This window comes from Panthera uncia, chromosome B4 (assembly GCF_023721935.1).
Source record: "Panthera uncia isolate 11264 chromosome B4, Puncia_PCG_1.0, whole genome shotgun sequence".
NCBI lineage: Eukaryota > Metazoa > Chordata > Mammalia > Carnivora > Felidae > Panthera > Panthera uncia.
The window spans coordinates 131,699,443-131,768,027 of NC_064809.1; the positions used below are offsets into that span (position 1 = coordinate 131,699,443).

The 68,585-nt window shown below is 49.1% G+C and overlaps 5 protein-coding genes across 6 annotated transcripts in view; 2 read left to right on the top strand and 3 right to left on the bottom strand.

Annotated features, from left to right (window-relative positions):
- Positions 1-11,050: 11,050 nt before the first annotated feature.
- On the bottom strand, positions 11,051-18,798 carry NAGA (alpha-N-acetylgalactosaminidase). Of its 2 annotated transcripts, none has more exons than XM_049627588.1 (10): positions 18,712-18,798; positions 18,180-18,264; positions 17,289-17,424; positions 16,712-16,883; positions 16,044-16,221; positions 15,603-15,697; positions 14,675-14,836; positions 13,167-13,364; positions 11,942-12,085; positions 11,051-11,690 (listed from the first exon to the last, which is right to left on the bottom strand). In XM_049627588.1, exons 2-10 carry the CDS (start codon positions 18,193-18,195, stop codon positions 11,556-11,558), a joined length of 1,236 nt encoding a protein of 411 aa, XP_049483545.1. In that variant the 5' UTR covers positions 18,196-18,264; positions 18,712-18,798; the 3' UTR covers positions 11,051-11,555. The 2 variants fall into 2 exon arrangements, with proteins under 2 accessions (XP_049483545.1, XP_049483546.1); XM_049627589.1 differs by lacking the exon at positions 18,712-18,798 and adding an exon at positions 18,462-18,617.
- A 2,970-nt stretch (positions 18,799-21,768) lies between these two features.
- On the top strand, positions 21,769-25,767 carry PHETA2 (PH domain containing endocytic trafficking adaptor 2). The gene is made up of 2 exons (XM_049627594.1): positions 21,769-22,332; positions 23,369-25,767. Exon 2 carries the CDS (start codon positions 23,374-23,376, stop codon positions 24,154-24,156), a length of 783 nt encoding a protein of 260 aa, XP_049483551.1. The 5' UTR covers positions 21,769-22,332; positions 23,369-23,373; the 3' UTR covers positions 24,157-25,767.
- A 351-nt stretch (positions 25,768-26,118) lies between these two features.
- On the top strand, positions 26,119-29,534 carry SMDT1 (single-pass membrane protein with aspartate rich tail 1). Its single transcript, XM_049627598.1, has 3 exons — positions 26,119-26,375; positions 27,929-28,069; positions 29,288-29,534. Exons 1-2 carry the CDS (start codon positions 26,190-26,192, stop codon positions 28,064-28,066), a joined length of 324 nt encoding a protein of 107 aa, XP_049483555.1. The 5' UTR covers positions 26,119-26,189; the 3' UTR covers positions 28,067-28,069; positions 29,288-29,534.
- Positions 29,535-30,841: 1,307 nt separating this feature from the next.
- NDUFA6 (NADH:ubiquinone oxidoreductase subunit A6) lies at positions 30,842-39,116 on the bottom strand. Its single transcript, XM_049627597.1, has 3 exons — positions 38,949-39,116; positions 32,022-32,137; positions 30,842-31,042 (listed from the first exon to the last, which is right to left on the bottom strand). Exons 1-3 carry the CDS (start codon positions 39,085-39,087, stop codon positions 30,911-30,913), a joined length of 387 nt encoding a protein of 128 aa, XP_049483554.1. The 5' UTR covers positions 39,088-39,116; the 3' UTR covers positions 30,842-30,910.
- Positions 39,117-66,480: 27,364 nt separating this feature from the next.
- Positions 66,481-68,585, bottom strand: part of LOC125920374 (cytochrome P450 2D15) — a 4,843-nt gene continuing 2,738 nt past the window's right edge. Inside the window, exons 5-9 of the mRNA XM_049627586.1 lie at positions 68,117-68,293; positions 67,813-67,954; positions 67,437-67,624; positions 66,851-66,992; positions 66,481-66,751 (exon numbers count right to left, since the gene is read on the bottom strand). Coding sequence (XP_049483543.1) covers positions 66,573-66,751; positions 66,851-66,992; positions 67,437-67,624; positions 67,813-67,954; positions 68,117-68,293 — 828 coding nt within the window. The 3' untranslated portion in view covers positions 66,481-66,572. The remainder of the gene's footprint in view (positions 66,752-66,850; positions 66,993-67,436; positions 67,625-67,812; positions 67,955-68,116; positions 68,294-68,585) is intronic.

Sequence of the window (68,585 nt, forward strand, 5' to 3'; positions counted from 1 at the left end):
GTGTGTGCAGACACAGTGCTGCACAGGGGGCCCTGCACCCCAGCACCCCTGCCCCCTGAGTGCTCCAGATGGGTTTCAGGGCTGTGCCAGGGCAGCCATAGACCTTGGGCCCCTCCCTCCAGGGTTGGGAGGGACCCTTCCCACAGTGGTCCCCATCCCCACCCTTGGCTTCCCAGAAGCCAGTGCATTCACATGTAGCTGCAGCTGCCGATGGCCACAGGCCAGTGATGTACCTCCAAGCAGATGGGACGGCTCACCTCCAGGCCACTGTCATTGCCGCAGACCTTCCTGGTGGCCACTGCTACTAAGCCAAAAACCACCAGGCTGTGGAACATTGCCATCCCAGGCCACACTGCCCAGCTGGCTTGGCCCACTTACACGCAGATTTTTTTTTTAAATAAATATACATATGGTACTGTACTTTTTCTTTCTCACGATTTTCTTAACATTTTTTTCTTTAGCTTACTTCATCATGAGAGTGCAGTATATAATACATATAACATACAAAATATGTGTTAATCAACTGTCTATGTTATCAGTAAGGCTTCTGATCAACAGTAGGCTATTAGTAGTTAAGTTTTTGGGGAGTCAAAAATTATAAGGGGATTTTTGACTCTGCAGGGGTCAGTGCCCTGCGTAGTTCAAGGGTCAGCTGTACTTACCTTCCCGGTGTGTTGTATATTTTCATATGTTTTCATGTTACTAATTAGCATACTTTCATTTCAGTTTGAAGAAGAACTTCAACATTTCTTATGAGGCACATCTAGTGGTGATGAACTCCCTCAGCTTTTGTTTGTTTGGGGTAATCTTTCTCTCATTTCTGAAGGGCAGCTTTGCCAGATCATTCTTGGTGGGCAATTTTATTCTTTCAGCACTATGAATATATCATCACTCTCTCCTGGCCAATAAGGTTTTTGCAGAGAAGCCCACTGATAGCTTTATGGGGATTCCCTTGTAAGTTACACTCTTCATTTCTCTTGTTGCTTTAAAATTTTTTTTAATGTTATTTTTATTTTTGAGAGAGAGAGAGTGGGAGAGAGACAGAGAGAGAGAGGGAGACACAGAATCCGAAGCAGGCTCCAGGCTCCAAGCTGTCAGCACAGAGCCTGACTCAGGGCTTGAACTCACGAGCCATGAGATCATGACCTGAGCTGAAGTCAGATGCTTCGTCGACTGAGCCACCCAGGCACCCCTCTTGTTGCTTTTTAAAAAATTATTATTATTATTTCAGGGATTATTTTTACAATTGTATTTAAATCCAAATTAGTTAACATATAGTGTAATAATGGTTTCAGGAATAGAATTTAGTGATTCATTTCTTACCTATGTTACCTAGTGCTCATCCCAGCAAGTGCTCTCCTTAATGCCCATCACCCATTTAGCCCACCTCCAAGTGGACACCCCACCCGACACACCACCAGCAACCCTCAGCTTTTTTCTCTGAATTTAATAGTCTCTTATGGTTTACCTCCCTCTCTGTTTTTATCGTATTTTTCCTTTCTTCCCCCTGTGTTCATCTGCTTTGTTTCTTAAATTCCACATATGAGTGAAATCATATATTTATTGACTATTTTGCTTAGCATAATACATTCTAGTTCTATCCATGTTGTTGAAAATAGCAAGATTTCATTCTTTTTGATCACCAAGTAATAGTGCATTGTACATATACACCACATCTTCTTTATCCATTCATCAGTCAATGGACATTTGGGCTCTTTCCATAATTTGGCTATTGTTGATAGTGCTGCTACAAACATTGGGATGCATGTGCCCCTTCAAATCAACATTTTTGTATCTTTTGGATAAATATCTAGTAGTGCAATTGCTGGGTCATAGGGTAGAGCTATTTTTAATTTTGTGAGGAACCTCCATACTATTTTCCAGAGTGGCTGCACCAGTTTGCATCCCCACAAGCAGTGCAAAAGTGTTCCCCTTTCTCCTCATCCTTGCCATCATCTATTGTTGACTGAGTTGTTAATTTAGCCATTCTGACAGGTGTGAGTTGGTATCTCATTGTGGTTTTGATTTGTATTTCCCTGATGATGAATGATGTTGAGCATCTTTTCATGTGTCTGTTAGCCATCTGGATGTATTCTTTGGAAAAGTGTCTATTCATGTCTTTTGCCCATTTCTTAACCGGATTATATGTTTTTTGGGTGTTGAGTTTGATAAATTCTTTATAGATTTTGGATACTAACGCTTTATCAGATGTGTCATTTGCAAATATCTTCTCCCATTCCTTCGGTTGCCTTTTAGTTTGTTGATTGTTTCCTTCACTGTGCAGAAGCTTTTTATCTTGATGCTCTTCTAAGAGTTCATTTTTGCTTTTGTTTCCCTTGCCTCTGGGAACATGTCAAGTAAGAAGTTGCTGTGGCTGAGGCCAAAGAGGTTGTTGCCTGTTTTCTCCTCTAGGATTTTTATTGTTTCCTGTCTTACATTTAGGCCTTTCATCCATTTTGAGTTTATATTTGTGTATGGTGTAAGAAAGTGGTCCAGGTTCATTCTTCTGCATGTTGCTGTCTGGTTTTCCCAGCACCATTTGCTAAAGAGAATGTCTTTTTTCCATTGGATATTCTTTCCTGCTTTGTTGAAGATTAGTTGGCTGTACATTTGTGGGTCAATTTCTGGGTTCTCTATTCTGTTCCATTGATCTATGTGTCTGGTTTTGTGCCAGTACCATAAAGTCTTAATGATTACAGCTTTGTAATATAGCTTGAAGTCCGGAATTGTGATGCCCCCAGCTTTGGTTTTCTTTTCCAGCATTACTTTGGCTCTTTGGGGTCTTTTCTGGTTCCATACAAATTTTAGAATTGTTTTTTCTAGCTCTGGTGTTATTTTGATAGGGATTACATCGAATGTGCATATTGCTCTGGGTAGTATCGACATTTTAACAATATTCTTCCAATCCATGAGCATGGAATGTTTTTCCATTTCTTTGTGTCTTCTTCAGTTTCTTTTATAAGCATTCTATAGTTTTCAGCATACGTATCTTTTATCTCTTTGGTTGATGCCTAGGTATTTTGATACTGAGGTATTTTGGTTAATACCTAGGTATTTTATACATTTTCCATGTAGGTTGTCTGTAAAGAGTGAAAGTTTGACTTCTTCCTTGTCTCTTGTTGCTTTTAAGATTCTTTGTCTTTGATTTTTGACACTTTTATCCTAATGTATCTTGGAGGAGATCTATTGAAGTTGAGACCTTTGGAATTCTCAGCCATTATTATTATTATTTTTAATTTAAATTCTACTTAGTTAGACCATTATTTCTTTAAGCTTTCTCCCCCCTCCCCACCGCCCCCCCCCCTTTCTCCCTCTCTTCTCCTTCTGGGGCTCTAATAATCTGCGGATTGCTTCTTTTGATGGCATCCTATAGATCAGATAGGATTTCTTCACTCTTGCCTTCTTTTTCCTTTGTCACTCTCTGGATAATATCAAAGTCCCTTTGTTGTAATTCACAGATTCTTTCTCCTGATTGATTCATTCTGCAGCTGATGCCCTCTGTAGCATTTTTCACTCATTCATTGTATTTTTCAGCTCTAGAATTTGTTTGGTTTTTTATTGATATGCTTTCTATTGTTTATTAAACTTCTCATTTTATTCATGTATTGTTTTCCTGATTTCATTGAATTGTTTTTCTGTGTTTTCTTATAGCCCATTGAGCTTCCTTAAGCAGCTATTTTGAATTCTTTGTCAGATAAAATGCAGCTCTTCACGTCTTTGGGGTTGGTTACTGGAAGATGATTGTGATCCTGTGGGGGTGTCATGTTTCCTTGATTCTTCATGTTCCTTGAAGTCTTGCTTTGCTGTCTTCATGTTGTGGTAGCAGTCACCTCCTTCAGCTCTTGCTAACTGACTTCAGGGGAGAAATTCCTATCAGTCGTGCTAGGGAGACTGAAGCTTTCTTTCTCAGACTTTCTATGAATACACCTCCTCCATACTTCTTGCTCCCACTTGTGTCAGAATTCTTAAGCTTGTTTGCCTTCTCTTGATCCTGTACCAGAAAGAGTGCTGACAGCCTGTTTTTTGTTTTTTTGTTTTTCTCCCCAAGGGTAGGGTTAGAGTTCAAGTTTGTGGTCTTCCCCTGATCTGCAGACTCAGGCTGGCTTTCGATGTGTGCTCACTAGCCATCTGCCAAAGCTCACTCTTGCCACCATCAAGAGTTTGCACAGAGAGCCAGCTGTAGGGTGAAGGTGTGTGGGGTGAGGTGCATGGATCACCAGGGGTGCCTTTGGGCCAGTTGGGGGGATTTGCAGTCAAGGTCTCCCCAGCAGCTTGTGGGCAGGCTTCTTGTTGGAGTCTGAAACACGTAGGATCCATTTCCCTTTAATGCCCCCTGAAAGTCTTATCTGTCACTCTCCCAGCCTTTCCCCACCCTCAAGTCATGCAGCTTATGACTTAGTACTCTGGTTGGAGTGAGTGAGAAATAGACCCATTTGGCAACATGCTGCACAGCTGGGGAAGCCATGTACTCCCTCACATGCTTGCATTTCCCCCTGTGGAGGAAATCAAGGTCCAAGAATATCTCCGTTAGCATGAGCTGTGCAGCCTTGGGGGAAGGGGGATGTGCGTAAAGTCAAACTGTTCCTCTTTCCCTCTCCAGTGAGTCCAGTTTCTTATATTCTTTCTCCAGTGGTTTGCTAGAACTTCTCTACTGGAGGCATGAACTTCCACAAAGGTTCTCTTGTCTGTGGGTGATTTTCTAAGACAGAGTTTTCCAGGGGTCTCCTAGGCTGTGGCTAAGAGGGGCTGGAGCCAGTTCACAGGCCACTGCAGGGTTCAAGGTGGGACTGAGGTCTGTATACCTATTACTTGATACATTGATGGTCAAGACTCTTCCCTCCCAGTCTCCTTGGTGTGTGGTGCTGAATCCCATATCTCCCACCAGGCACTTTTGTCTGCGGATGGATGCCAAATTGTTGTTTTTGAGTGGGGGTGTGGTACGTGAGGGATAGCTTATTTAGCTACCCCACTTTAAAAATTCTTACTCTTTACCCTGAATATCCACCTGACAGATTATGTTCTCCCTTCTCCTTGTTCACCCTTTTTTGGAGGGAAATGATATGGGAAAGGGAGAGGCTGTCTCCATTCCTGGAGCCATCTGATAATGAGGTAAGGATGGCAGAAAAGTGTGGATAACATTGAATGGGATAAAAGGAATATTACAATGTTATTTTGCACTGATATGCACAAGGTCTGAAAATGGCAGGAGGATGTCCATTCCTTATGATACCCAGTCCTATCCTTCTTCAATCCTCCTCTTGGGCATCCCAGGCCTGGAAGATGTACGCATCTGGACTGGACTCCCCTTTTCTTTGTGTTCATTGTTGCATTCCTGGGGAATGCTGCTGTCCTGTGTGTGATCCAGACTGAGCATATTCTTCACAAGCTCATATACTACTTCCTAGCTGTGTTGAACCCTATTGACCTGAGCCTCTCCACAGCCAGCACCCCTAAAATGCTGGGTATCTTCTGGTTGAGTCTCAGAGATATATCTCTTTTTTAAAAGTTGAGGTAAGAACAGAACATAAAGCTTATCTTAACCATTTTTAAGTGTAAACTTCAGTAGTGTTAACTATATTCACTTTATTGAGTACTGGATCTCTAGGATTTTTGCATACAAAACGGAAACTCTATACCCACTGAACAACTCCATTTCCCTTCCCTCAAGCCCCTGGCAACTACCATTCTACTTTGTTTCTACAAAATTCACTACTTTAGGAACTTCATATAAGTGGAATCATACAGTATCTGTCTTTTTGTGTCTGGCTTATTTCACTTAACGTATCCTCAAGGTTCATCCATGTTGTAGCATGTGACAGAACTTCCTTCTTTTTAAGGCTGAAAATAATATGTATGTATATACCTAATTTTCTTTATCCATTCATCCATTAATGGACTTTTGGGTTACATGTCTTTGCTACTGTGCATAATACTGCAGTAGACGTGGGTGTGAGTTTTTTTTTTTATTGTTGTTGTCATTGTTTTAAAGATTTTAAAGTAATCTCTACAGCCAACGTGGGGTTAAAACTTGCAACCCTGAGATCAAGAGTCACATGCTCTACTGACTGAGCCAGCCAGGCACCCCTGGTGTGAGTTTTTTTAACAGCCTCATTGAGATATAATTCATATACTATAATTCATTTAATGTATACAATTCAATGGGTTTTAGTGTATTCACAGATATGTGCAACCATCGATGGCTCTAGTCAATTCAAGAACATTTTCAGGGGTGCCTAGGTGGCTCAGTCAGTTGAACATCTGACTCTTGATTTCAGCTCAGCTCATGATCCCAGGGTCATGGGATCAGCCCTTGTCTAGCTCCATGATGAGCGCAGATCCTGCTTCAGATTTTTTCTCTTCCCTCTGCCCTTCTTCCCAGCTTGTGCTCTCTCTTTCTGAATCTAAAAAAGAAGAGAGAGAGAACATTTTAATCACTTCCAAAAGAAACCTTGTACTTTTTGTTATCCCTTATCCCTCCATTCTCCCCACCCAGCCCTAAACAACCACTAATCTACTCTCTGTCTTACAAATTTCCCTTTCCTGGACCCTCAAAGTAATGGAATCATATAGTATGTGGCCTTTTGTGACCAGCTTCTTTCCCTTTGCATAATTTTCAAGGTTCATGCATGTTGTAGCATGTGTTAGTACTTTACTCCATTTGTGGCTGAATAATAATATATTGTATGGTTAACCATATTTTGTTTATTCATTCACCAGTTGGTGGACATTTGGGTTCTTTCCACCTTTTGGGTGCTATGAATAATGTTGCTGTAAACATCTGTGTGCAAGGTTTTGTGTGACATATGCTTTCATTTCTTTTGGATATATACCTAGATGTGGAATTTCTGGGTGATATAGTAACTGTATTTGATCATTCAAGGGATTGCCAGATTATTTTCCACAGTAGTTGTACCAGTTTTACATTTCTACCAGTAGCATATATGAGGGTTCTAATTTCCCCACATCCTTATAACTATGACTTTTTTATTCTATCCACCTTTCTAGGTGTGAAGTGGTGTCTTGTGTTTATTATTTGCATTTCCCTAATGGTTAGTGATGTTGAGCTCTGGCCATTTGCAGATCTTCCTTGGAAAAATGTCTGTTCAGATCCTTTGCCCATTTTTAAATTGGGTTGTCTTTTTATTGAGTTGTGAGAGTTCTTCATATACTTTACATAGAAGTCCCTCATCAGATATGTAATTGCAGATATTTTCTCCCATTGTGGGCATTGTCTTTTCTCTCTTCCATAGAGGCAAATTATAGCTATAAATTTCCCTCTGATCACTACTTTCACCCCATAAGTTTTGGTATGTTATATTTTAGTGTTTTGGGTACATTTTATGTTCATTTTCATTCATGTCAAGTATTTTCCCTAGTATGTGATGACTTGCTTCTGTCTTGCTTCTTTCAAAACTCTGCCTTTGTCTTTTGAGAGTTTGGTTATGCTGTGTCTAGGTATGCATCCCTTTGAGTTTATCTTATTTGGAGGGCAAATTCATTGAATTTCTTTAACGTGTAGCTTAATTTTTGTCATCAAATATGGGGAACTTTTAGCCAGTATTTTTCAAACATTCTTTCTGCCCTTTCTCTCTTCTTCTGTGTATGTTGGTATGCTGCACGGTGTCTCGTAGGTCTCTGAGCATCTGTTCATTTTTCTTTTCTTCTGTTCCTCAGACAGGCTAATTTCAATGGCCCTATCTTGGAGTTTGCTGATTTTTTTTCTGCCTGGACATGTCTGCTGTTGAGCCCCTCTAGTTAATTTTTTTTTTTTATTTCAGTTACTAGACTTTTCAACTTGTAGGTTCCTTTCTGTAACTTCAATATCTTTACTGATATTCTCTATTTACTGAGACATCATTCTTATTATTTCCTTTAGTTCTGTTTTTTTGTTTTGTTTTATTTTATTTTTTTAGAGAGCATGAGGAGGGGAGAGAGGGTGAGGAAGGGAGAGAGAATCTCAAGCAGGCTCCACGCTCAGCACTGAGCCTGACATGGGTCTTGATCCCACAACCCTGGGATCATGACCTGAGCTGAAACAAAGAGCTGGGCACACAACCAACTGAGCCACCAGGTGCCTCTCCTTTAGTTTTTTATACATGGCTTCCTTTAGCTCTTTGAACATATTTAAACTAGCTGATTTAAAATTTAATACTAGGGTAAATTAAGACATTAAAAAAAAAAAAGACATTAAAAAGCTTGCTCTGTTCTTACCAAGATTCAACTGTCTTTCTTAACTGAATACTCTCTGGGCTGCTGCAGGCTTTTGGTTAATGTCCAATGTTCTATGAAAGTTGATTCTGATAATACGTGGCAAGGTTTTCATTGCTTTTATGGAGGGAACAAACATTTGGTGGTTATTACTGGACCATTTTTTGTTGACTTCTTGCTTGGATTTTGATTCAAATAAACTATAGAAAGATATTTTTGAGACAGTTGGCAAAAACTGAACACAGAATGGTTGTTAGATTATTAAAAACTTAACTTTTTGGACAGGAAAATTGTATTAAGGTCACATATATTAAGGTGACCTTAATATACTCTATACTTATATACTCTAGCTCACAAGGAAAAAGTATGTGTGGGAAGAGAGATATGAAATAATGGCACATATTGATGGTTGTTAGAACTGAATAATGGGTACATGGAGGTTCACTGCACCATTTTATTTTTGTGTTTGAAAATTTTTATAATAAAATAATTCTTAAAAGAAGAGGTGTGCCCTTGGATCCAAACAAGACTGCCTTGAACTGGGAAAAAATTGAGTCCCTAACTGGCTGTGGGTAGAAGAGAATAAAACAATGCCTGGAAGATAGGCAGGGTGTGATGTTGACAGCATGAAGGCTAAAAGGATAGAATCAATCAGGCACCCCCAGGATAAAAGTACAAGTTATATCACAAGTGAAGACATGTAACCGTGTCTCAGTCTGGAAGGCTGCTCCCTAATCCTGACTCCCAAGTCCATGGTCTCAACCACCATCCCCTGCCACATCCCAGGGTAGCGGGAAAGACTTCTTTCCTGGGACTGGCCAAAGAAGTGTACCCACCTGAGACCATTCCATTTGGCTAAAACAGCACTATGATCAAGACCCAAAGCTGGAGCTATGCATGGGGTGACAGGCCTCCAAGGACAGAGGCCTGGGATGTGGTAGGTTTCTGACCTTCTAAGTAACCCACAGCTTTAAGACATCAACTGGGGAAAGAGAATGCTCTCTGATGACTCCAGGCTCCATCAGTGAAACCCCAGTAATCTTAAATGACGTTGTAAGATATGTACTTGTAAGTTCTTTACACCATATTCTAAATACCAGTGATGAAATTTGAAGTAGGTTTCAAGAACGAGGGGCGCCTGGGTGGCGCAGTCGGTTAAGCGTCCGGCTTCAGCCAGGTCACGATCTCTCGGTCCGTGAGTTCGAGCCCCGCGTCAGGCTCTGGGCTGATGGCTCGGAGCCTGGAGCCTGTTTCCGATTCTGTGTCTCCCTCTCTCTCTGCCCCTCCCCCGTTCATGCTCTGTCTCTCTCTGTCCCAAAAATAAATAAAAAACGTTGAAAAAAAAAAATTAAAAAAAAAAAAAAAGAACGAACGGCTAAGAAAGAATTCTTGACATTTTGGTGCAAAAAGGTGATTTTATTAGAGCACAGGGACAGCACCCGTGGGCAGAAAGGGCTGCACCTGCAAGTGTGAGGGGTGACTGATTATATACTTTAAGTTTGTAGAGGCAGGGGAGGTTTCTAAGGAATTTCTGTATGCTGAAAGCAGGGTCTTATAGGACACTGAAGATTTAACTAGTGTCAAGACAAGATTATTTTTAGTTTTTAATGAAATATAAACATTGAGGCATTAAGGCAGCCATCGACTCCTTGAGGAATGTCACATACTGCATGTCTCAGGTATCTGTCAGTGGGCTGCAGGCTGTAAGGAGATTTCATTTAAACTACATTATTCTTGCCTTTGTTCTCATCACAAGGATCTCAAACCCTGAGGGAGGGGGTATGGGAGATCTACCCAGAAGAGTTCCACAGGGCAAGACAGTGCAGACCCGGGGCGCTGTATGCTCCCACATTCAAGCCCAAGGAAAACCTACCTAGCCTGCTCTGCTGCCAGCTTTCCAAATGGGGACAAGAACCATCAGGGACCACAGGTACCCTGTGGCCTTAGCTAAAGGAACAGGGCTTGGAAAATAGCAACAAAGGCAGGCAGTCAAGAACCTGCCATTCTTTTACTTTCCTGAAGAGGAGGAGCAAGAAATATATTTTAAGATACAGAGAGGGGCGCCTGGGTGGCTTAGTCGGTTAAGCGTCCGACTCGGTTTCGATTCATGTCATGATGTTGTGTTTTCTGAGTTTGAGTCCCACATTGGGTTCTGTGCTGACAGCACGGAGCCTGCTTGGGATTCTCCTCCCTCTCTCTCTGACTCTCCCCTGCCCGTGCTCTCTCTCAAAATAAATAAATAAAACTTAAAAAAAAAAAAAGACGCAAAGAGCCCTTAGACTTGTCTTCGGACACTGGTGGGGGGTGGGGGTGGGTCTGAACCTCCTCTGAAGCCAGGTTAGGAGAAGAGAAATGAATGGAGGGGCTGGGGGTGCTGCCAGGCAAAGGACCAACTGCAGCAGCCCGGTGGGAGAGAGGCTAGCTGGCCCTCACTGGCACCCAACCCCAGAGTGCCACTGAATGAAGCCCTGGCAGAAAAGGGGACATGAGCTGAAAGGTGCAGAAGACAATGCAAAATCCTTAGCAGATCAGGGTCTGTGTGCAGCAGGAGGGCTGAGGAGTGAGTCTGAAGGGGGTGGGGAAGGGGTGCGCGAGACAAAAGGCCTGTGCCTGACTGTGTTGTCACCACCACTTGAGTTGGGCAGAGCAGGATGGCTCCCTGGTGAGAGGCAAGTCTGGCATGTCTAGGAAGTATAATCTGCAGGTCACTTTGGAAAATAAGGAGCCAGAAGATGCCACACATCTTCCACGTGAGGTGAGATTTCAAACCAGCACCCTGTGCACTGCTGCCCAGAGTCCCTAACTGAAGGTGCCCACGACCCCACGTCCATATTGCAACTACCCGATTAAAGAACAGCTTTATTGGTAACCAGAGGGAACCAAGGTAACCTGGCTGGTGTTAGCCTGCAAGGCCTTATCCAGGCCGGCAAACCAATCACACAATTTGTGGGAGTTCCTGACAAGAGGTCAGATCTCCAGTCCTAATCATAAGAAAAATTCCAAGTCCTGATTTCAGAGTCAACAGAAAGAAGATCGGAGGGTATCAGTGGCCCTGCTTGTGGGGGCTCAGGAGGCTGGCTCAGTTGTTCAGTAACATCTGTGGGGCTATGCAGACAAGGTAGAAACCAGGAAGGCCATAGGAAATCGCCCCAAGACAAGTTTCCAAGAAGGTTCACACTTGGGCAGGGTGTGGAACCTGGCCCTCAGATTGCACTTTGGGTCTCACGGGGCCAGGTCACTGAGTGGGCCTGGGTGTCAGAGAACCCCACTTACTAGCCCTCGGCATGTGGAGGCGCCATGGTCTGGGCTCAGTGATGCCGCCACAGCCTGTCACATGTTTCAGTTCCTCATTGCTGGGACTTCCCCAGCTTCCTGATGGGATACAGGTACCACATCACTACCCCTGAAGGGTTGATGACCACCGTGAAGTTGGTTTTAGGGTGGAGGCCACTGATGACATCACCCGTGTAGACGTTCTGGGCCTGTAGTGGAAAGAGATATCGCCGGTACTACTGTAAGAATGGCTGCAGAGACCCCCTCAGAGGGTGTCAAAGCCCGGACTCTGGCCTGTCTGGGGTGGGTCTCCAGCGTGCCCCACAGAAGTGGGAGCCCGGAAGGGGACCAGCCACAGCCCTCGATGCCTGCAGCTGCCTCTTGCGCTCCTGCCAGAGGACCACCCCCAGCAACACCCACCCGGGGAAGCCCGAAGCCCCACAGGTAGTAGGATACTCACCTCATAGGTGTTGGAGCTGTTAAAGTTGAGCTGGGCGAGGGAGGAGTGGTAGCGATAAGGCATATCCGTCCGGCGGCTGAAGAAGACTAAGGCGCTAGCCTCGTCGGCCAGGGGCCTCACGTACACTTCAATGTGGGATTTCTCCTGGACACAGAAGGTGGCTACCGGCTGGGCTCCCTGCTCAGGCAGGCCCTGAAATCCCCTCCCTGGCCCTCCTTTGAGCTTTGGGTCCCCCTAACCCATGGCTCCATGTCATGCAGAAGTCTGGAGGATACCCCAGCCCTTCAGCACCCCAAGCTTATTCTTCCCTGACTCAGCAGATGCTCCCCGACACTTAATCTGTGCCAGGCCCCACGCTAGAACACAGACGGAAGTGCATAAGGTCCTGTCTCAGTTCATAGGCTAACGGGAGGGATAGACGTGGGCAGCTGCTGGCACTGGAGCGGAGGACGCTGTCCATAAGACTGATGAGCTCTGCCCGGAGCAGCTGGGAGGGTGATGCCCCGTCCTTCAGAAGGTCCGTGGGCCTGGTTCCACCATGAGCTCCTCCAGCAGGATTAGTTCCCTCCTCTGGGGATCACCAGTTCTATATGTGCCTTCTATAGTTGTGTGGATTTAACTAGAGAGGTGAGGATCTGTGCAAAGAGCACAAGCTGGGAGGCTCTATGCTGTTGGAGTCAAGTTCTGTTGTACCCTTCACCAACTGTGTGGCCTTGGGTTATTTAGACTCTTCAAGTCTCAGTTCGCTCGTTTGTTAAGTAGGGAAGTATTTACCTTCTCAGAAAAGGGACCCAGAATGCCCAGCACACAGTAGGTGCTCAATAAATAGTAAATGCTAGTCTAGTGCTAGTAGCAGTTGCATCCCTTGGCTCAAACAACTCCTAAGCTCTGGAAGGAAGCCCTAGCTATTTGCCAGACGTCACAGACATGTGGAGAAGTCTTGCGCTTCCAAATCTAGGAGCCCCACTGTTCCCATGTGCACTTGTGTGGTAATGTCTCCCTTTCCCAGATCCCATGAGCTGTCCTGCTCTGGCCTTGTTCTCACCCAGGCAAATGGGGGGACGGTTGGAGCAGCTCCCGGTAGAATCCTTGACCGAATACAACCAGGAAGGTGAGCTGAGCAGATTTGAGGCCCAGCCTTCCATAACCTCCAGGCTGGGAACCTTGTTCTCAGCGGGGGGCCTAGTCCCTCAGCCTTCCCTTCCCTCCCCCCAAACTCCAGTACCTTGAGAATCCTGCGTCCTTGGATGCCCAAGGGATCCTGGTTGATTTTGATCATGAGTGGATTCTGCAGAATGTCCATATTCTGGGCAGAAATGGTACGCAGGTCCGTGGACATGAAGAGGGGGGCTGCCAACACTGTCCATAGGGCCATCTGGGCCCGGGCTTGCTCAAAGCTGAGGCCGAAGTTCCCTATGAGCAGCTGGGGGCAGAGGAGAGGATCGGTCAGCTCTGCCCTCTTTAGGAAAGTGGGCACGGGGACCAACTCTAGACACGCAGCCCAGGCAAGAGAAGATGGAGCGGGAGGACACTGTGGGGCCTGGTTCAGCGAACACTATTCCCTAGGAGCGTGGCCTTGGGGTGTGTCAAGTAAGTCACTCTCCCTCTGAGCCTCAGCTTTTTTATTTCACCAAGATTATGGGGTGGAAATATGCCATGGCATCGGTTGTTCAGAGGATCCAGTGGAGTCCTGCTGCCAAAAGCATTTATACACCGACACACTAAAGTCAAAAAAATACAGTCAGGGTGGTAGCGGTAGGTACCAGACCTGGACAGAGTCCCTGCTCCTGCCACAAGTCACCCACCTGCCCTAAATACAGGTGGCAAGACTGAGGGGGACACTTCCTGACCCCAGGGCAACCAATCCACAGACTGGACACAATTACCGCTAAGCAACATGGTTACGTACTTAGTGATACCCATGTAACACAGCACTGCATGTGCCAAACTGTGCCAAGCGTGTTAAAGGGTCATCCATTTTAATACCCAGAACAACCCTATATAAGGTAGCTACTTTTCTCATCTTCCAACTGACAAAACCGAAGCACAGAAAAAATTAAGTCACTTTCCCAAGGATAAGTGGCTGAGCGGGAACCAGAACTCGAAAGCAGGCTAATTGGTGTTTCTCCAGGTATCTATCTGGCCTGGTGTCTGTAATTATTGTAATCACTGGTAGTAAATGCTTGTTGACTAAACGAAGAGATAGCTAGCAAGTCATAAGATAAAGTGCAAAAACACTGAAGTCAGGGCTACGAGTGAGGTAGGTGTGAGGGGCCGACTCTGCCTGCAGAGGCTCTGTGGGAGGGGAAGAGGGCACAGGGCATTGAAAGGTGGTCAGAAGCAGGCCTGGCAAGGACAGTCTAGGGAAGGAATGACTGGAGTAGGTGGACTCTTCATTATCTTCACTGTCCCGAGGAATAGTGTCCCACAAGAGTCACTACAGACCAAGTTCTCAGGTTTCAAGAAACATCAGAACCGCCAGGGAAGACTGTTAACAATGGGTATTCCCAGGCCCTGTTCGAACATCCTGATCCAAAAAGTGGAGGTGGGGCCCTGGGAAGAGACATGTAAACCAGCTCCCAGGGTGAGTCTGATGCAGCTAGTTCAAGGACACATTTCAGAGACACTGATCTAGAACCTGGCAGTGAGCGTCCAGGAAGACAGCACAGGGCAGTGGGGGAGCAGGTCTGTCGCGGCCCGCAGGCCTTGGGCCATCCCCCTCCATGCTGGTACCATGTCTGGGTCGTTCCAGTGTCCAGGGCCTGCCACCGGCTGCAGTATGTCCTGGTGGTCCACAAACCAGTCCAGGATGGACAGCACGCTACTCCAGGAGTCCTGGATGTCGTCATAGTTGCGCCAGACATTGCAGATTTCTGCCAGCAGACTGTAGTTCACCTGGATGCCGGGGGAAGGCAGAGTCCAGCAGCAGAGTCACGCCTTGCTGCCTGGAGGCCTGCACGGGGGCTGAGGAGCCTCAGCAGGAGACACACAGGGTGCAGAAGGGGGAAGAGAACAGGCCCTGAGCTAGATCACGATCAGGAAGGTCTCAGAAAGCGGGGTCCTGCCCTGGGGCTTCCCAGGCCTCATCTCCACCTGTGCTGGTGCCGGAAGTCTGCCCTGCCCTCTCATGCCCGTTGGGGCCAAGCCCGGGGAACGGGCCCAGGCTGGTACACCCACAGCCCTCGCTACTGCACACCCACCCCTGTATTCTCTCAGTGAGCCCCGCCGTCTGCCAGCATTCTCCCTCGGGTCTACAAGTCTGATCCCACCCTTTCTAGTGTCCTAGGTGCTGAAGGGCCCCTGGTGATATGCCCACAATGCCTTTCAGAGGCTCAGCCCCACTTGCATGGCCTCACTAGCCTTCTAGATGTCCTAGCCCACTCAGTACAACCAGGATTCTGACCACTGGCTGGATGATGTGTGTCAGCACATGACGTGTAGTTCCATGCCCTGGACGCCCATCCCTTCGGCCCACCTGAGAAGTGCCTCCTCTTCTCTAGACCCGGGGTTGGCTGAGGCCCCCTCTGGGGCACTCAGAACCCTCTCCTAGACTGACAAATCAGCACACCGGCAACTATGATGAGAGCAACCCTGACTGCACAGGAGGGGAGGAGGCTTGGGTGTGGGGAGCACTGCCAGGTGGGCTCACGGAATGGCTTACCTTTGGGGGAAGGCCCCCTTCATAGGCCGGCCAACTGCAGGAGAAGGCAATGGGGCGGCCTGTGGCATTCAGGGCAGCTGCCATCTTGGGGTATCCTGGAAAAACCCCACCCCTACATTTTAGGCCTGAGGAGGCACAGGATGAAATCTGGGGCCTCAGCCCAAACCTCCCACCGAATGTGAGGGAACTGAGGCCCAAAAGAGGAGGTGCCTCCCCCTGTACCCAGAGCTACAAACACTTCCTGGGTGGGCATGGTGCCAACCCATCTTTAGGAAGCCTGGGAGGCAATAATCCTCCCAGCCTCTGGATGCAGGGAATTGGCAAATACTACCCCCTGGGGGCCATACAGACAGACAAACTGGGCCAGGTAGGCTCCGGTGAGCTTTCCGTGGCCACCCCTCCCTGTCTACCTGATGGCCCCTGGCCAGCTCCAGGACCCACCCATGGCCCGTTCCTCGGGGGTCGAAAAGCAGCCATCCAACTTCAGCATGTCCACCTTCCACTCGGCAAAGGTTTGAGCATCCTGAGTCACCTTGTCTAGCGTGATGCCTGGGTAACCCATACAGGTGAAGTTGCCCATGTCCTCGTAGATGCCCAGCTTCAGGCCCAGGGAGTGAGCCTGTGGAGGGTTGAGGACACAAGTGGGCTTAGGCAGGACCCGCAGGGAGCCACCTCACAGGCACATCTGACCAGTCCTCATTAGAAAATTATCGGCTCCCCACTATCGAAAGGAAAGAGTGTGTTTGCTGGTCTGTCTTCTGCCAACTGTGGTCCTTCTCCTCACTCCAACACACACCTCCCATGGGCAGCTTCTGGCCTCCAGGCCTTGCTTCTGTCATCCCCTCTGCCTCGAATGTCATCTCTCTATAGCAGCTCAAGAATTGCCTCCTCAGGTGAATCTTTCTGAAATCCCAGGCTGGAAAAGATGCCCCTCCTGGCTCTTACCCACCACGGTGGGCCGAAACTAGCTGTCCATTTATCTGTTTTCCCCACCAGACTGTGATTTCTCAAGAGAGATTATGGAAATAAGCCGGGGGGGGGGGGGGGGGGTGGCGTGGAGACCCTGGTCTGGACCCCAGGCTAAAGGGCAGGGCTGGGGTGGGGCTCACATAGTCAGCCAGGAAGGCAATGCCATTGGGGAAGCGCTTGGGATCTGGTATCAGGCGGCCTTTGGCGTCACGCCCACCAATCCAGCAGTCATCCATGTTAAGGTATGTGTAGCCCAGGTCCCGCCATCCGTCTTGTGCCAAGTGGTCGGCCATCTCCATGAAGAGCCGCTCGCTGGTGAGAGGCAGGGGATGGGGCAGCTCAGTCACCCCCCACCCCCTTCCTCAGAGCTTTTCAGAGTTTTCAGAGGATCTGAGTGTGACTCCAGTCTATGAGAACCATAAGCAGGGTGGAAAGAAAGGAGCCGTTTGGCCCCAGGCTGCAAGACTGAGCCAGCCTGGCTGTAGCAATGATCTCCTTTCAGCGATCTCAGGGGCTGGGCCCGCCACAATGCCCCTGCCCCACAGGCCAGACAACTCCCACAGAAGCCCCAAGCAGGTCACAAGGCTGTCAATGTCCCAAAGGTCACCTTTGGTTGCATTCTCTCTGGCACGGGCGCTCTTTTCCTGCCCTCCACTCCCTGCCCCTACTCCCCGGGGTCTTGGGCAAGGCTTGTTAGGTGGTGTGGACCTCGCTCACCTGATGCAGTTCTTCGGGTCCTCGTCGCAGTCAGTGTTGCAGCGGAAACGTTCCCAGGCCAGCCAGCCCATGGGTGGCTTCCGCAGGAGCCCATTCTCTAGCACCAGCACCCGGGCCACCAGGGCCAGCAAGAGCACTGCAGGGGAGTCAGAAGGATGACTGTCAGTGGCTCCCCTAGCCCCAGCCCTCGCCCCACCCCACCCATATGCTGTTGGGCTCTGCAGAGGCCGCTGGACTTCCCATTAGGGGAACAACCAGACTCCTGGGCTTGAGAAGAATTAGCTCCTATTGTAACTGCCCACTCCAGCAGTTACAGTGAGTGGGCTCATGGTGCCTGGGGCAGGGCAATGTGTTTGAGGCCTGAGTCCCCACCTGCTATTGCCACAGCAGTGCCGGAATCGGTAAAAAACTAACACTTGAGGTTGTGTCCTTTCTGCACCCTGACTAGCTCCCCCAACTCGGTATACACAGAACTTGAACACTATAGCCAGACTCCAGGTCTCCTGAGTCTCACCCAAGGCCCTTTGCTCTCTACCACAGACCCCCAAAAGGCCTCAGAAGGGCTTAAGAGATTAGCCAGGTTTGGATCTGCATCTAGCCATCTACGGAACAACTAGTGCGGTGTTGATAACACATAAAGCAGGTTCTCTGTACTTTGAGGGAGAAGGGGAGAGAAAGGAAGTGGCCTCTTTGGAAGGGAACTGATTCCTAGGTGGGGAGCATCTCCTTCTTGCTGGCCCAGCTCCAAGAGTAAGAGAGAGGAACATGTCTCCCACATACCCACATCAAAGAAAGAGGCCCAGACACCAGAGGGCTGGAACTTCCTCCAGGGAGCCCCTATCCCCATCGGGTCTCCTGCCCTCCCCAAACCACCCCCACCCGCGTAGGTACCTGCTTTCAGCAACATCGCTCTGGACTCAGCGTCTCAGGACCCGACCGGATCTGCTCTCCTTTCACCAGCTTTATACGTTGGATTCTGGAAGGTAAGAAACGTTAGGTAAGCACCGGGGTCCACTACTACTGCCTCGCTAGCTCTACCGCTCTCAACCTTGAGCGTGGATCCCACAAGCCGCCCTCACTGTTCACCACCCCCGGCCCCCAGCTATCACTTCCCCGAGCCTGGGTTCTTCCTTCAGAAATACTAAACAAGATGTCTTAGACGTTAGACCCCACCCCCTCTGTAGTGCCGGGAACCCCCGGCCCCACGGGCGGCCCTCCGCCGAGCCGGGACCAGAAAAAGGCAGCGACCGCCTCTGGGACGCCTTGGAAGAACGGAGGCGTCGGCCTGGGACCAGGCTTCGGGCTCCCACCGGCTCTGGGTTGCCCCCGCCCCCACCCCATCCCCACCCCGTCCCCAAGGACAGCAGCCCAGCAGCCCTAGCGCGGGGACCGTCCCTCAGAGTGCCCCGCTCGCGCAACTCACCCTGCGGACGCACCCAGAACCGCCACAGGCTCCGGCCTCTGGAACGCCGATTGCTGCTGTAACCTGATTTGCCTACAGCGTTCCACAGGGGGCGGAGCCTGACGGCGGCAAGCCTACCCGGCGGAACCTATCAGAATCCCCCTAGCAATGCCGTGTCCCGCCCCCTGTGGGCCCATAAGCCCTCCCCCGAAGTTCCCAAAGCCCCGCCCCCTCAAGTTCCTTCTCCGCGCCCACCTCAGGCCGGCACCACCCGCGGAGCAAGTCTATGGACTGGGTGACCTGACTACCGTGGCTCCCCGAGAGGCTAGTCCTTTCACCTCTGCGGGGTCCCTGAAGGCGAGTACAGTGCCCGACACAATGTAAACGCTTAATAAATACTATGGAGTGAATACCTGCTTTTTAGAAAGGAAGTGAGAAAATGCCATGATGCATGGTGTAGGGCACTGTTTTTGCAAAGCCAGGAGGCTCTCCTCCCCTACCTGACACTCTGGGCCAGCCACCCATTGTACTGGCCCCAGGCACTCTACATATTTCTTCCCTCCTTCATTCATGAAATGTGTTTTTTTTAATGTTTTATTTATTTTTGAGACAGAGAGAGACAGAGCATGAGAGGGGGAGGGGCAGAGAGAGAGGAAGACACAGAATCTGAAGCAGGCTCCAGGCTCTGAGCGGTCAGAACAAGGGCTGGAACCCACAAACTGTGAGATCATGATCTAAACTGAAGTTGGACGCTTAACCAACTGAGCCACCCAGGCACCCCTCATCAAATATGTTTTTAAAGTTTATTTACTTATTTAGAGAGAGAGAGAGAGAGAGAGAGAGAGAGAGAGCGTGCACATGAGTAGAGGGGGAGAGAATCCCAACCAGGCTCCACGCTGTCAGCACAGAGCCTGATTCAGGGACCTGAGCCAAAATCAAGTTAGATGCTTAACTGCCTGAGCCACCAAGGCCCCCCTGGAGTACTCCTTCACAACATACCTCAGGTCACTCCTTGCTCAAGACCCTGTGACAGCTGTTCATCTCAGTCTGGAGACTCACAGATTTACAAAGCCCAACCCCACGCATGCTGACCACATCTCCTGCTGCTGTCCCCCTCCTCCCTGCCTCTGCCACACTCTTGCAGCTCCTCAAACACAACTGGTCTCAGGGCCTTTGCACTAACTGTTCCCTCTGCCTGGAATCATCTTCCTGCAGATTTTGGCATGACTGGCTCCCTTATTTCCTACCAGTATTTCTCAAATGCCACCTTCTCAGTGAGGCCTACCCTGACCATCCTATTTGAAACTGCAACCTCGCTGCTCCAGCAATTCCCAAGCTCCGTGTGACTTCCTATATTTTCCATACCACTTATTACCTTCTAACACATTTGTTATGGTTTCTGTTATTAACTGAATAAAAGTTAGTGGGAGAGACAGATAATAAACAGGAAATAAAAGCATGAGTATAGGGCATGTTCTGTAGTGGCTAGCGCTATCATGAAAATACACCCCAGGGATGTGATAGACTTGAGGATAGGCTACTTGACATCACATAGTCAGGGAGAGGACATTTAAGTCGAGACCTAGTTGGTGTGAAGGAGCCCCGAGAAGTTAGAACTGAGGGATAGAGGCAAGAAGGAACATTCTAGGCTGCAGGAACTGCAAAGGCTCGAGCTCTGAGCTGGGAACCACCAAATTCATGGGCAGATATTCCGACCTCCCCGGCTTCCAGGGCCGTCAGGAACCCCCAGCCTCCTGCGTTTGGTTGTGCATTCGGGGAACCCTCACCACAAGCCTACCCTTGGACCAATTCCAGGCAGAGCCCTGGGGACCGCGGGTGGGTTGCAGGCCGGTGGGAGTGGCGGAAGCAGAAATCGATAATCCCCAGAAACAGAAATGTGGGCGCTTCTGGAGCCGGGTGGGGTTGCCAGGAAGCTCGGCGGGGCCTCGCAGACTGGATAGGAGCCCGCCCAAAGGAGGCGCCGGGCCCAAGCCGTCCCAGGCTTGGCTCAGTGGGAAAAGTGGGCCGGGCGGGGAGAGGGGGCTGGAGAGGGGAAGAGAAGGACTCCGAGTTCTCCTGGCGGTGGGCTGGGTCCGAGGCCCGCGGACGGCCTGCGGCGGGGCCCTGGGTTCGAGGTCGCCCGCCGCTGACCAGCTCCGTGGTTCTGGCAAGTCTCGGCCTCTCCGGCCTCAGTTTCCCTCCCGCGTGGATCCAGAAGCCGCTTCGCAGATCCCCGGGTGAGCTGTGGGAGGGGAGGGGGGGGTGGTAACTCGAGCCGCCCGGAAGGGGTCTCCCGGCGTCCGCGGCCACATTCCCGCCCAGGCGGAGGCGCGGGGGCCGGAGCCCGGATCGCCCCAGGCCGCGGGCGCAGCCCACCGCGCGGACCGCCCTCCCGGGCTTCGGCGCGCCTGTCGGCGCGGAGGTGAGCGCGGGCCCCGCGGGCTCTGGAGGAGGCGGCCCCCGGGAGGGCGTGGCCAGCGGGGACGTGGCGGGGCAGCCCCACTGCGCGGACCCGGAGACCGAGGTTCCCGGCGAGGCGACCGCTGTTTTAGGGCGGTGGCGGGTCAGGGGTCCACCCGGTGGCCCCAGGCCGGTGGGTCCGGCGCCCCAGCCCGTCCAGCTCCTCTAACAAAAAGACCGGCGAGACGCGGTGCACCGACTCCCCGCCGGCTCCGCGGTCGGGGCCTCGCACCCCTCCCCAGGCTCGCGGCGGGGGCGGGAGCCCTGCTCCTCCCGCTCCGGAGCCCCTCTCCGCGCCCCGGTGCCGGGCGGACACAAGGCGCGGCCGGGGCAGACCTCAGTGAGCTCCTCCTCCTCCTGCGACCACCCCACCCTCGTGGGCCCCCGCTTAGGCCTTATCATGACTGATCCTTACTTTATTTCTTCCGTAATTCATTTTTACATTCATTTATTATTTACTTTTGTCTGTTTACACTGTGTCTCCCCGCTTGAATTTAGGCTCCAGGAGGGAGGGGCTGCTTTGTCCGTTGGCGTTTTCTCATTTATTTGAATACTTTCTTCCTGGATATTGGAAGTCAAACGGGGGTGGGGGGGGGTGGGGGATGGAGGGGGGTGGAGGGGGGCGGGCAGCCAAGGTGAGTCCTGCCCATTCTGGGGTTGGGGATAATGCTGTAAACACAAATGAGATCGATCATTGTGGCATGAAGGAAATGCAAACAGAAGTGAGGGGGCTGCTGGCTGGGTCACCTTAGATCAGGTCACCTTGGTGATCAGGACCACTTTGGATACAGCCATCAGGACAGACCTCTCAGATTAGGTGACTTAAAGCCAACCTGCGACATGTGCTAGAAGGGAAAAGCAGGAAGCTGAGGACACTTAACTCTGACCTAGCCTTAGGGAGTAGAGTACTGAGTTCTGAGAAGTGATGTTCAATTGCTCCTTATTTAAGGGCCTGGCCTGGGTGAGTGGGTGGGTAGGGAGATGATCAGGGTAGGCCTCCTGGAAGAGGTGGTGGTTTTACTGGGCTCCTAAGACTGAGCAGGAGTTCTCATCCCCTAGGAGGGGGTCACTGGGTTTGACAATTGTTTTGCAGGTGCCCTAGGAACCACACAGTCGAAGGGCTGAGCCGTGGCGTGTGGCGAGACAAGCCAGGCCCCTGCCCTCTTGCTGCGAGCTCTGCTGGTAAGTGAGTCACTGCCAACGCTTGCCCCTAGAAGATATGAGGGAATCGGGAGACCCAAGTTCTGCTTCTCGCTGGTCATGCAGCCTTGGGCAGTTCATCTTCACTGCTCTGGGCCTCAGTTTTTCATGAGTCACTTTCATAAGGTGTCACTTATGATCCGTGAGGCACTGACAGTCAATGGCTGAGGACGGTCCTACCCAGCCACGCCTTGTGTTTGTACCGCACTCTTGTTTACTGCACAGATCCCCATCTAAGCCCCCGCTGATGGAGGAATGGGGCAGGCCTGCCTCACCCTGCGCTCATCTGGCCTTGAAGGCTGCAGATTCTTACTAACGGGTAATTGCTCCATCAACGAATGAGAGGCCGCAGGGGCCCAGGAGGGCCACAGAAACCCTGGAGGTTTGGCCTCAGGGTTGGAGCTGAGGGGCCCCTGGATCAGGGGATGGTTTAAGCATAATGATTTCTATGGGTTCTGTGGGCTCAGGATCCATTTCAGCTCAGCCGATACCTTTTTCTTTGGATTTTAAAAAGCTGTGTCAAAGCCCTCCGTACCTCCTGGTCTGGTACACGTTATCATTTTCTCTGAGCCCTCTGGTGTCCAGTTTTTTCCATGACCCTCACAACAACCCTCTGAGAGAAAAGTCAGGGGAGGCTAGCCCATTTCACAGATGAAGACAGTGAGAGCCTCAGGGCACACAGCAAGTGAGTAGAGGCCACAGAGCTGGGGCCCAGGTCTCCTCCAGAGCCAGCGTTCTTTTCCCCACAGGAGCACAGAGGCTGCCTCCCTCTCTGGCCCTCTCCCGCTGCCACTTTTTTTTTTTTTTTTTTTAATGTTTTTATTTTATTTTTGAGAGAGACAGAGACAGAGTGCGAGTGGGGAAGGGCAGAGAGCAAGGGAGACAGAATCTGAAGCAGGCTCTAGGCTCTGAGCTGTTGGCACAGAGTCTGATGCGGGGCTCAAACTCATGCTTAACCAACTGAGTCACCCAGGTGCCCCCCCTTTTTTAATTTTTTAAAAATGTTTTCCCCTCACAGTTCTTATGGGAGCCATGAAGCTGAACGAGAGGAGTGTAGCCCACTATGCACTGAGCGACTCCCCAGCAGACCATACGGGCTTTCTGCGCACTTGGGGCGGGGCAGGGACTCCCCCCACTCCCAGTGGCACTGGCCGAAGGTGCTGGTTTGTTCTCAAAGGCAACCTGCTGTTCTCCTTTGAGAGCCGAGAGAGCAGGGCCCCGCTGAGCCTGGTGGTGCTGGAGGGCTGCACGGTGGAGCTGGCCGAGGCTCCAATGTCTGAGGAGTTTGCCTTCGCCATCCGTTTCGACGCCCCTGGTGTGCGCCCGCACCTGCTCGCGGCAGATGGGCCCGCGGCCCAGGAGGCCTGGGTGAAGGCACTGTCCAGGGCGAGCTTTGGCTACATGCGCCTGGTGGTGCGCGAGCTGGAGAGCCAGTTGCGAGATGCCCGCCACAGTCTGGCCTTGCATCGCCACTCATCCTGGAAGGCCATTACCAGCCGCTATAAGCCCCAGGCTCCAGACCATCGGCCTCCGGGCCTGGAAAACGGCCACTCCCTCTCCAAGGATTGCAGCCCTGTGGACTTGGGTGAAGAAAGGGGCAGCAGGCCAGCAGGGCAGGGCTTGGCCGAGTTGCAGGGCCCTGCCAGCCTCTTCCTGGGCAGGAGGCAGAGCCCCCTGTTCCCTGAGACCTTCTACTTCTCCGCCTTGCACAATTGGTATGGCCAGGAGATCTCGGAGCTGAGGCAGAGGTGGATGCAGAGGGCCCGGGGGAGCCGGCCAGAACGTGAGAAACAGGATGGGCACTGAGCCTCGGCTCTTTGGGTTCTGCCCTTGTCCTGCTGGTCAGGACACCAGAGCCAGTGCTTCTCCAGGAATTTAATGTTTATTTGTTTTAAAGTTGCTTTTTTTGAGAGGGTCCTCTCCTTCCTGCTTTTTAGGCCTCCTCCAGGCTCCAGATCCACCTTTGTGCCTGGAGGGGGACCAAGGAATCGTTACTTGCAACCCCTTTGTTTCCTGAGGCCCAGAGAGGAGGGGATGCTTGCTCAGCAACCACAGGGCCAGACCCAAGTCTCCTGACTCTGTGCTGGACTGCTCCGCTCTCAGGGAATGTTAATGAAATGGAGGAAGTGGGGACTATTGCGTGGCCTCAGGCTGCCCTGCCTGTTTACCTACGCAACAGACTCTACAACCACAACTTCTAACAACAGACTCTACAACCACAACTTCTAACACAGGGAGTCGTGTGTACATTTAAATACCAGAAGCTGGCTGAAATGTTGGCTCGAGGGACTGACACTGTCAGAGAAAGTGGATTTATTGTCCTGGGGGTTTCTGGGGCCCAGCTCTTCCTGAGCGGTGGGAAGACTGGGCATAGGAACTGCAGTTTGGGTGGGGCCCTTTGGAGGGACAGGGCCTTCAGCCAACGAAGAGGGATTGATTCTTCTCAGCAAGTGTTGGGGCCCCCATCTTCTCTCCCTGGCTGCCTTGTCTATAGATGGTGCTGGTCATTGTCCCAAGACGGGCTGGGAGCTTTTTATGTCGGCAGAAATCCTTCCTGTATTCTGTCCTTAGCAGCCAGCTCCTGGAGCTGCCAAGTGGGAAGCCAAAGAAGCGAGGAGGCAATGTGGCTCCCTGGGGAAGCCAGGTTGTTATTTTGGTTTTCAGTCGAGGGCATTCTGGGAGTTTGAACACCAGGATAAATTCTTCTAACTGCTCCCAGAGAGCTGTTCCCAGCCCTGAACCCCTCCTAGGAACTCATTCACCATCCTGCTTGTCAGCCAGCGCGTATCTGCCAAGACCCTCTCACTGCTACTCTCAGCAGCATGGCGCCAAGTGTTTTATCGATTGTTTCGGGAGGCAAAGTGGCTGCGTCTAGAGAGCCAGCAGCCAGACTAGCCTGAGCCCTAGAGGTGTGGCAGCAGTGGCTGGATGGAAGATGCAGAACCTGGTCAAGACATCCCCCCCCTCTCCATACACACAGTCTGCCCCTTCTTAGACTCTCAATCCCTTATTAGGGCCTTGGGTAGCCTGACCAGGGCCAACGAGGTCCAGAGGCTGTGACCGACAGCCTCTTAAGTCCAGCACGCCCAAGGCCACCCAGAGTCCAGAACCGGTTCCTGCCAGGCTTGTGTCCTAAGAAGAGGGGCTCCCTTCCGAACCCTGTACAGGAGTCCCACAGCCCACTGCGCCTTGTTTTCTACACAGACACTAGAGGCTTTTATCGTTCTTATGGTTACAGTATTTTTATATGATTAAAACATTAGGTTTTTATTACTCACTTTGGTTCCTCAAAGTTTATTTTAACAACCACTTGACCAATTTGTGCAAAAGCCCCACTTCTCCCCTTCAGTTATGGTTTACATTTGCCTATAGAGAACGTATACCTTGGCAAGAAATAAAATTCCCAAATCACCCAAGTAGTACAACTAATAAATTTATATTTTTTTAAATATTAAAAAGAGAAATACAATTGTTTCAAGCTCAATTAAAGTGATTTCTCTTTTCAACAATCACCCACTCTGCCAAACCCTGGCTGTTCTGGGGGAGTGAACGATACGAGGGGTCCACGAGGACCGCCTGCCAGAAGACCCCGCCCGGCATGCCCAGAATCAGCCGGCTGTTGGGGCATCGGCAGCCTCCTCGTGACGTCACCACGTCCGGCCGGTAACAAACGCCTCTTTTCTACCTCATAGGGAACTAGGCGCACTGCGCAAGTGTGAGAGCTGGGCCTCTCGTCTGATCTCAAGAGTCTCGCGAGGCTTGCGGCCGTGCTCTCCCTGAGGACGTCACAGGGGCTGGGCGGTGGGGCCCGGGTGCCGAGCTAGGGGCGGAGCTGGGAGATGGCGTCCGCAGCCGCTCGCTGGCTGGCATTGGCATCCGTCCGATCCGGGGCTTTACGGAGCGGGCCGAGCTTGAGGAAAGGTGGCGATGTCTCCGCCGGAGGGGGTGGCTCAGGTCGGAGCCTGGTACCGTCGAGGTCAGTCATCGTTACTCGCAGCGGCGCCATTTTGCCCAAACCCGTGAAAGTGAGTGTCTGCCTGGAGGCGGGGCGAAGGGGCCGAGGCCAATCATTATGGGGAGTGTGTGCGGGTCGACGCCGACTGATAGGTGCAAAGGCCAATCGTACAACCGCCTTAGACCGGAAGACGGATCAAGGACAAAGTTTAGCAATGATGCCCTGCGAATTTTGACAGGTGGGAGGAGATGGTCGGGTCAGATCCCGGTGTTGATTGAGTTGGGCGCAAGGAGACAGAGGATGGGGGAGCGAGAGCTGAGGACTGCACTTTGCACTAGTTTATCGTGAGGAGCGCGGTGCGCGAGTTCTCCACACGACTCGGCTATATGCACCCAGTATAGACAAATCACGTAACCACTCTTTCTTGTCAGCCTCAGAGTTGATGGGATGAAATAACGAGTTGTGAAAGGACTTTGTAAATAAATTGTACGTGGGACAGACCTTTTCTTCGTAGGAGTTTTGACCTAGTGTTTAATTCATGTAATTTGCAACTCTGAGAGGTGTGCGGGAGGTATTACAGTCAGTTTTTATAAATGAAGAATCGGGCTAAAGCAGTGAAGCCAGTGAGGCTCCAAAGCGAGCAGCCCGTCAGGTCCTGGAATCCAGGTTTCCTGCTGGTCGACCCACCTCCCCCGCCCACCTCCACCAGGTCCTATTTTTTCCACCACTGAATGCTCTCACGTGCCCTGAGCACCCTTGGATTTTTCTAAGTAAAATGGAAACAGCCCTTTAAGCCAAACAAGTTTGCTTTTTGACTCCGGTGCTGCGTGGGAGTTAACAAAACAAAAACAAATTCTCTTAAAGCTAGTCTGGCCAGGGAAAAGGCACAAAAGGCATAAAAAGGCACAGCTGAAAAAAAACTTTTTTTGGAAACTCCATAGGAAAATATGAGAGGATATGTTGAGATTATACTGAAACTCCTTTAGTCCATCTAAAACAGGCTCGGAGCCTGGAGCCTGTTTCCGATTCTGTGTCTCCCTCTCTCTGACCCTCCCCCGTTCATGCTCTGTCTCTCTCTGTCCCAAAAATAAATAAAAAAGAAAACGTTGAAAAAAAAAAAAAATTTTAAAACAGCTAGTCTTTTAGCATGAAGACATGCTCACTTTTCAAAACATGCTTGTTTTGAACATTTAATGTGGTGCAATTAAACTTCTCAGGCCCTGGGGAATCAGTTAAAGGACTGTATCCTTTCACTGAACATGCTCATTGTTTTGTAATCCATTTTCACGTATTTGGTGTCTTCAAATTTTGGTGAGCTCTGTTTCCACAGTCCAGCTCTTAGTACTTTCTTACCTGTTTGTATCTGCAAGTAATTACCAGGTTGTGCCCTAATTTTTAGATGTCCAGAATGCCTTATACTTTTCTTCCCAGTATCCACTTTGACGACCATCATCTTATCAATTCTTCGCATTATTTTTCTTGCTCTTTTTCCGAGGACTTTAAAATCAAGTAGTTGCTTATCACAGGTCTGGGGTCCACAGGAGTGCCCCTGAGGGCCGGGCCTTCTGTGGTCCCACCAGAGTGGGCTCTGGAACTCACAGCCACCACTCTGACCCTCCGCAGATGTCCTTCGGCCTTCTCCGTGTGTTCTCCATTGTGATCCCCTTTCTCTATGTCGGGACGCTCATTAGCAAGAACTTTGCTGCTCTACTTGAGGAGCATGACATTTTTGTCCCAGAGGATGACGACGACGATGACTAACAGGTAAGACTTCTTTTCCCCTACATGGACTGGGAACAGGAAGTGGGGTGGGGCATCTAAACTGTGATGCAGTTTGGCCCCGTGGTAGTTTCCCTCACTCGAAGCAGAAGTGCAGACCCTTAATAAAGTGACTCACTTGGCTGATGGTCTTATTTTGCCTTTTCTCTACATTGGATGAGGACAACTATCTTCCTGACTTAGAACTTCACTGGGATCTTTTCCGACCAAGTTGATCCCAACCAGCCTTTTTATTTGCCCTTTATGTACCCTCGTTCTCTCAACCCGTAAGTTTTCTTAACGGTTTAATATGCTTTACACACCCACCCCGAACAGCTTCATTCTCCACGTTGAAATTTAGAAACTGCACATCCTCACCATGGTTCGCAAGGTCACCAAACTCCGTACCTGTACAGGCTGTACAGGCACCGCAACCTGGCTGTTCACAAACCTTTCCCCCGGTGCCTGTCCTTTTCACCTTTCTCGTCTTGGCTTCTGGTGCTCTAACGTGGGCTGCTTGGCTGCCTCTCTGTTGTAGATAAAGACAGTTCTGGCTCCGTAGTCTGGGATTCAAGGCTTGCCACGATCTGGTCACATGATCTGGTCACACCTCTTATTCCAGCCGCATCTTCCATATTCCCAACCACACACCTATCCCCACTATTCACTGTTTCTTGAATTACCGACAGGCTTACCCACCCCCGAGCAGTGGCTCACTCTTCCTGCCATTGGAAGGCTATTTCTCACTACTCTTACTTTCGCCAGTTCTTCATGATCTTTGATGAAGTCTTCCCTCATTCCTCCATCTGAAAGTGAGGCTGTGCCCTCTGCCCAGTCCCTCTTGTGACACTATTATATACTTAAGAACACAGACACACCTCCAAATTCTACTAGACGATGAGCTTCCTCCTGGCAGGGGACAGGGGGTTTTGTTTTGTTTTAAAGTAAGTTCTACACTCAGTATAGGGTTTGAACTCATGACCCCAAGGTCAAGAAAGAGTCTCATGCTCTACCAGCTGAGCCAGCCGTGTGCCCCAAGGAACATGTCTTTTATACCTTTGGGCCCCCAGTGCCTGGTCTCCGGTGAATGTTCAGTACACGTATGAGAGAATAAAACTGCCTTGCTCCTGCCTTGTTTGGTAGAACCTCCCTGGAATTCTCTTTTTGGTGTGTGGATAGAGCGCTGCTCCGTGCCCAGTTCACTGCTACTTTCCTTTCTTACAGGACATGGAGGAAGTACAGAAAGGAGACAGCCCTTAATTCAGATATGGTGATCCTCATAGCCTCTCCTACTTCCCTATCAGCAGAAGGGCCCAGGGAAACCCCTCAGCCTCCTGACTCCAGCGAAGCCTCCTGCACCGTCTGTGACCATACCCCAGATCCCCAGGCTCTGGGAGGTTCCCCAAAAATGTGCTATCCACTGAGCACAATCAACTTACGAATAAACATAATAAATATCAGCTCTGTATGACTGAGTGGTGGCTGAAGTGTCTCAATATGAGGAAGACCCTAGTTGCCGTTTCCTGTCCCTGCTGACCTTTCTCTAGCAGCTGAACATAACAGGTCTTTGATTTATAACCCAAAATTCCCAGGCCCCTCTGGAGCTACGAAAGTAATTACGGGTGCCTTGGACCTATTTTCATTATTTACAAAAGCCCGGCAGAAACTTTCCCCTCAGTAAAGATGCACAGGCTAACTAAAGCCTCCAGCTTTTTTTGTGTTGAGGAATGCTGGCTAGTTTTCACCTGCTAATCATAAGCGTTGTTTAAAACTCCTTAAGAAATACCATTATCAGGGGTGCCTGGGTGGCTCAGTTGGTTAAGCATCCGACTTCAGCTCAGGTCATGATATCACGGTCCATGGATTCAAGCCCCGCATCGGGCTCTATGCTGACCGCTCGAAGGCTGGAGCCTGCTTCAGAGTCTGTGTGTGTCTCTCTGCATCTCCTCCCACCCCCTTGCACTCTGTATCTCTCTCTCTCAAAAATAAATTTAAAAAATTTTAAAACATCATTCTTAGAATGAATCTTTCAACACTTGGGTTCCTTAGATGAAAAGATAGTAAAGGGGTTGATGGTGCTAAAAAATCTGGCAATGCCCAGGGTGACTGTGGACTCAAATAATGAACCCATGTGCGGCATTTAGCCGCCCAGGGAAGGAACCACCAAAAGCAAACAAAGATGAGTTATTTAATCTGTGTCAGCACTGATTCTCCTGTCCCTGGAGCCACAGTCCCATTTGCAAACAGTAGAGCTATTTCTGTTGTCTGTGCACTAAACAGCTGTGTTCCTAGCAGAGCGCCTAACTGGGTAGGAAGCTCATGTCATTTTAAGAACTGACGCTTGTTGCAGGTAGAGGGGCTGGGCCTCTGAGCTGCCATTCTCTCCAGAGCCCAGGGAGGAACAGCCCAGCCCGTCAGCCCTAACTCTGCGCCGCTCAGCGTTACTCTCATCTCTCCAGAACGGCAAGAGCTAATTTTGGATCATCTGTGCCGTGACACCAAGCTATCCTGGAGGCTGTGGAAACACAGCTAAATTAACAGAGTCATCCAGCCTTACACCCGGAATGATGGTTTCTGAGCAGATGGCCTCATCCTTCCTGTTTACTGACATGCAAGGCTCTGAGAAAAGAGAGTCTGATTTATAGGAAACACCACACTTGAGGAAAGGGAAAGAACAGGTGGTGTGTATAGTAAGACCCCACTTGTTCAGGCAAAAAGTGAGAGAGACTGCAGAAGGAGAACTTCCCCCTGGCTCACCAGTGGAATTCTATTAGGAAGTGACCATCACATACTGAGTTTATTTGTGTTCTAAAATATTTAAATGCCAACATGCACCTTTCCACTGAGTCACGGGTCATGGCCAGCGTAGAACTTGGACAGGAAATCCGTCGGCCTGGGCGCTTCTGTTTCATGGAAGAACCGCATAACGTGTGTCCGCTGCTTCCAGACGTTAATTGTTTCCTCCAGTTCCATCTTTCCCTGCACAGGTGAGGGGAGAGGTGTTCAGTCAGAGTGGCTGGAAAGAATACCACCATACAGGCCAGGATTCTGTGCTCTGCTCTGCACGGGCTTGTCGAGTGACTCTGGGCAAGTAACATCCTTGGTCTAGACCACATTTCGGCATCTGGAACATGAGGTGGTTGTACTAGCTGATCTCTAAGGCCTCTCCCATATTCTTTAACTCTGTAGCTAACTGATCCCAAGAGGAGAGACTCCCAGGTCAGTAGGCCCCTGCCCCATGACTGCCTAACCTGACTGGCTGGTTTCTGCTGAACATTCCATGTGGTGTACTGGTCCGTGCTAAAGTATGCACTGATGCTAATGTGACTGACTGGAGATACAGAATCGGGTCTGGGATTTGAACTATGTGCACAGGGCTCAGCTAACCTGCCTGCCTCTTCCAGCTGTAGGCAGCAACCCAGTGAAGCAGTAACTTCCAGGAAGGAGGTTCAAGAAGATTTCAAACTTTCCTCATCTTTTTTTATTTAAAAAAAAATTTTAATGTTTGTTTATTTTTCAGAGAGAGAGAGAGACAGAGAGAGACAGAGTGAGATCGGGGGAGGGGCAGGAAGAGGGAGTCACAGAATCCAAAGCAGGCTCCAGGCTCTGAGCTGTCAGCACAGAGCCCAATGCGGGACTCAACTCACGAACTGTGAGATCATGACCTGAGCAGAAGTCGGACACTTAACCAACGGAGCCACCCACACGCCTCCCCCTCCTTTTTAAAAAATTTTAAATGTTTTCCTCATCTTTTTTAAAAATGCAAACCCCAGTGTTGTTTTTTTTTCTTGAACAATCTTAGAGGTGATAACCTCTAAGTTCATCTATTTCTTTGAAACCCTAAGCAAAAGTAGCTGACCCAGTAGTTGCTTTTCAGGCTTGGGAGACAAACGGGACAACTGAGAAGCTCTGGACAAGGTGGCTGCTCTTTTAAGTCAGTCCGGGAGGGGTCAGTTACCTTAATGACCAGAAGATCAACCACCCTGGGGTCCGTGACGTGGGCATTCTTCATGAACATTTCTCGAACTTTATCCCGTCCCTGTTTCACGGTGATGTCTAGCTGGAATAAGTGCACTAAAGAGAAAACATGATTCAGGGTAGAAACTATGCGATCAAGACATGTTTTACAAAAATTGAGTCAGTGGATATTCATAGACACAAACAGGTTCCCCATTCGTTTCATTCACCAAGTATTTGCTTGACCCTAAACTAGGTGCTTGAGGCTGCAGAGAAGAGTGAGACACGGCACTTGCTCTCAAGGAGTTTAGTTTGTTTGAGGAGACCAGACCCGAGGCAGCACAGTGTAGTTTGAATATCAACAACCTGGCTTCAAATCCCAGCTCTGTCAACTTGTCACCTACATGATCCTGTGTACGTTTAACTTCTCTGTGCCTGAGAGTATTTATTTCTGAATGAGGATGATTAAGAGCACGTATAATCCCCTGGGGTGCCTGGGTGGCTCAGTCGGTTAACTGTCTGACTTTGGCTCAGGTCGTGATCTCACGGTTTGTGGGTTCAAGCCCCGCGTCAGGCTCTGTGCTGACAGCTCAGAGCCTGGAGCCTGCTTGGGATTCGGTGTCTCCTCCTCTCTCTGGCCCTCCTCTGCTCGTGTTCTCTGTCTCTCAATAATAAATAAATGTTAAAAAAAATTAAAAAAAAAAAAAAGAGCATGTATAACCCCAGAGCCACTGTGGATTCCTGGAGACGATACAAGATGCTTAGAACGTGCCTGGCATGGAATAAGCTCTCAAAAACATTAGCATGATTATTACAGAGAACAACTGGCAAAAGAGGACAGGGTTGAAATTAACCGACAGTGATGGGGGTATAGGTCTGTGCAGCACACAAGCTTAGGGTTGAGGGAGCCTGCTGAGTGTGCGGAGAGGAGGGGCTTCAGTCCAGCCAGGGACAACCACCACATTAGGTTACTCGGGGGAAGGAAGGAGCAGTTTACGATGGGACTCCTACTCTCTTAAACTCTATAGTCAGAGGTAGCCACCCACGAACGCAAAGAAAAATCAGCATATTCAGCAATCCCGAAGTGCCTAAAATAGTGGCACAGACTTAGGGACCTGGGACTTCAGAGGAGGCCCATGTTCTGTCCTTTGAAAATTAGGTTTTAGTCATTTGTGTTCCCATCCTCTGGAAGTCAGCCTTCAGTGGATTTGCTGATGACAACAAGGGCACGAACAGGGCCTTGTGTGGTAGGTGGAGTTAGGAAGAGGGGGCGCATTAGGCTGAGTGAACAGCATAAACAAGGCTCACAGTCTAGAATGAGCCTGTGGTTGAGGAGACCTGTGTGCTCATTTGGTGAGGACCCCTTGCATTGTGGCCATTCCTGGGACATGTCCACTCTAGTCTACAGGATTCTCAAAGCCAGCTCCGAAAACCATGAGGGCTATGTAGTGACTGAATTAATCAACAATAAAGTTTGAGTCTTTAACTCTACTCCTAATTTAGCGGCAGTGTTAGAAAAATAAGGCTTCTGCTGAGGGAAATCCCATGCCATGCTGATCCAACCAGGGAGTAAGCAACAGTGGAAAAATAATAGGAGAAGCTGTATCCCAGCTTCATAGGTGTTAACAAAGGAGAGAAATTACTCCCACTGGAAAGAGTTCAACTCGGTTCCAGCGGTGTGATGGAGCTGGCTCTCATAGAGGCTCTCTTCCCAAATCGGCCTTCAGTGACTTCATTTTGGCAGCTTCAAATCAATCGTGGTGGGAGTACTGGCACCACGAGAAATGGTCGATGCTCTAAATCTAGGTTCCCACCCAGTCAGTATCATAGTAGGAATTTTAGAAAAGAGGAAACACAGGGATAATAAGACAAAGAGACACAAAAACAAATGCAAACCAACAAGCACCCAGGAACTTAGAACCTTTCCACTTGGGGAGATTGGGGCCTACGGCACTGTGGGTACCTGTCTGATGTCATACTATTGGCAAACCTGGACCTGGAATCCAGGTTTAGTGTTTTTAATGTTTAATTTTCTATTTTTTTTTTTTTAAGTTTATTTATCTTGAGATAGAGAGAGTGTGCCAGCAGGGAGGGGCAGAGAGAGAGAATCCCAAGCAGACTCTGCACTGTCAGTGCAGAGCCTGATGCTGGGCTTTAAACCCACGAACCGTGAGATCACGACCTGAATGGAAATCAAGAGTCTCTTTTTCTTAACATTTTTTTTTCAACTTTTTAAATGTTTATTTATCTTTGAGAGCGAGAGAGACAGAGTACAAGCTGGGGAGGGGCAGAGAGAGAGAGGGAGACACAGAATCTGAAGCAGGCTCCAGGCTCCGAGCTGTCAGCACAGAGCCCGACGCGGGGCTGGAACCCACGAACCGTGAGATCATGACCTGAGCCGAAGTCAGATGCTTAACTGACTGAGCCACCCAGGCGCCCCTCAAGAGTCTGACTCTTAACTGACTGAGCCACCCAAAAGCCCTTGTTTTTTTCAATTTACAATCTGGTGCTTTTTAAAGGAAATGAATATGAGGAATCTTCCCCTGCTGTCAGTGCTTATCTCTCCTGCATTTTTATATTAGATTCCTGTCCAACCTTGGGAGTTTAAAAAAATAAGGTCCCTCTGTACCAGGGGGCTGGTGTCCGTCCTCTCTCATTCCTCATGACCTCCTGAACCACACACCAGGGCATCGGGTGTACAAACCTTCTCCTCAGGAAAACGTTCACAGGCACAAACGCCAAGTTTTGCTTACAGTGTCAGTTCACAGACCCCTGAATGCCCATCCTCTGAGGTTAAGAACCCTTGTCTCTAGAGAGACAAGTTCCATAGCTTTCTCCTAATCTCCCTCCTCCCATCCCAACCCCTCGAACATGCCCCCCACCAGTGAGAAAGGCTGCGGGAGGTAAATAGCTACAGCCTGCGGAATCGTTCTTTGGTCTAACTCGGTGGTTCTGAAACCAGCAATGATTCTGCCCACCAGAACATTTGGCAATGTCTGGGGGCACTTTTGGTTGTCACAACCAAGGAGAGAGTGTTACTGGCATCCAGTGGGTAGAGGCCAGAGATGTTGTTAATCTACAATGCACAGGACCCCCCCCCCCCACAACAAAGAATTATCCAGCACAAATGGGTCAAGAAACCCTGGTATAAATTAATTCCAACTGCTCTTTGGCTTATTCTTCGAATTCTGAATATTTAAACTGTAATTTGAAAGATCTGAGAGGCTCAAGAGGAAGATATCAATGTGGCCCTTCTGGATGAAGGTGCCTTTTCTACAGCCTCTGTGTGTTTTCCCAAAGTTACTGTTAAGGTTCTTCTGAGTCAGAAAGGCTCTGACACGTTAAGAAAGGAAGACAGTGATATAGTTCTCAGCTGTTTGCTCCAATTCATCTTGGTAGCGTTCATAACAGGCGCTGGGAGATCCTTAGATGGGAAGGCAGCCCAGTGTGTTGGAAAAGAGCATGGGCTCAGGGGTCAAACAAGCTGGGTAAGGTCTCCACACCTCTGTGAACTATGACCTTACCTAGGGTACAGCCTCCTTAGCCTGTTTCCTCATCTAAAAAATAGGAAAGAGGGGCACCTGGGTGGCTCAGTCGGTTGAGCGTCTGACTTCTGCTCAGGTCATGATCTCATACTCTGTGAGTTCGAGCCCCGTGTCGGGCTCTGTGCTGACAGCTCAGAGCCTGGAGCCAGCTTCAGATTCTGTGTCTCCCCCTCTCTCTGCCCCTCCCCTGCTCATGCTCTCTGTCTCAAAAATAAATAAAAACATTAAAAAAATTTTTTTGAAAAGAAAAATAAAAAATAAAAAAAATTAAAAATAGGAAAGAATGGGGCACCTGGGAGGCTCAGTTGGTTGGGCCTCTGACTTCGGCTCAGGTCATGATCTCGTGGTTTATGGGTTTGAGCCCCGTGTCGGGCTCTGTGCTGACAGCTCAGAGCCTGGAGCTTGCTTCGGATTCTGTGTCTCCCTCTCTCTGCCCCTCCCCCCCTCACGCTGTCTCTCTCTCCTTCAAAAATAAATAAACATTAAAAAAATTTTTTTTAATATGAAAAAAAATAACCTCTGACTTAATTCCTTTACAGGACCATGGCAAAACTCAAGTGACAACATCTTGTAAACAGTAAAGCTAATGCAAATGTTAGCTGTTAAAATTTTCAGCACTTATTCCCCATACATCTATTTTAAGTTTTAATAATCTGGATATATGCCGATCTTCCTGACTAGTCCATAAGACCCCTGAAGGCAGGGTTGTTTTATTCCCATTTGTATCTCTAAGCATTTAGTACTGACCCTGTAGTACAAGAGATACCCGATGAAATGGAAATTAAATGGTTTCTACAGAAAGTCTCCTGTTCTGTAACCACCAAGCCTCAGGTTAATATTTTTTCAGTGGAGGGATTCGGCAGGTAGTTCTGTCCCTGTGTTCCCATGCAAGGCAGCCGCCACCCAGGCACGTGGCTGCTCTCCAAGTGCGGCATAACTGGGTCCCCTGAGATTCAGGGAAAACCACAGCAGGAGCCAGGTGTTAACAGCTGGACAGTCAGGGTCTCCTATGTCACGCTCCTCCCCTTACTAATGGTGTGATGTGAGATACATTTACATGCCTCGGTTTTCTTCTCTGAAAGACAGGGAAACAATCAGAACCTACCCTAAAAGAAAGCAATGTAAAGCATTTAGCATAATGCTGGGCTCTATGTATGCAAGTCAATAAACGTTAGTTACTATAAATGCTATTAGTTATTCCCAATTCTTTGCTTTCGTTCCTCAGCTGGAATCCCAACGATGGATAGTAGGACATTGGTGTAGACACAGGCCTGAGCAACTGACCAGCTACAGACCACCAATCCTCCCCATAAGAATGTACCACCCCCTTAACCCCTTCCCTCTCATTCCTTCCCTTGCTCTCTAGGCTCCTCCTGTCAGGACCCTTCCGACTCTGGGTTTATCTTCCCGAACAGTATTTGAGGGGAATTCCTGGGAGGGGATGGTTTAAAAAGAGCTGGTTCCTGAGGGTGGATAAGTGGATCTATCCTCAACTCAGCCACCGGATTTTTTTTTTTTTTTAACCCTACGCAAACCATTCTTCCTGCATCTGGGTCTCGTTCCCCACCTCCTGCTCCTCTCTGCAACAAGAAAGGGTTCTGGACACTCACAGAAGTATTCTGCCAGGCAAACATTGTTTTTAAACATCTGCAATTGAATACACCACCCCCCCCCCCCATATCCCCACCCCCCTGCTACAGTCACTCCCCTATACCTATCATCCACCTGCCCCCTGAAGGCATTTAAATTTGCAGTCCCCAAACCAGCAGTGCACTGAAGTTTCTCCCTCCCTAGTATCCTGTGGGTCTAAGTTCTGGTCATTGGCAACCTCTCAAAAAGTCAGGGACACTGGGGAACAAACAGTTCTCATACATCAAAAAAATTGGATTCTGGGGCACCTGGGTGGCTCAGTCAGTGAAGCATCTGACTCTTGATTTTAGCTGGGGTCATGATCTGATGGTTTGTGAGATCCAGCGCCGGAGCCTGTCTGGGATTCTCTCTCTCTCCCTCTCTATCCCTCTCTTGCTCTCTCTCGAAAATAAACAAATAAAGATGAAAAAAAACAAAAACAAAACTGGATTCTGCATGGAGGCTCCTGCTATAAATAACAGTGATAATAATAATAATAATAATAACAGTAGCAGCCAACATTCAATGCATGCCTAACTAAGTGCCAGGACTTACCCTAAGCACTTTAGATATATTTCCTATTTAATAAGGGCTCCTCTCTGAAGAAGGGACTATCATGATGCTCATTTTACAGATGAGGAAACTTGAGGCATAGCAAGATGAAATCATTTGCTCAAGGTCATACAGCTATATTAAGGGGCAAGGTCTGGAGGCAAGTCTCTGTAACCACCACATTCTATTGCTTCTCACAGGCAGGGAAGAGGCAGCCCAGAAGGGTGCTATTATGCTCCAACTCGCTTAAAAACACCTTCCCTCTCAGACTGGCAGTGACAGTCCACACTAAACTAAACTAAATCAAATCAACAAAATAAAATATCGACAGCCCATTCAATGACATTCGTACTGCCCTTGACGGTTTAGTGGAATTTCCCCCAATCTTCCTTTCATTCCTTCCTTCCTTCCTTCCATTCCTTTTGGAATACCAAAATAAGAAAACAGAATCTCTGTACCCAGGGAGCTTCTATTTCAATCCTTGGGGTGAACAGATTGGTTCTCCGACATCTAAGTGAAGGCAGGGGACAGGGAGGTAGTAGGGAGCAGGCCATTAGTGGGGTGGGGGAGGAGTTCCTGAGAAATACTACACACAGACAGATCTAGGGAACAAGCTTGGGAAACTGGAAATGGGAGGACACTCATCTCACCTGGACTGGAAGAGGCATCACTGACTTAACTGGATGACCTTGGGAAAATCACGTCCCTTCTCTGGTTGTCTGTTTTTGTGTGGGGGGATGGATGATCGCTCAAGTCCTACGGCCACTTTGTTTACATAACCTAATGGGCACCTGTGCATATATTCAAGAACTCTACGGTTGACTTTGGGTTCCAGATCCAACAAGAGCTGGCTCTGGGCCTCAGGGGCGTCCCTTCGCCTCTAGGTGCCTCATCTGTAAAATGAAGCACGTCAATGACAGTCCCTGCTTTCCCTCCCACGGGTTCGGTAAGAATTACTAAAGGGCCAAAGCGCCCAGGGCGCCTAGAAGCGCGATCCGGATGCGGGGCACGGCTGGTCTGACTCGGGCGCGGCCGCCAGATCCGGTCCACTAATGCTCGAGGGACCCTCCTCCCCTGAAGCACCCAGAGACGCCTGTTCCCAAGTCGGTGACCTCAGCTCGTCCTGGGAGAAATGGGAGGCCAGGACGGCTGCGACCTTGGGCGGCTGCATCCGGAGCCCCGCGTGCGCCGCTGCCTCTCACCAGTGTTCGGCACCTCTCGATACCAGGCGCGGTACAACTCGCGCACCCTCCGCTTGGCTTCGTTCATGTCCCGACTAAAAACGGGTTTCACTGAAGTGGGAGCCGCAACGGCAGCTCGCCGGAGGCCGCTCGCCGCCATCTTGCTAAAGAAACCCCTCCCGCGAGTACGGCCTAAGGACGAAAGTCTTTTCTCATTGGCTAAAACTGAACGCCATGCCCCTAAACGTCACGGGTAGGCGGGAGGAGAGCTGTCGGGCTCTCTGATTGGCTGGGGGGCCTCGGTGATGGCCGCTGGGGGCTGCGCATGCTCCTGTGCGGAAACTTCAGCTCAGACATTGGTGGTCCTAAGCGTGGCATAATCGCGCCGCCAGGGGACGCTCGAGCGCCAGGGTGGCCGTCGAGCAGCTGCCCGGCCTCCCCCAGTGTGGCGCCGGCCACCTGCCCGCCTCGCTCCTTTGGTTGCGCCTGGGGGCGCGCGGGCGTCGCAGAGCTTCGCCGGTCAGCCTCGCGGCGCTGGCCGCGGCCCCAGAGGGCGGCGGAAGCACACGTGGCGCCTGGGCTGTCGTGGCGATGGCCTGGCCCCTGTGCGGTTTTTCTGCGACAACATTTTTTTCCCCCTATAAACCAACTCTTTGCAAGGGCTATGTAGATGCCAAAGCGTTTTCCTGGCCATTAGCTTCGGGGCGCTTCTCCACACCCCAGGAAGGTAGGTTCTATCATCAGCCCCATTTTATGCAAGAACATTTTCATGCCAAACTGTGGATCTCTCTGAAAAACAGCCTAGAAATTTGGGGCTGGAAGGAGCCTCGCATTATCCATCCTGGGTATCCCCGTCGTTGCTGGCATTGAGGTTACCCCTGACCATCCCGGGGAAAAGTAACAGTTAACGTGCACTAGGTATTCCACCTGGTCGTATTTAAACTCATGGATCAGAGAGGTTCTGTTAGCACCCCTTTTCTACAGGTGAGGAAACTGAGGTGTAAGGTCTGGGCCACCTGCTACGTGATGTGTCCCTCCTGTCCTGACCTCCAAGAGCATCTGGGAGGCACCTTGTAAGTGTGTTGGGGGAGGAGCAGGAGCCAGGGCTGAGGTCAGCCAGCATGGAACATGGCCCTGGCATCTGTCCCAGGCTTTCCCATTCGAAAGGGTTAAGAATCAGATTTTTGTTCCTGTAGCACCTTTTAAAATGAATCTGTGCATTTAAGTGTGCTGTGCGTTAAAAGAAAGCACGCACCGTCTTCAAGTTTAAAGCATTAGAAGAAAATGGAAACTTCGGAACCTCCGGGCCCACCTTAAGAAGTTTATATAAGCATACTGTGTTCTTGACAGCCACTGGCTTAAGTTCTCCAGGGGCATTAACTTGTTTATGCATCACACCACACCAGTGGAACAAGCACTGTTAGACCCATTTTACAGATGAGAAAACTGAGCCGGAGAGCTGAAGTTACTTGACAGGGTTGGTGTGAGACCCAGGAGCTGACCCCGGAGTCTGTGCTCTGTGTCTCACAGCACCTACATCATTATATATCTCCTTGCCACAGTCTAACCCGCTCCATGCTCCTGCCTCCTCCAGGAGTAACCACTATCGTGAATTTAGTAACTATCATGAATTATTTTTTTTTTCGATGAAAAAAAAAGGCCCCTAAAACAACCCACAAACTGGGGAGAAACTATTTGCCAATCGTATATGCTATAAAGCGCTTATATCTAGAACATGTAAAAGATTCTTACCACTCGACAATAAAAAGACAAATAGCCCAATTTAAAAACAAGCCAAGGCGTCAGCACCACATGGCAGTGAGGATGTGGAGCAGCAGGAAGGAGCTGCCTCTCATCGCTGGTGAGAACGCAGAATCATACAGCCACCGTGGAAGCCGGCTTGGCGGTTTCTCGCAAAAGTGATCGCGCTCTTACCATATGATCCGGCGATCGCGCTCCTTGGTGTGATGGGTAGGAGTTGAAAACTTCTGTCCACCCGAAAACCTGCACACAGAGGTTTACAGCCGCTTTATTCATAATTCCCCAAACTTGGGAGCAACCAAGAGGTCCTTCAGGAGGTGAATGGGTAAATACACTTTTGAACATCCGGACAGTGGAGTGTTCTTTAGCGTTAGAAAGAGATGAGCTATGGAGCCATGAAAAGGCACGGAGGACAGTTAAACGGATATTACTAAGTGAAAAAAGCCAACCTGGAAAGGCTGTATACGGTATAATTCCAGCTACAAGGCTTAACGGAAAAAGACGAAACTATGGAGACAATAAAAAGATCATTGGTTGCTAGGGGCTGGCGGGGAGGGGGTGGAGGGAATCAATGAATGAATCGGCGCAACACAGGATTTTTAGGGCAGTGAGACTCTGTATGATGTTATAGTGGTAGATACATGTCCTATACCTTTGTCCAAACCCATAGAGTGAACCGAAATGCAAACTATGGGCTTTGGATGACAATGATACGTCAGCGTTCACCGATTGTACCGAATGTTGCTCTGTGATGGGGGATATTGATAGTAGGGGAGCCTGGGGGTGGGGTGGGGGAAAAGGGTATATGAGAAATCTCTGTACTTTCCGCTCAGTTTGGCTGTGAAACCAAAACTGCTCCAAAAAATAAAGTCTTATTCTTTTAATGGGCAAAGGATGTGAATAGCTATTTCTCCAAAGAAGAGCCACAACGATCAACGAATACCACGAAAAGACACTCAGCATTGTTAGTCATTAGGTAAATACAAGTCCAACCCATAACAACATGCCATTTCTCACCCACTCGAATGCCCAGAACAGAAGAGAGACAATAGTCCGTGTTGGCGAGGATGTGGAGAAATTGGAACGCTCCTTCACCGCTGGCGGGAAAGTGAAATAATGCAACCACGTCGGAGACCAGTCTGGCAGTTTCTTAAAAAGTTAATCGTAGGGACACCTGGGTGGCTCATTCCGTTAAGCATCTGATTCTCCCATCTCGGCTCAGGTCACGATCTCACGGTTGGGGAGATCGAGCCCCACGTTGGGCTCTGTGCTGACAGCACAGAGCGTGCTTGGGGTTTCTCTCCCTGCCCCTCCTCCACTCTCACTCGCTCTGAAAATAAATAAATAAACTTTAAAAAATAGATAAATGTATCCCCTGGAAGAAAAGTTAAACATAGACTCACTGTGTGATCCAACAATTTCAATCCTAGGTATCTGCCCAGAAGAAATGAATACATTTGTCCGCACAAAGACATATAAACAAATGTTCATAGCAGCATTATTCACAGTAACCAAAAATCTGTGAATTGGATGGATCTAAAAAAAAAAAAAAAAAAAAGTGGATAAACAAAATGTGGCATATCCATACAATGGAATACTTTGTAGCTATGATGAACCTTGAAAACATTATGCTAAATGGAAAAAGCTAGATACAAAACACGTATGATTTCAATTATATGAAGGGTTCAGAAAAGTCAAATCCATATAGATGAGTGGGCTGAGTGGAAACGAGGAGCGAATGTAGCATAAGGTTTCTGTTGAGGCTGATGGAAATCCTCTAAAATTAGTTTGTGGCACAGTGTACAGCTTTGTAAATAAACTAAAATTCATTACATTGTGCACTTAACACGGATGGGGGATAAATTCTACGTTATGTTAATTATATCTCAACAAAGCTGCTGGAAAACATGGAATCTGATGATTTCTCAAATGTGTAAAGCCCAGATAATAATGCCTTCTTGCTCTCATCACCTTAAAAACAGAAAGAAAAAAAAAAAAACCCTATTTGTCTTTATTAAAAATGACTTTAGGGGCGCCTGGGTGGCTCGGTCGGTTAAGCGTCCGACTTCGGCTCAGGTCATGATCTCACAGTCCGTGAGTTCGAGCCCCGCGTCGGGCTCTGTGCTGACAGCTCAGAGCCTGGAGCCTGTTTCAGATTCTGTGTTTCCCTCTCTCTCTGCCCTTCCCCTGTTCATGCTCTGTCTCTCTCTGTCTCAAAGATAAATAAACGTTAAAAAAAAAAAATTAAAAAAAAAAATGACTTTAGAAGATTGGGAAATGGGACAGTACAGAAAACAAATACCTCTGTAGAATTAGAAGCAATGTAGTATATGGTGAAAAACATGTATTGTCCGTTCCTGATACCAGTTACAAGCTGTATGTCAAGTTACCTTTCCCCCATGAACTCTGGTTTTCACATCTGTAAAATGGGGATAATGGTGGCTACCACCCAGGGTTGTGAGGAGTAAGTGAGATCATCTAGATAATGTGAAGTGCCTAGGAGAGTGTTTCGAAGCACACAGATGTTTGATAAGTATTAGTTTTCTTTCCTGTGTCTACCAATCAGATTATGAGAATCCTGTTAACTTAAAAAAAAAAAATTTTTTTAATGTTCATTTATTTTTGAGAGAGACAGAGCACTAGTGGGGAAGGGGCAGAGGAAGAGGGGACACAGAATCTGAAGCAGGCTCCAGGCTCTGAGCTGTCAGCAGAGAGCCACTCGTGGGGCTGGAACTCACGAACCACCAGATATGACCTGAGCCAAAGTCAGACGCTCAACCAACCGAGCCACCCAGGGGCCCCTAATCCTGTTAACTTCTGTAACCTCAATCCCTATCACATGTCACACAGAGTAGATCCTAGTGATCACGAGCCAGTGAAGGGTAGCAGTGTTGTTGAGGGTGGAGGTGGGGTAGATTTTATCCAGGAGATTGTCTTGGTCCTATGTTTGCATCTAAGCCCCTATTTACACTTACATTAAACATTTTACTCCAAATTAAGAAAACGTTAATATTCTGTAGCAAACCAGATTACTTTATTGGGGCGGATGTGTTGATATAGATGTAGGTTAAAGGCTACCCACTACCCCCAGCCCCTCTCGCCACTGTTGTTTCCTTTAATGGATTGTGCTTTTGGTGTCAAATTGAACACTTTGCCAAGCCCTACATTCAGAAGATTATCTGTTTGTTTGTTTTCTCTAAAAGTTTTATGTTTGGGGGTGCCTGGCTGGCTCAGTTGAAAGAGCATGTGACTTTTGATCTTGAGGTTCTGAGTTCGAGCCCCACGTTGGGTAGAGAGATTACTTAAACAAATAAAACTTTAAAATAAATAAAAGTTTTATGTTTTATATTTAAGTACATGGTACGTTTTTCATTTTGAATTAACTTTGGTATAACATGTTAGATTTAGATATTCTTTTTTTTTTTTTTTTTTTATTGCCTGTGGACGTCCAATCACTCCAGAACCATTTGTTAAAAAGCCAGTTTTCCTCCACTGAATTGCTTTTGGCCCTTTATCAGAAGTCAGTTGAGCATATCAGTTGGTGACAAATTCTGTTAGTTTTCCTTTATCTGGGAATTTCCTGATTTCTTCCAACATCCAATGAAAGGACATTTTCATTGGATATGGGATTCTGGGTTGACATTTCAACACTTGAAAATGTTGTGTCACTTTCTTCTGGCGTCTGTGGCCTCTGATGAGAAATTAGCTCTCATTTGAGTTGATTTTCCCGTGTAGGTAAGGAGTTGCTTTTCCTCTGGCTACTCTTTTTTTTTTTAAATGTTTATTTATTTTTGAGAGAGACAAAGACAGAATGCGAGTGGCTTAGGGGCAGAGAGAGAGGAAGACAGAATCCGAAGCAGGCTCCAGGCTCCAAGCTGTCAGCACAGAGCCCGATGCGGGGCTGGAACCCACGAGCTGTGAGATCATGACCTGAGCTGAAGTTGGACGCTCAACAGACTGAGCCACCTAGGCGCCCTTCCTCTGGCTACTCTTAAGATTTCTCCTTTATTTAGTTTTCAGAAGTTTGACCATAATGTGTTTTGGTGTAAACTTGTTTGGATTTATCTTGTTTGGAGTTCGCTCAGCTTCTTGAGTCTGTCATTTTATGCCTTTCACCAAATTTGGAAAGTTTTCTTTGAGTATTTGTTCAGCTCTGCCCCACACGTCCCTGATACTCTGCTCATTTTTTCCTCAGTCTGTTTTTGTGGTTCAGACTGGATAATTTCTATTGTTTTACCTTCCAGTTCACTGGCTTTTTTTCCTGTCCTCTCCTTTCTGCTTTTGAGCCCATTCACTGAGCTTTTTATTTCAATGATTGTTCTAGAATCGCTATCTGGTTCTCCTTTCTATCTAGTGTTTCTTTGCTGAGACTCTATTTTTTATTTTGTTTCAGGCATGTTCATAAATGCTTGTTGAAGCATGTTTCCGATGGCTGCTTTAGAATCTTTACAGATAATTCTGCCTTTATCATCTTGCTGTTGGCATCTAGTGATTTTTTTTTTTTTCCATTCAGTTTAAGATACTCTTTGTCTTGGGCATGATGAGTGATTTTTTTTTTTTTTTATTGAAACCTGGACATTTGGGATATTATGTTAGGAGACCCTGGATCTTATTTAAACTTAAAGAAAAAATTTTTAAATGTTTTTATAATTTATTTTTGGGAGGAGAGAGAGAGTGACAGACAGACAGAGTGCGAGCAGGGGAGGGGCAGAGAGAAAGAGACACAACCGAAGCAGGTTCCAGGCTCCGAGCTGTCAGCATAGAGCCCAGACGCAGGGCTTGAACTCACCCATGAGATCATGGCCTGAACTGAAATCGAAGCTTAACTGACAAGGCCACCCAGGTGCCCCTAAACTTTTTTTTTTTTTTTTTTTAAGGTAGCTTCCTTTGAGACCACTCCTGCAGGGGAAATGGTGGAGCTTCCTTATTACTGCAAGTGAGGAAAGAGGTCCAGGCCCTCCACTGAGCCTCATTTGACCGTAAGCAGCGGGGTGGGGAGCCCTCAGGGTAATTAGCAGGAGCGGGAGTTCCGGCTCCCTACAAGTCTTCCTCTCCTACCTCCCTGCTGTCTGGCCGGTAAGGGTGGGAGTGCCTCATGACTGCTCCTCCCCTTGTGGCTTCCACAGACACCATGAGAGGGAGGTTTCTTTTTACCTGTGATCGAAGGTGGAAGTCCTGACTCTCCACTAGGTCTCCCTTGACAATATTCAGTAGGAAGGGGGAGATCACCAAGTGTGGTACAGCCCAGCACAGGGCCCCGCGGGGCTGCGTGTGTTGCACAGCAGAGAGCAGTGGACAGGAGTCTGGATCGCGGGCCCGGCCACTTATCCTCTGTGTGACCATCGCATGCATTTTCCAGACATTTCCTGAGTGGCGTCCTCTGCTGGTCATTGAGCCAAATACAGAGGACCTGGAGAAGACAGAGACACAGTCCTCGCCCTCACAAGCCTCGGCCCTGCCCAAAATCTGGGTAAAATTCTGGGTTGAGGGTGAGGGGCAGCAATGCCTCAAGAATTACTTAGGGTTCATTTCCCACAAACTTGAGGGCTTGGAGTTTTGTTTTTTGTTGGTTTTTCTTTTAATTTTTTTTTTTAACGTTTATTTATTTTTGAGACAGAGACAGAGCATGAATGGGGGAGGGTCAGAGAGAGGGAGACACAGAATCGGAAGCAGGCTCCAGGCTCCGAGCTGTCAGCACAGAGCCCGACGCGGGGCTCGAACTCACGGACCACGAGACCGTGACCTGAGCCGAAGTCGGCCACTTAACTGACTGAGCCACCCAGGCGCCCCTTTGTGGGTTTTTTTTGTTTTTTTTTTTTTTAATATTTATTTTTGAGAGAGAGAGCACGTGCATGCGTGTGAGCAGGGGAGGGGCAGAGAGAGAGGGAGACAGAGGATCCCTGAGAGCCTAGAGTTTAAAATGATGTTTATGTAACAAGAAAGAAGTGTGCCATTTCACCATTTCTTGCACATTTGAATTTGTGGGCTGAAATTTTGGGGGAGGGTGTCCATACCTGACTTCTATCATACCTGCTGTTTTGCATCTCCCTTTTTTCTCCAAGATCATTCTCTCAGTTCATCTAGATCTGATTCATTTTAGTTCTGGAAAGAAGTTGTAATGTGGATATAGCATATTTCGTATGTCAGTTGTTCACCTATTCATAGGCCTGATTTCCAACTCTGTGCTATTAAAAACAAGAGACAGGGACACCTGAGCAGCTCAGTCGGTTGAGCGTCTGACTTCGGCTCAGGTCATGATCTCGTGGTCTGTGAGTTCAAGCCCCGCGTCGGGCTCTGTGCTGGTATCTCGGAGCCTGGAGCCTGCTTTGGATTGTGTGTCTCCCTCTCTCTCTGCCCCTCCCCCACTCATGCTCTGTCTCTCTCTCTCTCTCTCTGTCCAAAATAAATAAACATTAAAACAAAGAAACAAACAAGAAAACAAACAAACAAACAAACAAAAAAGAGACATACGGGACACCTGGGTGGCTCAGTCAGTTAAACGTCCAACTTGGGCTTAGGTCATGATCTCGCAGCCTGTGAGTTCAAGCCCCGCATCGGGCTCTGTGCTGAAGCTCAGAGCCTAGAGCCTGCTTCGGATTCTGTGTCTCCCTCTCTCTCTGTCGCTTCCCTGGTCACACTCTCTCCTTCAAAAATAAATAAACATTCAAAAAAAAAATACATATGGGGAGGCTGGGTGGCTCCGTCGGTTGAGCATCTGACTCCTGATTTCGGCTCAGGTCCTGATCCCCGGGTCAAGGATGGACCCCCCGTCAGGCTCTGCGCAGAGCATAGATCCTGCTTGGGATTCTCGTTCTCTCTCTCTCTCTCTCTCTCTCTCTCCCTCCCTCCTCCCCTCCCCCTCACATAAAAAAAAAAAGAATCTTTAAAAACAAAGTACATCCTCGTTCATGCCTCATTTATGCCTGCCTGAGTGGGTATTTCTCTGTAGTAGATAACTAGAAATAGAATTGCTGAGGCAAAAGGTATGTGTGTTTTGAATAGATGTTGCCAAATTTTGCTCTCATCAGTGATTGAAAGTACTGGGTTCCTTGTACCCACCTGAGCATTGAACATTGTCAGTTTTACAGTTTTGCCAATTTAAGGGGAGAAAATAATAGCTCTTTTTTTGTTGTTTGTTTAAAAATTTTTTTCATGTTTATTTATTTCTGAGACAGAGACAAAGCGTGGTCGAGAGAAGGGCAGAGAGAGAGAGAGGGAGGCAGAGAATTCGAAGCAGGCTCCGGACTCTGAGCTGTCAGCGTGGAGCCCGACGTGGGGCTCGAACCCATAGACCACGAGATCGTGACCTGAGCTGAAGTCGGTCGGTCAACCAACTGAGCCACCCAGACACCCCAATAGCTCTTTGTTTTAATTTTCATGATTACTAATGAAATTGAGCTTTTTACGTGGCCACTTACATTTCTTCATCTTCTTTGCCCATTTTTCTATTTCATCGTCCTATTGATTTGTAGGAATGCCTTTTGTGGTCTATTAATCTTTGTCACATACACTGCAAACCTCCATTTCTTGTTTGTTTTCAGTTTTGTTGATGGCTTTGTCATATAGAGATTTAAATATTTATATAGTATAAATTTACTTGTAAGAAGATCTCTTCTATTCCTGGGTTACAACATACTCTTTTTTTTTAAAGCATTTTTTTAATGTTTATTTATTTATTTATTTTTAATTTTTTTTTTAACGTTTATTTTTGAGACAGAGAGAGACAGAGCATGAACGGGGGAGGGTCAGAGAGAGAGGGAGACACAGAATCCGAAACAGGCTCCAGGCTCTGAGCTGTCAGCCCAGAGCCCGACGCGGGGCTCGAACTCACGGACCGCGAGATCGTGACCTGAGCCGAAGTCGGACGCTTAACCGACTGAGCCACCCAGGCGCCCCTTAATGTTTATTTATTTTTGAGAGACAAAGAGACAGAGTGCACGTGGAGGAGGGGGAGAGAGAGAAGGAGACGCAGAATCCGAAGCAGGCCCCAGGCTCCGTGCTGTTAGCACAGAGCCTGATGCGAGGCTCGAACTTGTGAACCAGGAGATCATGACCTGAGCCAAAGTCTGACGCTTAACCGACTGAGCCACCCAAGCGTCCCCAAACATACTTTTTAAATACTTTGGTAGACTCTCTTTGAATGCTTTTATTTATTGTGGAATACTATTAGTCTATGTAGGGTCATGAAAACACACTGCTAATCAGGGTATGCTTGTGGTTAGACTCTGGGGCACCGGGGCTCCCCATTCCTGCTGGGTGTTAGTTACCAGCCATAAAGCACTTCTCTGGCCAAGAATTGTCACATTTGGGGCACCTGGGTGGCTCAGTGGGTTACGTGTCAGCCTTCGGTTCAGGTCATGATCTCAGGGTCTGTGAGTTCAAGCCCCACATGGAGCTCGGTGCTAACAGCGAGGAGGCTGCTTCGGATCCTCTGTCTCCCTCTCTCTCTGCCCCTCCCCCTCCCTCTTAAAAATAAACATTAAAAACAAATTCCCACATTCATTGCTCTCACCTGGTGGTTAATCCATGTTTTTGTCTTTGCCACAGGTGAGGAGAGAGGAAGCCCGTCAACTTTCTGCTTCACATGAATCCCCCCAGCAGTTATCCTAATAGGGTTCTGTCCCGCTCCCGAGATCCAGCATTTTAATGAGCAGAGACCCCCAGAGACCTTCCACCTTTCACGGTGATGCTCCTGCCTATAATCTGTGCTTTGGTTTCCTCTGTCAACCTCATTCTGTCTGCCTTCCATTCTTGAGGGGTTCCTTATCGCTTCCAGTTTAACAGGGCCCCGCTTTTTGTTTTCCAGAACTATTACGGATTTATTTTCAGGGCTACTCTCTTTTACCTCTGTGGTTTGAGGCAGGAGAGAGGCAGTGTCCACAGGCGGCAGGCTGACGTCTGGGCCCAGTGGCCACGGAGAACCTTTCTGTCGTCCTGGCACTGACAGCTTGGCTCAGCATAGAATTCTTGGGTCACGATCAGTCATTTTCTCTCAGTACTCTGTAGAACGTCATCCACTCTCCTCTGACGTTCTGTATTGCGTGTGGTAATTGACGCCATTCTGATTCTTCATTCTTTTTAGGTAATCTGGGGTTTTCCCCCTCTGCCTTAATGTTTGCTTTTCTTTCTCTCTCTTTCTTTCTTTTCTTTCTTTCTTTTTCTTTCTTTCTCTCTCATTCTTTCTCTTTCTTCCTTCCTTCCTTCCTTCCTTCCTTCCTCCCTCTCTCTCTCTCTCTCTTTCTTTCTTTCTTTAGATTTTAAGTAGTGTCCACACCCAACATGGGGCTTGAACTCACAACCCTGAGATTAAGAGTCACGTTCTCCAGGGGCTCCTGGGTGGCTCAGTCCTTTAAGCGTCTGACTTTGGCTCAGGTCATGATCTGACGGTTTGAGCCCCACCTTGGGCTCTGTACTGACAGCTGGGAGCCTGGAGATTCAGTGTCTCCCTCTCTCTCTGCCCGTCCCCTGCTCACACTCTGTCTCTTTCTCTCTCAAAAATAAATCAACATTAAAAAAAAAAAAAAAAAGAGTCACATTCTCCACTGACTGAGCCAGCTAGGTGCCCCCTTAATATTTTCTTTATCCTTAAAATTCAAAAATCTTACCAAGATATATATGCTTAGTGTTATTTTTGCCTTATTAAGTTAATCTAAAAGCATGTGACTGATTAAGAGTCAAAGCTTCCTTTACTTCAGGGAACGTTTTTATTTCATTGCCTCTCCCTCAACTCTCTTTCCCCCCGGTGTTCTTATTTATGACTATTTATTTGGTCTTCTAGGTTTGTCCTCCATCTGTTTTCTCTCAAATGTGCCCATTCTTTATCTTTTGCCTCTGTGTTCTGGGAGAATTTCTTGGTCTCCTCTTTTAATGCACTAATTCAGTTTTGTTTTGTTTTGTTTTGTTTTGTTTTGTTTTGTTTTTGTAGTATCCAACCTGCTAGTCAGTGTTTCCATTACATTTTTTAAAAGTTTATTTATTTATTTTGAGAGAGAGAATGAGCAGGGGAGGGGCAGAGAGAGAGAGGGAGAGAGGGAGAATCCCAAGCTGGCTCCACACTGACACGGGGCTCAAGCCCACAAACTGCAAGATCATGACCTGAGCCGAGGTCAAGAGTCAGACGCTTAACCGGCTGAGCCACCCAGGCGCCCCTCCGTTACATTTCAAGACTTAGTGGGCCCTGGCTGGCTCATGGGGTGGAACGTGCCACTCTTGATCCCGGGGTTGTGCGGTCAAGCCCCAAGCTGGGTGGGGAGATTACCTAAAAAATAAAATCTTCCAAAAAATAAAATAATAATAAAATTTAACTATCGGCCTGCATCAGGGTAAGTTTTTGTTACTGCCTACAGTTTCATAGATACAATGTCTTCTTGAATATTGTTGAGAATACAAAATAGGACATTTCTAGTTTTCTGCTATTTTGGGGGTTAACTATCGCTTAGGAGGCCATTGATTGCTCTGAATCCTCTTGCTGAATTCCTCCTTTTGGGTCGCCAGTTCTTTCCACAGGCCTTTTTTTTCTGTTTCTTATCCTTCTAAAGAAATACCTATGTGTGCTCCGTTAGGAGTTGAGGTAGGTTCTTTTGGAGATTATGCGAGTACCTGTTTAAACGTTTAAAGAATATTTGCAGTGTTTAAAGTCTGGAGGAAGAGAAAATAGGACCGTTCATATAACTTTACTCTTTTTAAAAACAACTTTATCGGGGGCACCTGGGTGGCTCAGTCGGTTGAGCGTCCGACTTCGGCTCAGGTCATGATCTCGCGGTCTGTGAGTTCGAGCCCCGCATCGGGCTCTGTGCTGACAGCTCGGAGCCTGGAGCCTGCTTTCGATTCTGTGTCTCCCTCTCTCTCTGCCCCTCCCCTGCTCATGCTCTGTCTCTCTCTGTCAAAAATAAATAAACATTAAAAAAAAATTTTTTTTAAATTAAAAAAAATAAAAACTTTATCGATGTATAGTTGACATACAGCAAACTGCACGTGTTACCGTTTGATATTTTGATATGCACTTCTGAAAGCATCACCACAATTAAGACAGTGAGCGTAGCCGTCACCCCTAGAAGCTTCGTCATGTGCCTTTGTAATCCCTCCATCCCCTCTCTTCCTATTCCTACCTCCTTCCCCAGGCAACCGCTGATGTGCTTTCTGTCGTGAAAACTTATTTGCATTTTGCAAAATTTTATATAAATGGAATCATACAGTATGTATTCGTCTTTATTTGGCTTCTTTCACTCAACAAAATTATTTTGAGATTCATCCTTATTGTTATGGGGATCAGTAGCCCATTCCTTTTATTGCTGAGTGTATTCTGTCATACAGATGTGCCGCCACAATTTGTTCATGGGTATTTGGGTTGTTTCCACTTTGGGGCTATTATAAATAAAGCTTTTATGAATATTTGTGTGTATGTCTTTGTACGGAATATGCTTTCTTTCTTGGGTAAATACCTAGAGGGGAATGGCTAGGTAACATGGTAGGTCTATGTTTTTGTTTTTTTATAAAATTTTTTTAATGTTTATTTATTTTTGAGACAGAGAGAGACAGAGCATGAACGGGGGAGGGGCAGAGAGAGAGGGAGACACAGAATCGGAAGCAGGCTCCAGGCTCTGAGCCATCAGCCCAGAGCCTGACGCGGGGCTCGAACTCACGGACCGCGAGATCGTGACCTGAGCTGAAGTCGGATGCTTAACCGACTGAGCCCCTAAATCTTTTGCCCGTTTTAAAAATCACTTGTTTGTTTTCTTATTGTTGAGTTTGAGAGTTCTTTATATATCCTAGACAGATTTCTTTATTAGATATATAATTTGCAAATATGTTCTCTGAGTCTGTGGCTTACCTTTCTATTCTCTTAATAGTGTCTTTAGAAGGGAAGATTTAGATTTTTATGAAGTCCAGGATATCAGTTTTTTTCTATTATGGATCATGATTTTGGTGTTATATTGAGAAATCTTTGCTTAATCCATAGTCACGAAGATTTTTTCCTATGTTTTCCTCTAGAAATTTTATAGTTTTAGGTTTTAGATTTAGGTCTATGATTAATTTTGAGTTATTTTTTGTACATGGTGTGAAATATGAATCAAAATCCACTTTTTTCCTTATGAATATCCAGTTTCTCTAGGACCATTTATTGAAAAGACTCTTTCCTCCAGTGAATTACCTTTGCACCTTTGTCTAAAATCAGTCGACAGTGTACAGACCTTTATCTGGATTCTATTCTTTCCCGTCTCTCTTGACATCAACAACTTCATATTGCCTTGATTCCTAAACAACTTTATTTTTTTTTTTTTATTGTTTGGCTATTTTAGGCCCTTCACATTTCCATTATGATCCTTAGATAAAGCATATCGATTTTAACAATGAAAAAAAGTTCGCTGGAACTTTTATTACAATTACACTGAATTTATACATCAGTTTGAGGGTGGGATTGACATCTTAACAATCTTGAATCCTCTGATCCATGACCGTGGTATATCTCTTCATTTATGTAGGTCTTTTTAAACTTCTTTTAGCAGTGCCTTGTAGTGTTTACTGTACAGATCTAGCATACATCTTTTGCCACATTTTCCCCTATAAATTTCATATTTTTGATGGTATCATAAATGGTATAGTTAAAAATATTTCAATTCCCAGTTGTTGCTATTATATAGAAATATAATTGATTTTTAAATACACTTTATTTTTTAGAGCAGCTTTATATTTACACTGCAAATATAATTTATTTTTACATATTGATCTAGTATCCTTCAACCTTGCTAAAATATAGCAGTTTTTTGTATGATCCATAGGACTTTATACACAATCATGTTGTCTGTAAAATAAAGATAGTTTTACTTCTTCTTTTCCAATCTGATCGCCTTTTACATCTCTGTCTGTCTCTCCAGTTTTCTTTCTTTTTATGTTAAGCTTTGAAGTTCATTGGAAGGATTGGTCGTCTTTTATAATGGCTAACGCTGATTGTCAAATTTGAAAAACATTAGTTTAATCAATAAGCAACATTATACATTTGCAAGTGAAAGGCTTTGGTCTCGTTTGCAATTTGCTACAGAAATTGATGGAGAAAATGTTACAGCTCTTTAATGAAATGGACACAAACAGTATTATAAGTTATATAAAGGGATGAATCATTGCAGTAATGAGGCTCTGACTCTAGAAATCTGTTACTCAAAGTATACAGTTTGACTTCAGGGAAAAAAAACTGCCAAGTGGTAATAAATCAGATTTGCAGACGTTAGGTTGGTTACTGGACTAGATTAGGCATGGTAAGGGATGTTTGATGTCATGCTTTCTCACTGACATCACTGCCCCATTCAGGAGTAGGGTAGGTTTACAAATGGTGTAAGGGGCAATTACTTCTCTTTTTTCATTGAGTTCATTGTCTAAAACTTCCAGCACAATATTGTATAGAAATGACGAGGGCAGACATCCTTGCCTTATTCCTGAACTTAGGGGGAAAGTATTCAGTATTTTCCATTGAGTGTATTGTTAGCACTAAGTTTTTCATAGATGTCTTCCATCAAGTCAAGGATATTCTCAACTACTCCTAGTTTTCTGGAAGTTTTTCTTCAGGAACAGATGTTGATTTTTATCAAATGTTTTTTATGCACCTGTTGAGATAATCACATGATTTTTCTTTTTTATTTAGTTACTATGGTGAATTATGTTGATTGCTTTTTGAAGGTTGAGCCAACCTCGAATTCCTGAGGGTAAACTCCTTTGGTATTATGTATTATACTTTTCATATGTTGTTGGTTTCAAGTTATAATTGGTTAATAATATTTACACCTATGTTTATGAGGGATGTAGTTTTCTTGTCTGGGTTTGTCTGGGTTTGGTATCAGATAATGCTGCCCTCAATGTCTTCAATAGATGTATTATTCAGTGTTTGTATTTCTTCTTGTCTGAGATGAGGTATTTAGTGCCTTTTAAAGATTTTGTCTATTTCCTCTATGTTGTCCAATTTATTGGCATGACATGTTCATAATATTCCCTTATTATCATTTTGGTATCTATAGAATCTGCCTCATTGTCACCTTTATCATTCTTGATATTAATCACTCGCATCTTATTTTTTTCCTGGTTTAGTCTGTCTATAGAATTATGCATTTTGTTCTCACAAAACAAGTTTTTGGTTTTATTGATTTTTTCCTATTGTTTTTCTGTTTTCTATTTCAATTATTTTCTCTTTAATCTTTTTTATTTCAATTCTTGGGCTTACTTTGGGCTTTATTTGCTCTTCCCTTTCCAGTTTCTTAAAGTAGAAACTGAGGCAATTCATTTGAGACATTTGTTATTTTCTTTTTTTTAAGTTTATTCATTTTTAAGAGACATAGAGCATGGAAGGGGCAGAGAGAGAGGGAGAGATAGAGAATCCCAAGCGGCTCTGTACTGTCAGCACAGAGCCCTATGTGGGGTTTGAATTCACAAACCATAAAATCATGACCTGAACTGAAGTTGGACATTTAACTGAGCCACCCAGGCACCCCACATTTGTTATTTCCTTTCTAAAATTTTTTTTTAAATTTTATTTATTTATTTTGAGAGAGAGAGAGAGAGAGCAGAAGAGGGGCACAGAGAGTGGGAGAGAGAGAATCCCAAGTTGGCTCTGAGCTATCAGCACAGAGCCCTATGCAGGGCTTGAACTCATGAACCAGGAGATCATGACCTGAGCCAAAACTGAGAGTCCAGCAGTTAACTGACTGAGCCACCCAGGTGCCCCTGTTAGTTTCTAATATAGATATTTTTAGTACTGTGAGTTTTTTTCTAGGTAGTACTTTGCATTCCACACATTCTGATATTTTTTTCATTTTCATTCAGTTCAAAAAACATTTGAATTTTCTCTTAGATTTTTTATTTCACTTATATGTTATTTAAACGTGTGTTTAGTTTCTAAATATTTGGAGATTTTCCAGGGATCTTTCTGTTGCAGATTTCTAATTTAATTCCATTGTGGTCAAAGAACATACTTTTTTTTTTTTTTTTTTTTTTTTTTTTTTTTTTTCTCAAAAAAAATCCTTTTTTTTTTTTTTTTTTTTTTTTTTTTTTTAGTAGGCCCCACAACCAATGTGCAGCATGAACTCACAACCCTGAGATCAGGAGTTGGATGCCCTCCTGACTGAGCCAGCCAGGCACGCCCCAGAAGTGACTTTAATCTTTTAAATTTAGTGAGGCTTGTTTTATGGCTGCAAATGTGGTCATCTTGGTAAATATTTCACGTATATATGAAACTATTCCTCAGGGTCTTTCTTAAACGTTTTATTTATTATGGGAGGGGGAGGGGCAGAGAGAGGGAGAGAAAGAGGGAGTCAGGATCCCAAGCAGGCTCCGTGCTGTGAGCACAGAGCCCCTCATGGGGCTCGATCTCACGAATTGTGAGATCATGACCTGAGCCGAAATCGAGAGTCAGATGCTTAACGGGCTGAGCCACCCACGTGCCCCTAAGCATTCCTCAGTTTTACTCACCCACACTTCTGTCATTATTACTTAGTCACATTCATAGTAATTTGGGGAGGGTAAAAGTTACTGTCTTGAATCAGAATATGTCTATTTGGTGTTGTCAAGCTCCTCGAAGGCAGGCTCTGTGTCCTGTTTGCCTTTCTATGGCCTCCACATTTTTCCTGGCCCCAAACGGAGGCCCGGCGGACCCTGGTTGAATGAATGGACGAATGGATGACAGTCAGAAATGGTTAGGCTGTGTTCCTGTGTCTGATGCAGACAACATCCTCTTGGGTTACGTGACAAGACTGAGCCTTACACACCTTTGTGTCTTTGAGTCCCTACGGGGCTCTCTCGGCACGTAACTTGACACATCGTAGGGGCTCAGGCAGCGGTGGTGGCCTTGAATGGAACTGAAGAGACAGCTCCAAAGGTCCCGCCTCTGACCTTTGCAGGGGGGTTAAAGCCGCCCTGAGGCAACTGACCAGCTGTTCTGGCCACGGGTGGAGAGGCTGTCCTGTCATAAAGCCCCCTGGGACGTGACGTCACACACAGACAGCACTCTCCTTGCAAAAGGGAGGGGCCGCGCCCCGGCCCCCCCACCCTGAGCCGGGCTGCAGTGCCCTTCACGGGCTCGGTCCTGGAGCCAGAGGGAGGTGAGTGGGCCGCCTGGACACTGAACGGGTCGAAGGGCACTCTGCGAATCGCTGACATCAAGGTGGGCCGCCGTGGTGAGGCGGCTCGAAGGGCGGCCCTCAGTAACGCGCCGGAGCAGGTGGAAGTTGTCTTTGCGACTCTCAGCTCGCCGTCCCCGCAGCCCTTCCTGCCTGGCCTTCCCCTTCTCCCTCTTCTCTCCCTCAGGACTCATTTACTCTCCTCTCCGCCCCCAAACCGCCTCTCAGAGAAAGCCTGATAACTTTGCTCACGCCAGGTTAGAAATGACTAGAAAGCTTCCTGCTGAATACGTTGCCGGCGCTTTTCTCAGGGAAGGTGACTCTGGGCAAGGGAGGCACCGCAGTGACCTGCGGAGAGCTGAAGTCAGCCACGCCTGGAAAAGGCCCACTGGCTTTGGTGGCTCGGCGCTGTTGGTGACCTTGGCGAGAGAGGTTTTGGAGGTTTGCGGGGACAGGACCACGCTGAAGCAGCCGTGGACCGAGGGGAGGAGTGAAGACGCTCCCTGCAGACGCCCGAGGGCCGGTGTGAAGGATAGGGCGCCATTACAATGGTAGCTGGGAAGGGATCTGTTCAAGGGAGAAGGCCTTTTTCAAAAATTCTTTTTTTAATGTTTTTATTTATTTTTGAGACAGAGAGAGAGAGACAGAGCATGAGCAGGGGAGGGCCGGAGAGAGGAGGAGACACAGAATCCGAAGCAGGCTCCAGGCTCCGAGCCGTCAGCCCAGAGCCCGACGCAGGGCTCGAACTCACGGACTGTCAGGCCACGACCTGAGCTGAAGTCGGACGCTTAACCGACTGAGCCACCCAGGTGCCTCGAGAAGGCCTTTTTTTAATGGGACACATGAGTGGTGTGTGAAATGCTGATTAGGAGCCAGTAGAGAAGGAAAGGCTGAATATACCAGTGAGAGAGGGGACCCCAAACCCCCGGGGCTGTGAGAAGACCGGATGGCGTGGAGCACACAGTGGGGCTGGGCCCAGAGAGCGGAGGGCAGCCGCGTTCCTGGGGATAAAAGGGCCTGGGAGCAGGGAGGCGGCAGAGAGCTGAGGGAACGCCCATGTGGGGGCGTCTGTGTTCTCTGCTGGAAGTGGGGAAGGCAGAGTGGGGGTCGAGGTTTAAAGGGAGATTCCGAAATAGTCCCTGGTGAGAGTAGGGAGCTCCCTGGGAAGCAGAGGCCCCAGGCCACACTGGGTCCAGCTCCACAGTGGAGACCTTGACTTCACAGTGGTGGCGGTTCGTATGGAATCGGCCACGGTGGTGGGATTTCAGTCAGAGAAGGTGTTTTGAAGAGGCCGGGGATACCCCCAGGACTCCTAAATTATACTAGTAAATAATAGTGATCAAAAGCTACCAATACTTTTGAGTAGTTTCCGTTACGCAGCATTTCTGAAATAATTAGCCACCTACATCTGGGGTCATTTTTTACCAAATGTTCAGTAGAGCGATACCTTTTTCCTTACTCCTCTCCCAACCCCCTTTTCCCATCCCGATTCTCTGGGAGCTGCCTTTCCAGCTCTGAGGGTGTTGAAACCAGCTTTGCTTGGGGCTCTGAGGTCTTGGGAGGAATCCCTGAGTGTTTTCCAAGCTCCCATCGCTAGCCCACTCCATCCTGAGTTTGGCCTCCGGCTGTGACCTGCAGGCCGTCCCCGGGCTGAGCCCTGTGGGCAGATGTCCTTGCCATTCCCCCCACTGCCTCTGGCCCACTGCAGTCCCCACAAGCCACCAGGTAAAGGAACGCTGGGATCCCCGGTCTGCGTGACGCATTGACTGCTGACCATCTTTTCTTCTTAGGCTGAAAATGGTGTTTGGACTATGCTGCCAGAGAGAGAGGTGAGGTTTCAGCGGGCCCTGTTCCAGGGCCTCCAATGGCCAGGAAGGGGGACCCCCTGCCCCCGGGTCTAAGAGGAAGGAAAATAGGGTTCTCTCTTCCCTTTTCCTTGACTGTTACAGTACCCCTGGGACTCAGGGTTGGGGTGGAGGGCCTGGTCCTGGCACGTGGGGGACATGCCTCTGTGTGTGTGTGTGTGTGTGTGTGTGTGTGTGTATGCTTGTGTGCGTGCACACACACACACACACACACACACACACACTGGGAGCCAGTGTCCTGGCAGCATCAAGATGCTCTGCTGCTCCCAAGGGAGGGGTCTCAGAAGAGGAGGGTGAGTCACGGGGATACTATTTCTGATCTGGATTGTGGGATCTGTCCAGAGTAGGGGGAGCTTTGGAGGACTTCAGGGAGAAGAGCTGACCCAGCGCTGAATGAGCAACGATGAATGCCCAGCCAACGCTGGGTCCTTGCTCTCTGGCTGGGAAGGCAAGGCGGACCCGTGGAACAAGTACAAGAGGAAAGGAGAAGGGAATGTGCTCCAGGCTCCAAGGCTGGCTGTCAAAGTTGGCACAGGCACTGAGCCTTGCCTGCGGGGCAGCAGAAAGCCCAGGCTGGGCCCTGTTACAGCTGAAGGATTTACTCACCCACAGTGTTGGACACACTCTGGTGGATGTGGTCCCGGGGTTTGGGTTGGGAGGAAAGCCGGTACCCACCCACCAGCGAGGGCATGAGACAACACCCCAGCCTTACACTCAACTCTGCTTTCCTTCCAGGCTCTACAAGTCCCTGTACATAGTACAGGTCTTCGTTCTTGCAGGTAGGAGCCTGGGAGTGGGTGACGGCAGGAGCTGGGAAGCTGGTTCCCGCCTCAGGGCCACCCCCACCTCCGACCGCCTACCGGGGCTCCTAAGGGCCCCTCGAAGGCCGCCCAGCTCCCAGGGACTGGCCGTGCAGCTCAGAGTCAAGGCTGCCCTTCTGTCCCTTTCTTCCCTTCCCTTCTTTCTGCACTTCATAGTTAAACTAGGATTTGAACCCACGTTTGCTTCTAAAACCCATGCCTCCACGCTCCCCAGAAAATCCGGGAACCAAAACCCATACAATCACAGCAGCGATCTTCCAATTTTTGCTTGCATGCCTTTCGAGAAATCATACATCCTGCATACGTTGTACTGCCTACCATCTTTCATTAGAAGTTCAGTTTAAAAGCCTATGGTTTCTGGTATATTGTAAATACTGACATTTTAAAGTGATTACATCACTCTTTTAAATGTTTTAACTGGTCTTTCTCCACCCGCCCTCAGGAGTGGTGTACTACTATCTTCAGGAGTCTGTGGGGAAGCCAGTCCCGGACCATGAGATCGCTGGGGAATCCTCACAGGTAGGCACCTCGGGGGCCTAGAGGCTGGGATGGTCTCACTGTAGCCTGAACAGGGGTCACGCTCCTTGACCTCAATTGTTGACTGACCGTGTGTGTGTATGTGTGTGCACGCGAGGGCTCTGCAGAAATTTGCTGTGTGTCTGGCAAAGTGTTAAAACAGAGGCCCCACCCCCCACGGGCTGGCTGGCCGGTCACCCCGGGCCTCTGTGGCAGTGGCCTCCACCATCCAAAAGGAACAGATGAGCCCCCATTCACGCGAGTAGCCGTGGAACGTGGTTCAGCGCCCCTGGGTGGACGAGGTGGTGGCGGGCAGGACACCTGCCTGGGGTTGCATACTCTCCTCCATGTCCCAGATCCGAGAACCTATGGCCGAAGCCCCTGCTCCCAGCCCTGGGTCAGAAGGACGCACATGGGTGCTGGACGCACACCCAGGGCCACGTGCTAGATTACGTGCTGTCCATCTGTTATGTCATTTGAGCCTCACGGCAACCCAGCAGCTCACACTTTACGCAGACGGGAAACAGGCCCCCGGAGGGACTAGGTCCAGGTCGCCCAAGTGATAGTACAGAGCCACATGCCTGATCTCTGGGGGCCTCCTGTTCTCTGCACAGCGCTGTTGGGAAGAGGAGAATCCCACAGAAACAAGGTTATCGGTGGCCCAGAAACTCTGAGAAGTATGTGCTACACCTTCTGGGGGTGACCATTCAGGGGTGGGGAGACCCTAAGCAACCGGTCAAATTTCCATTTAAAAATGTATTGTCACGGCACCTGGCGGCTCATAGGGTTAAGCCTCCAACTGTTGCTTTCGGCTCAGGCCGTGAACTCGTGGTTTGTGAGATGGAGCTCCAAGTCGGGGCAGTGTAGAGCCTGCTTGGGATTCTCTCTGTCCCTCTTTCTCTGCCCCTCCTCCACTCGCTCTCTCTCTCGCGCTCTCAAAAATAAAAATAAACGTTAGCCAATGAATTCCTACAGTGGAAGCTGAGGATGTAGCTCTCGTAACAACTGCACATTTACTGCCCCTCCAGCCCTTCACCTCCCCCAGCCTTCCAGTGTAGACGGCTATAGCCTTGTTTTGGGGTTGTAAAATGTTTAATTTGAGTAATGACATTTTCGCTTGTTAAAATCCTTTAAGTAACATTGCTGTTTTGCTGTTTTTATATCATTTTGGCTTTTAAGCCCCCCACCACGGCAGTGAGCTCTTTTTTCTTTTTCTTTCTTTCTTTTTTTTTTTTTTTTTAATTTTTTAAATGTTTATTTTGAGAGAGAGAGAGAGAGAGACAGATCATAAGTGGGGGAGGGGCAGAGAGAGAAACACACACACAATACAAAGCCGGCTCCAGGCTCTGAGCTGTGCGGTGCTCTTACTCACTGAACGGTGAGCTCATGACCCGAGCCAAAGTCGGAGGCTTAACAGACTGGGCCACCCAGGCGCCCCAGTGGCCCCTTTTTTGACAGGCATACCCAGCTGTGTAAGCAGCACCACGGCCCAAACCAGAACAGTTCCATCCCTTCTGACAGTCCCTCCGTACTCACGGGCAGCCAGTCCTTCCCCACTGCCCCCGCCCCGACCCACTGAAGAGTTTTCCGTTCCCATACTGCAGCCTTGGCAAGATTGTCCCGGAAGTGGAGGCATCCCCGATGCGGCTGCGCTTCTGGTCCCTCGCTGCGCTGGGTGCGCCTGAGGCCTCTCTGGGCGCATGCGCAGCAGTAGTTTGTGCCTTGCGGCGGAGCAGGCGTCCTTCGTGGGGATGGACCGCAGTTTGTCCACTCACCACTTGAGCTATTTGGGTGTTTCTACTTTGGGACAGTTACAAATAAAACCGCACTAAATATTTGTCTACAGGTTTTGTGTCGACCTAGGTTCTCCTTCCGCTTCGGGAAACACCTGGCCCCCGAGTGGTGGGGCGTGTGGCTAAGTGTGCGTTTAGTCCCGCAAGAAAACCGGGACTTTTCCAGAGCGGTTGCTGCCGTTCTGCGCTCACACCAGCCCAGAATGCGAGATTCCGGTTGTCCCACATCCTCCCCAGCACTTGCCATTGGTTTTTAGCCATGCCAGTGGGTGTATATCAGAATTTTTATTAGACCAATGTTGAGGGTTTACATTTTTAAACTATGAAAATAATATTCCTAGCGGAGCCCGGAATAGTATGCCGTGGCCGCTCTTCGTGTGCGATTTTGGTCTTGCCTCTTTTTTAGTTTTCTACCTACAACTTATCCAAGCTGTCTGCCAAAAAATCAGTCTCCTTGCAATACATTTAGAAAAATTAGGTGCTTGGGGTGCCTGGGTGGCTCAGTCGGTTAAGCCTCCGACTTCGGCTCAGGTCATGATCTCACAGTTCGTGAGTTCGAGCCCGCGTCGGGCTCTGTGCTGACAGCTCAGAGCCTGGAGCCTGCTTCACATTCTGTGTCTCCCTCTCTTTCTGCCCCTTCCCTGCTCATGCTGTGTCTCTCTCTGTCTCAAAAATAAATAAACATTAAAAAAAAATTTAAAAAAAAAAGAAAGAAAAATTAGGTGCTTTATCAGTATGATGGTTTTCGTGGAGCCATAGCTCATGGAGCCCTCCCTCCTCCTATTTTCATACGGACAGGACACCCTTCACGATGTTCACCGCTGAGCTGTCCCGGGACCTCCCTTTCTCATGGGTCTGGGGAGCACTCCACTTCTCCCATGTTGGGGAGCCCACATCACTCCTTCATTTGGGTGGGACCCAACCTCCAGGAGAACCCCTGCGTCCCGAGGGGGGCGTCTTTAGATCTCACATGTCTGAAACAGTCTTAACTCATATTCCACCAAGAGTTTGGACAGATACAGAATTCTAGACTAGAAGTATTTTTCTCATAGGGCTTGAAGATCCTCATTGTCTTCTGGCTTCAACGACTTTCAAAGGAAAGTCTTACGAAAGTTGAATTCCCAAAACAGACTTTTTTCTTTGTATTTCTGGAAGTTTGGGGGTTCCTTGTCCTCAGTGCTCTCAAATGTATTGATGGAAGGCTCTGGGGGTGGGTCTCCATCATCCATTGTCCTAGGTACTTGGTGATTCCTTCTCTTCTGGAAACTCCTGTCCCTCACCTTTGGGAAATTGTCTTGATAAAAAAGGGGTGTATTCATTTGGTATCTCTCCCCTGCCACCTCAGTCTGTGGTCCCTGTTCCCTCTCTCAGAAAGATCTGTGATTTAGCTGTGGGAGCTCCTGATCTCCTCTCTGTTCTTTCTGGGAAAAAAAAAAATTTTTTTTTCCAACTTTACCTTCTACACTTGGATTGGATTTTTCATTCCCATTATTATATCATACTTTTGTGTGCAAGAGTTAGAGGTTTTTTGAACATTTCTGTTTTACAGCCCATTCTTATTTCATGAATGCAAAGTTACCCATTATTGTTTGAACTTTTTCTCAAATTACTGGTAGTTTTTAGGTGTCTGTGCATGCAGACATCGACAGTGGATTTAGGTGTCTGTGCATGCAGGCATCGGCAGTGTAGCTGAGGTGGCCTTAGACGTCACCTCAGCCTTGCCTCCCTCCTCTCCCTCCTTCCCACGCAGCCCGTAGGGGAGACCTTAAGGCCAGTGTGGGGGCTGATGGATAAGTGCTACCCTGTGACCACTCAGGTAAGGGCTGGGGACCCCTCTTCCCCTGGGATGGGGTGGCTGTCCTGGGCGTCCTTGGTAGGTTCAGTGAGAGGATGGGCCAGGCGGGGAAGGACTCCCAGCCCCTCGCAGCTGTGAGTCACTTCTGTTTTCCTCTGTAGAGACGCAGAGTCAGGAGTGGGAAGAAGCAAGCCTCCGAGGTAAGTGAGGCTGGCTCCTGTCAGAGCTCCATGAGGCGCAGAGACACCCCAGCTCGTGGCAGGGGAATCCCAGGGGTAGTGGCACCCCCCCCCCCCCCCGCACCCCAGGAAACTCCCCACTCACTGAGCAGGGAAGGACTTCCTTGGAAAGGCAAAGAACTACACACGCTCCGGGTGTAGAGAACGGGGAGGGAGGAGGCATTCGGAGGGCCTTTCTGCCCACCTCTACCCTCCTGACCCTCCCTGCAGGCCATGACCCCCAAGGCAACTGGAGGACTGAATGAGGCCGCGAAGGAGGATCCTGACATCTTGGCTCAGCGTGAGGGGGAGGGGAGGGCCCCAGGGGCGGAAGCAGCCAGCTCCATTCCCGCCAGGAGGGAGACGGCTGAGGAGGAAGAGGTGGCGGGGATCCCAGACTGGGAGGGAAGGAACAGCCCCAGCGTGGGACCCGCTGAGAAGCCCCAGAGCCCGGCAGGGTGGGGGCCGTGAGGGAGAGGGCAGTACTGGGGGCACGGGGCACCCCCAGGACCACTGGGCCGAACCGCCGTCCCAGTGGCGCAAAGAGCCGCACTCCTGGTGTGAGCAGAGCGGGTCTGAACCCTGCCTCTCCTGACTTCCTGTGAAGTGAGGCCTTACTTTCCCCATTTGTGTAGGGTAGAACCTGTCTCATCCCACCACTGTGTCCTTTCTTTCTTCCCAGGCAAATAAAAAGGTCTGTAAGGAGATGGCAATATACCCTTCTGGCCCCACCCCGATGCAGGACTGCCTCCCTCCCTGATCGCGGGGACCCTGCAGGGGTCACAGATCACTCCTCTCAGACCTCCTGCCCTGGGTGGGGAGGGGAGGGAAGAAGCCCAGGTGTCCAGATGCCGCGTCCCCCCTAATGTCTCCCCTGCCTCCTGCTTCCTTCCTGGTAGCCGGGAGCTTGAAGCCACTCCCCTCGGGCTGGGGGAACGGCCCGCCTTTCCTGAGCCTGTCCCCCCAGCATCAGAGGGCGCCCTGGCTCTGGGGAAAGGTCCTCCCAGCAAGGGACCCACAGGCATGCCTGTTTGTACTTTCCAGAGGCCTCTGAGGTGGCGAGTGAGGAGGAAAGTCCTGGGGCCTGGGTCCCCCGGCTCCTGAGGAGGCTCTGGCTGGGCTGGTTCCCAGCCCCTGACACCCGGAAGACACAGAACCACGAATGACAAAGTATCCAATAAATCCGCAGTTCCTGCTTCTGCAGACCCAGCTGCCTCCTTTCAGAGGCTTCGTGTCTTCAAAAACCCAGTGAGACCCTGTCCACAGTCCCTGTCCTGACAAGCTGCAGGAGCACCACCTCCTGCCACTGAGCCCTGACACAACGGCAGATACTCTGAACAGGCCCTCTGACTCAGTGCCAGGGGACAGACCAAGTCCCCTGAGTGCTGAGAGCCGGGCGGCTCCATGTCATGAAGGCATTTAGAAGGTGCTGGTGGGACCTCTGTCAGGGATGCCGTTGGGTGTGCGTGTCCTCTGGTAAAAGAAGCCTGGGGGAGGGGGCGCTTCTGACCTGAGTGTCTGTGGTCCCCAAGCTGTTCCCTAAATGCACCAAGGGGGTCTGCGCAAGACTTGGCAAAGCATCCCATTGTCAGCAACCCTCAGGTGCTCCCCAGGTGCGCAGTCCAGAACCCGCCGGTTGTGGGGGTGGGCACGGAGGGGGCACAGCAGTCCTGCTCCTGGCCGCGGCTCCAGGCTAACAGGGTCACAGCCCGAGAAGTCAGAGCAGGAAGACAGGACCCGGCAGCCATCTGACGCCAGCAGCTCATTGGCTGAAGGGGAAACAGAAGCCCGGGGCAGGGGAGGGACTGGCCCAGGGTCACACAGTATCCTGGCAGAGCAAGGGTGAAAGTCAGGTGTCCTCCTCCAGGGTCTCCACATGGCCTCCTCGCCCTCCGACCATCCCACTGTCACGTGGGTCCAAGGTTGACCCCCGTCCCTAGGGCATGCCTGTGGCCCACAGGTCTCCCTGCCTACCCCTGGCCAAGTCTCCCAAGAGCTCAGCCTGACCCAGCCGCTCAGAGGACTGTGCCCTGGGCTGGAGCCAAACGAGCGTCTTCCTGCTCCAGCCTGGCCATGAATGGCAAGTCCTGAGCAGGTGACTGAACGCGAGCATTTCCGAGGGGCTAGGGAACGGGGCCCATCCTAGTTTGGGGTGACTGAAAGGCTCAGGGAGGTGGCTCACTCCTGGGCGGCCATTAGGCTTTGCAGGGAAAGCTCTGGCACCTGAGGACCGAGCCCCAGGTGTTAACCTGGCACATCCCTCCTGGCCCTCCCTGAGCGCCTCACCTTCGGGGGTGTCGTAGATGAAGCGGGGCAGAAGGGTTGAAGGTGCTGCTGAGCTGGTGGCCTGTGGTGTGGGGTGGGCGGTGTTGGACCTGAGGTGGGGGTGTCCAGGCCGAGTGGGGTCCTCCCCACCCCCACCGGGGCGTGGGTGAGATCTCTCAGCAGCTTGTTCTCGCTCTTCCTGGCACGGGCCAGGACCTTAGACATTGCCACTAACCAGAGTGGCCGATGTTGGGTCTCTGGGTGAGTAGGGGGTAAGCTTGTCATCTTCTGGCCCTCGGTATACCCGTCTCTCGAATGGGATCAAATGCAAGGCAAGGATGGATAAGGCAGGGGTAGGGGCTGGCCCTGGGGAGGCTGCTGAGGCCCCATCACCGCCAGGGGCTGGTCACGCGGCCCGAGGGGACTCGGAAGCCAGGATGGAACCGCCAAATTGGTTTATTGCGTATCAGGGCCCCTGCCGAGGAGCCAGTTGGGGGGCTGGTTCCTCCTCCTAGCGGGGCGTGGCACAGAGCTGGTAGGGGGGTGGGATCATCAGGAAGGAAAAGACACCATGGTCGCTGGGCCGGGGTTGCCCCACAGGCACGGAAAAGCTGAAGCGCTGTAGCAGACAGGTGAAGAAGAGGAAGAACTCCATGCGGGCCAGGGGCTCCCCGAGGCATATGCGGCGGCCTGCGGGTGGGTATGGGGGTGCTCAGTGAGCCTGGGGGCCTGGGCTCCATCCTCCGAGACTCCCTTGGGAGGGGTCAGTGAGTTGGGCACCGCAGGTACCTGCAGAGAAGGGCATGAAGGCCTCCTGCTTGACGAATTGGCCCTGGGCATCCAGGAAGTGCTCGGGGTGGAAACGGAAGGGCTTCTTCCAGACCGTCTTGTCCTTCAGCACTGACGATAGGTTGGTGATAAGTGTTGTCCCCTGGCAGGAGACGCCTGGCATGGGTGGGGTCTAGGCTATGGGACGCCCAGACCCCTGCCACCAAACACGCATGGGTGCACGCTCTGCCTGGCACACATGGGACTCTTTCAAATAACCCCGTGGCCCAAGAAGCTTCTCAGCACCTCCTTTGTCCCCATGGCAGGCCAAGTGACTCACCACCCACGGGGGTCCACGCTGCCACCTGTCCCTGTGCACAGGCTCCTCCAAAACCCCGTGCAACATTTCGGTCTGTCTTCCCCACCTGACTTGGGGGCTCTGAAGAGAGAGGCCGGCCCTGCCTCTGCTCCCATCCCCCACATCCACCTAGGCTGGGATAGTCGGTGCTTGCAGAAATGAGGATTGGGTGCCTTGGGTCCCCGCCCTTACCTGGCATTGGCCATGCTGGGTGGTGCTGAGCATGGGTGCAGAGGGCTGTAGACCTACCTTGGGGATGAGAAAGCCCTGTACTTCAATGTCTCGGGATGTCATGTGGGGCATGCCCAGTGGGACGAGGTCCCCAAAGCGCTGCACCTCGTGCATCACGGCCATGGTGAAGGGCATGCGGGTCTGGTCCGCCATCGCTGGTCGCTGCTCCGGCCCTAACACTTCATCTATCTCCCGTTGGACGCGTCCTAGACAGCCAAGCATCCCCATAGTGGTCAGAACCCTGAGGTCTGGGCTCCGACCTCTGCCTGACTCTATGGAAGGGCCCAGGGCCCAGCTTCCGCTCAGAGCTTCGGGGGGCTAGAGCAAGCTTAAGGGGTCCCGGCTGGTTCCTCTCCTCCCTCATCCATCCATCCGGGCCCCAGGCTGAACTCACGCTGCACGTCCGGGTGCAAGATCATGAGCAGGAGGGCCCAGGCCAGCGTGGCTGAGGTGGACAGCATCCCAGCAAGAAACAGGTCGGCTGTCACCATGAGCATGTTCTCATCATTGAAGCTGCTCTCGGGGTTCCCCCTAGCCTGGGCCGTGCCAAGAGGGTGAGCTGGGCCAGAGGGAAGAAGCCCCCAGATGGCCTCCCACCCTGCACCCATCACTGATCACTGGGTGATGTCCAGGCCCCACCTTCCTGGGCCTGGGTTCATGGGATTCTCAAACCACCACCACTGTCCCCGACACCTCACCTTTTCTATTTCATCCAGGAAGGCGTCAGTCAGGTCTCGGGGTGGCTGGGTTGGGTCCCGGGTGATCCTGTGTTCCTGGACTAGTTCATTCAGGAGGGTCATTAAGGCTTTCTGGTTTGAGAAGACCTTGTCAGCCAGTCCCGGGATGTGCAGGAGCACAGGGATGGAGTTCAGGGCCTGGGAGGGCCACAGATGGGGGACCTTCCTGTGCTCAGGTGTTCACTTCCATCAGCCAGGTCCCTGCCACCTCCCGGGTGTCCCCACCATTGCAGTGGCTCCTCCCTAAGTTCGGGCCTTGATCCTCTTTCCTGGCTCGGGGCCCTAGATCTCATGGGCTCTAGTGGCTTCCAATGAAGCAGGTACAGATTCCTTCCCGGGCCCTCTCCTGGGCTCCTGGACCCTGGGCCCGCCTCCCCGGCTCCGGGCCTGCGATCTTCCCACCTTCTCCAGACCCTTTGTCTTGGAATGC

Coding starts and splice junctions, on each gene's coding strand:
- NDUFA6 (XM_049627597.1), bottom strand. CDS start 39,087: ATGGCGGCGAGCGGCCTCCGGCGAGCTGCCGTTGCGGCTCCCACTTCA. Junction 32,138..38,948: donor TCGAGAGGTGCCGAACACTG/GTGAGAGGCAGC, acceptor TTTTCTCTTTAG/TGCACTTATTCCAGCTAGAC. Junction 31,043..32,021: donor TTGATCTTCTGGTCATTAAG/GTAACTGACCCC, acceptor TCACCTGTGCAG/GGAAAGATGGAACTGGAGGA.
- SMDT1 (XM_049627598.1), top strand. CDS start 26,190: ATGGCGTCCGCAGCCGCTCGCTGGCTGGCATTGGCATCCGTCCGATCC. Junction 26,376..27,928: donor TTTTGCCCAAACCCGTGAAA/GTGAGTGTCTGC, acceptor GACCCTCCGCAG/ATGTCCTTCGGCCTTCTCCG.
- NAGA (XM_049627588.1), bottom strand. Junction 13,365..14,674: donor ACTGGAACGACCCAGACATG/GTACCAGCATGG, acceptor CTCTGCCCCCAG/CTGCTCATAGGGAACTTCGG. Junction 11,691..11,941: donor ACAGCTCCAACACCTATGAG/GTGAGTATCCTA, acceptor TTTCCACTACAG/GCCCAGAACGTCTACACGGG.
- PHETA2 (XM_049627594.1), top strand. CDS start 23,374: ATGGGAGCCATGAAGCTGAACGAGAGGAGTGTAGCCCACTATGCACTG.